Below are 72,089 nucleotides of genomic sequence, written 5' to 3'. Positions count from 1 at the left end.
GGATAGAAGGAGGATGAAACGTAAAGTCAAAAGGAGGGAAATTGGTGGAAGGGGATAGGTGGGAGGGTAATGAGAGAAGATAAAAGGGAAATTAGGGATTTAGGAATGGGAGGTGAGTGTACAAGGAGAAAGAAAAGAGAAAGATGACTGCGGCGGGATAGTGGAAGAAATGGGTGCGCACCAGGATGGGGTGGTGAATTACTCAAAATTGGAAAATTCAATGTGCATACCATTGGGTGTAGGCTCCCCAAGCGGAATATGAGGTGCTGTTCCTCCAGCTTGCATGTAGTCTCACTCTGTCAATGGAGGAGGCCAAGGACAGAAAGATCAGTGTTGGAATGGGACGATAAGTTCGCAACTGGGGAATCCAACAGGTCTTGGTGGACCGACTACAAGTATTTGGTGAAATGCTCGTTGAGTCTATGCTTGGTCATGCTGATGTACAGAAGGTCACAATGGGAACACCGGATACAGTAGATGAGGTTACTGCATCTAGTACGCCTAGATTACTTGCAGTAATTGGCAGGTGCACATGACCCTCTGCCAAAGAGCCTGACCAAAGAAACAATGGGTTCTGTTTGTTTGTTTGTAGATTTCGGGAAGGAGATGGAGGTGGAGAATTTTGGAGGCTGTGGTGGGGAGATGACCAAAGGTGTTCTTCGGAGATGTTGCCTGATCCTCTAACTCACTTCAGAACTTTGCATCATTTTTATTAATCAAGAATGTTCTCCTCAGCACACCTCAGATATTCTTTGCACTTATGTTATTGCTAAATTTAGATGATTGATGTCCCATTATCAACATTCTTTGGACTTTGCACGTCTCTGCAATCTGCAAATCTGCTCTTCAATATCATTCTTAGTCAGCAATTTTAAAAAATGGTCTCCATTACATGATCACACCTCCAAACGGATATATTATGAAATACTGAATGTTTAAGAAGGAATGGCAGATGCCGATAAATCTAAGGTAGACGAAAATGCTGGAGAAACTCAGCGGGTGAGGCAACATCTATGGAGCGAAGGAAATAGGCAACGCTTCGCCTATTTCCTTCGCTCCATAGATGTTGCCTCCCCCGCTGAGTTTCTCCAGCATTTTTGTCTACCTGAAATACTGAATGATGATCAAGTGTTGAAAAAGAAAGTAAGGTTCAGTGAGTCATTTGTATTATGCAGTTCTTTATCTGCTTAATTGAAAGAAAAAATTTTAATTGCTTGAAACTACCCTGTACTTATATTTCTTATCTACGTTTTTTCATGCGATAATAAATTATTTCTTGGAATATAATCGTATATAAGACATAATCGATTGAGAACTTCAAAGGTCAAGGCTGCAAATCCCATTTCAATACCTTGCTGCTGCAGACGCCTGATCATCGGAGCTTGGATTGGGTTTAGTTTTCAACAGCGAAACGTTGGAGTTCCAATTTTAGTCGTTGCTTGTTTGTTGCATCTGGGATTTTAAAATGGAAAGAAAAAAATGGACAAAAAGCACCACAATATATAAACCTAGCTATTAGTAATACATTTGAGATGAAGCTGATACATCAAACGATTTGTGTAAGAATGAACTGCAGATGCTGGTTTAAATGAAAGAACCAGCTTCAGACTGCAGAAGGGTCTCGCCCCTAAACGTCACCCATTCCTTCTCTCCAGAGATGCTGCCTGTCCCGCTGAGTTACTCCAGCATTTTGTGTTTATCTTCCCATCAAACGATTTGATTGTTTCAGTATTTTATTCTGAAACTGATACGATCATTCCACACTATTTCTGTTTTAATCCATTACCAAGATAAAAAACCATGGCATTTTCATTAGTTGGAGATTCAGCTGGGGATTATGTTAACCTAAATCATTGTAGCCAATGAAGATAGCATGGGGATTCACTAACTGTTTTATACCCACATAAAATTTTCTCTTTTTTTTTTTTTTTAATCAAAAAATTTATTCAATTATTAAAAAATAATATTTACACTACAATAAAACAAGCCAGAACCCACCACCATAAATACAATACAAACATATATCCATAATAAACTATTATACAATTATGATACAATCCTTATTGAGGATACATTCAACACCCTGCGGAGCCCAGCGGTCCCGGAACTCCCTCAGGGTGCCCACAGACAGGGCGTATTCCCTTTCTAATCCCACCCGGGCACAGACGTAACCCCGGAAAAGGGGGCCTATCCACCATATTGGTAGGTTAGGTTAAAATTATTCACAGAACATTGAAAACATGTGTTAATTAAAAACTTCTCAGCTGGCATTTTTAAGTGTCACAAACCTGAGCATTTGCACTTGATTTGGTGAAAAAGATTTAAAGCGTTACTAGACTAAGTGGACCTGTCACACAGGAGGCTTGGTCCCCAATGCAATATTCCACCACTAACACAAAGCCCCCAACTGTACAGGCGCAGCTCATTTCCCCTCATCCCTAGCACTCTCTCCCCCTCCTCTTCACCCTCCCTCTTCTTTCCCCTCCCCGATCCCTCCCTCACCTCTCTCCCTCTCCTTCCCCTACCCTCAGTCACTCACTCCCTCCCTCCATAACTCCTCTCCCCTCCCTACCTCCCTCCTAGCCCTCTATCCCACACTCCTCAGCTCCCCCTATCCCCCCACTATCTCTCCAGTGGTAAATTAAATTGATTGGACATGATTTGGAAAGGCACACACCTGTCTATATAAGGTCCTACAGTTGACAGTGCATGTCAGAGCAAACACCAAGCCATGAAGACGAAGGGATTGTCTGTAGACCTCCGAGATAGGATTGTGTCAAAACACAGATCTGGCGAAGGGTATAAAACAATTTCTGCAGCATTACAGCTCCCGAACAGCACAGTGGCCTCCATCATTCTTATATGGAAGAACTTTGGAACCACCAGGATTCTTCATAGAGCTGGCCGCCCGGCCAAACTGAGCAATCGGGGGAGAAGGGCCTTGGTCAGGGAGGTGACCAAGAACCCGATTGAACATCTCTGGAGGGACCTGAAAATAGCTGTGCATCGACGCTCCCCTTCTAACCTGACAGATCTTGAGAGGATCTGAAGAGAAGAATGGGAGAAATTACCCAAATACAGGTGTGCCAAGCTTGTAGCATCATACCCAAGAAGACTTGAGGCTGTAATCACTGCCAAAGGTGCCTCAACAAAGTACTGAGTAAAGGGTCTGAATACTTATGTAAATGTGATATTTCAGTTATTTCTTTTTAAAACTTTGCAAAAAGTTCTAAACACCTGTTTTTTATTTTTTATTTTGGGGTATTGTATGTAGATTGATGATTTAAAAATAAGAATTTAATCCATTTTAGAATAAGGCTGTAACGTACCAAAATGTGGAAAAAGTGAAGGGGTCTGAATACTTTCTGAATGCACTGTACATTCTTCCTTAAATAAGGAGCCCAATACCGTTATTATGGCATATTTAACAGAAGTATAACTTAAAGATTTTACACTCATTTTCCCAAGTTATTTTACTGTTATGGAACCTGCAAACAAGCCTTTAGCAAATCATGCACAATGATTCTTCAGACATTTCATAACTTGACTAAAAGTGAATTTAGTTACAACACTCAACTGAGGCATAATGAGTAGTGAAAAAGTCAAGCATCTTGTCCACTAAATGGACAATGCTGAAATTCCATCTCAATGTTGAATGCTGGATTATCAGTCCAAATCAGTACAGGGCCCTAGTGAGACCATACCTGCAGTATTGTGTGTAGTTATGGTCTCCAAATTTGAGGAAAGACATTCAGGGAGTGCAGCGTAGGTTCACCAGTTTAATTCCCGGGATGGCGGGACAGTCATATGTTGATAGAAAGGAGCGGCTGGGCTTGTACACTCTGGAATTTAGAAGAATGAGAGGGGATCTTATTGAAACATATAAGATTATTAAGGGATTGGACATGCTAGAGGCAGGAAACATGTTCCCAATGTTAGAGGAATCCAGAACCAGGGGCCACAGTTTAAGAATTAAGGATAGGCCATTTAGAACGGAGATGTGGAAAAACATTTTCACCCAGAGAGTTGTGAATTCGTAGAATTCTCTGCCTCAGAAAGCAGTGGAGGCCAATTCTCTGGATGCTTTCAAGAGAGAGTTAGATAGGGCTCTTAAAGATAGCAGGGTCAGGGGATATGGCAAGAAGGCAGGAACGGGGTACAGATTGTTTCAACACAGTTTATCACACCATACTAATTTATCATCTGTTGCACTGAAAATGGGGAACTGACCAATTGCAGACTTTGTCATTTGGGTTTAAAGATGAGGATATACAAATTTAATGTAAGCTCCATTTTAAAGCCATTAATTCCATCCTTATCAGTATAGTGATAGGTTGAAGGTGGACACAAAATGCTGGAGTAACTCAGCGGGCCAGGAAGCATCTCTGGAGAAAAGGAATGGTGATAAGTTGAATTACATATATCAGAATGTAAAACATGAATTTAAATGTATCAAGCTATAATTATTTCCTCTTGTTGGTGTTAGAACTGCATCTAGTGGAGAGAGAATGTATCTACAGCATGAATCACCATGTCTTGTTCCGATTAAAAATGTTAATATAGAAATTTGTAATGAAAATCATTTTCTGAAAATGTAAAATACTTGATACAAAGAAATAAATGCATTGCCTTTTATTTTCAGCACAAATCCAGATGCCACAAATGAATATTAATGACTTTTGTAATGAAGTATAATGTCCAACTTACCTGTGTTTAAATATTGTTAATATATACGTTTTCAATTTTGTTTAATAATTTTCAAACTAAACCCTACCAAAGTAAAATGCACATTCTCAATTGAAATAAAAATACCAGGCCGCTCCAAGATTATTAAACAAAATCAGGTAAGTGTCAAATTAAATAAAACATAGAAACATAGAAACATAGAAAGTAGGTGCGAGAGCAGACCACCAGGTCCATCGAGCCCGCACCGCCATTCGCTCATGGCTGAACACTAAACAGACACACTTACCCACAAACAGTAGACACAAGACACAGAACACAAGACACTACCCTCCCCTTTATACCGCTATCACCCCTCTCCACCCCAAGAACCTCGTGACCTCCTGGGGGAGGCAAAAAACCGGATAAAAACCCAGGTCCAATTCGGGAAAAAAATCCGGGAAATTCCTCTCCGACCCCAATCTAGGCGATCGACACTTGTCCAGGAGATCACTCAGGTCTTACTATACTAACCATACCTAGGTCCATATCCCTGCCCTCTCCCCGTAGCCCCTTATCCCCTTGGCAGCTAAAAAACCATCTATTTTAGTCTTAAATATATTTAAAGTTTCTGCTTCCACTGCTCCCTGGGGCAGTGAATTCCATAAATTAACCACCCTCTGGGTGAAGAAGTTCTTCCTCATCTCAGTTTTAAAAGAGCCCCCCCTTATTCTGCAACTATGTCCTCTAGTTCTAGTTTCCCCGATCATTGGGAACATCCTCGGGGCATCCACCCGATCAAGGCCCCTCACGATCTTATACGTTTCAATGAGATCGCCTCTCATTCTTCTAAACTCCAAAGAGTAGAGTTCCAGCCTACTTAACCTTTCCTCATATGTCAATCCCCTCATTGCAGGAATTAATCTTGTAAACCTTCGCTGCACTGCCTCCAGGGCTAGTACATCCTTTCTTAAGTATGGACCCCAGAACTGTACACAGTATTCCAAATGTGGTCTCACTAATACTGTGTACAGCTGCAGCAAGACCTCCGTGTTTTTATACTCAATCCCCCTAGCAATAAAGGCCAAAACTCCATTGGCCTTCCTGATTGCTTGCTGCACCTGCATACTAACTTTCAGTGATTCATGTACTAATACCCCTAGATCCCTTTGCGTTGCATTACAACGCAGCTCCTCCTCATTTAGAAAATAACTTGCCCTATCATTTTTTTTCCCAAAGTGAATGACTTCACATTTATTAGTATTAAATTTCATCTGCCAAGTTGTTGCCCACTCACCTAGCTTATCTATATCCTTTTGCAGACTCTTCCTATCCTCCTCATCCCCTACTTTTCCTCCCATTTTTGTATCGTCCGCAAATTTTGATATATTACACTTGGTTCCCTCCTCCAAATCATTTATATAAATTGTGAACAACTGGGGTCCTAGCACCGACCCTTGCGGAACCCCGCTAGTTACCGGTTGCCATCCCGAGTATGAACCATTTATCCCCACTCTCTGCTTCCTATTTGTTAGCCAATCCTCTACCCATGCTAATATATTACCCCCAATCCCATAATTTTTTATTTTTTATAAAGTGGTACTAGACTTAAAAGGATCAGTTCCTTCAACTGTACGGTATCAAACGTCATGTTTTACAGGGGTGTAACTAAGTTTCTAATGTAGTCCTCTATTGAGTATCTTTCTATACCAGTAATTTCATGGTCAATGTATTTAATTGGTTTTATTATATAATAAAAAAAGAAAGAAATCAAAATATCATTGTTTCCTAGTTTTCAAGTTTATTTAAGAGTCAAGAGAGTTTTATTGTCATGTGTCTCAGATAGGACAATGAAATTCTTCAACTTCAAATAAAAGATTCTGAATACCAAACATCCTATTTAAAAAAAGCAATGTATATCTAACCTATTAAGAGAAAAACACATCAACCTGAGTTGGTTTTGTTAAAAAGTAGAGCTTCTTCCCAACACCTAGCAGGCTATTTTATACTAACGGGACGACAGATGGCGCAATGGGCTAAGTGTTCGGCTGGCGACCGGAAGGTAGCCGGTTTGAATCCCGCTTGGAGTGCATATTGTCGTTGTGTCCTTGGGGCAAGACACTTCACCCACCTTTGCCTGTGTGTAAATGTAATGTAATTATGTGAAGCACTTTGGGGTCAATGCAAGTTGACTAAAAATGTGCATTATAAATAAGATTATTATTATTATTATTATTAAAAACATCCGCCTTTTTGCACATATACAGAATGGCCATGTCAATCCCAATATTTGGGGTTTTAATTTATTGAATTTTATCTATGAGTAGTGTGTTACAGGCCTGTTATGATGCGTGAGAATTCCATTGTTCCATTTATCAGTACATATAATAATTAAACACTATAAGGTTTAGAGGGATATTGACCAATCATGAGCAGTTTGGACTAATGTAGCCAAGGCTTCTTGGTCAGCATGGGCAAGATGGGCCGAAGAGCCTGTTTTGTGGCTGTATGACACCATGGTTCTTGATGCTTGAAATTTCAATGTCATACTGTTTGGTTGCTGCCTAAGGGGAACATGATGTGCTACTCCTCCAGTTTGCACAAGGCCTCACACTGGCAATAGAAGAACAGTCAGCATTGGAATGGGGAAGGGAGTTAAAATGGTTCTCAACAGGACATCCAGCAGGCCTTGGCAGACCGGAGCACAAGTGTCACTGATGTAAAGGAGGCCACATTTGGACCACCAAATGCCGTAGATGAGGTTTGAAAAGGTGCACTGTCCCACTTGGATGGAGGTGAGGGAGAACAAATAGAGATAAGTGTTACATTTCTGGCAGTTGCAGGGAAAAGTACTTGGAGAGAGGGTGGTTTGGGTGAGGAAGAATGAACCAAAGAATTGCAAAAGGTGTTGTCTTTGCTGAAAGGGGTGAGGATGGAAAGATGTGGCATCACGTTGAAGGGTCCCAATCAAAATGTCACCTATCCATTCCCTCAACAGATGCTGCCTGATCCACTGAGTTACACCAGCACCTTTTGTTTTGCCGGCTTGTAATTCCTTGGCTTAAGGGAGAATGGTTGGCTAAATGGACATCTGCCACAGATGGCAAGTGGACAATGGTTGACCCATTCTGGTTTCTGCAGCCTCTGAAGGTGCTCTCATCTGAATCCAATTCCCCTTCCTCTTTAGATCTGCAAATTTTATTTTCATGTTTTATCTAAGTCCCATGCAAAGCCTAAAATTGAAACCGGCTCAAACCTGCCTCCTGGAATCACATATAGAGAATTACTACTTGTCAAAATACATAAGTGTATTTGAATGACCTGTAAGTCAGTGGTAGCATCAACTGGCAATGAAGACCAAGGAACAAGCAGTAAGTAACATGATAGCTCATGAAGAGCAGATCAGAAAATTATTCGGTGCATATACATCAAGATTGGAAATGTTTAATAACATTTGTGCAAGACAATCTTCATCCAGCAGATGGAGCTAAAAGTTTAAAGATATTTTGAAAGTAGGAATTATTTCAAAATATTTTGAAACTTAATGCCGATAAGTGTGAGGTGCTACATCTTGGCAGGACAAATCAAAATAGGACGTACATGGTAAATGGTAGCGAATTGAGGAATGCAGTTGAACAGAGGGATCTAGGAATAACTGTGCATAGTTCCCTGAAGGTGGAATCTCATGTAGATAGGGTGGTAAAGAAAGCTTTTGGTATGCTGGCCTTTATAAATCAGAGCACTGAGTATAGAAGTTGGGATGTAATGTTAAAATTGTACAAGGCATTGGTGAGACCAAATCTGGAGTATGGTGTACAATTTTGGTCGCCCAATTATAGGAAGGATGTCAACAAAATAGAGAGAGTACAGGGGAGATTTACTAGAATGTTAGGTACACAAAAAAGCTGGAGAAACTCAGCGGGTGCAGCAGCATCTATGGAGCGAAGGAAATAGGCAACGTTTCGGGCCGAAACCCTTCTTCAGACTAGAATGTTGCCTGGGTTTCAACAACTAAGTTACAGGGCCGAAACCCTTCTTCAGACTAGAATGTTGCCTGGGTTTCAACAACTAAGTTGATAGGTTGAATAAGTTAGGTCTTTATTCTCTGGAGCGCAGAAGGTTATGGGGGGACTTGATAGAGGTCTTTAAAATGATGAGAGTGATAGACAGAGTTGATGTGGACAAGCTTTTCCCTTTGAGAATAGGGAAGATTCAAACAAGAGGACATGACTTCAGAATTAAGGGACAGAAGTTTAGGGGTAACATGAGGGGGAACTTCTTTACTCAGAGAGTGGTAGCGGTGTGGAATGAGCTTCCAGTGGAAGTGGTGGAGGCAGGTTTGTTGGTATCATTTGAAAATAAATTGGATAGGCATATGGATGAGAAGGGAATGGAGGGTTATGGTATGAGTGCAGGCAGGTGGGACTAAGGGGAAAAAAAAAATGTGTCAGCACGGACTTGTAGGGCCGAGATGGCCTGTTTCTGTGCTGTAATTGTTATATGGTTATATGGTTAAGGATTGGAGGGAGAAATAAGGATGGTTGCAACTCACAGCCTGAAAGGTGATAGAGACAAACACCTCATCACATTCATACAGTACTAGGAATTGTACTTTCCAGTTGCAGGGCTGGACTAGAATTAGGGTGGTTCTTTTTTGACCGGTACTAATGCATTCGGCCAAGTGTCATTCTACCTCAAAACAGGAACTGGGAAACTAACTTCTAGGTTTGCTATTCAAGAATAAGATTTAAATGGGGTGGGAGATTGAAACCGTCACGTGGTCCGCCCTGTTCCAACGAATGCAATCTATCTGGCATGCGCAATCAGGTAGGATCAAATAGAACACGTTGTCCTACAACTTTAGGCTGTGCACGCCATACGCAAGAAGAAGATCGAAATTACCCCCTAAAGATCTTGTAGAAAACCCACGCAAATCACGGGGAGAACATACAAACTCCGTACAGACAGCGCCCTTATCGGGATCGAACCCGGGTCTCCAGCAGTGCATGCGCTGTAAGGCAGCAACTTTACCGCTGCGCCACCGTGACTGCCCATGACACCCACAACAGAGTGTAGAGTGGAGGATGAGGGTGTGAGGAGCGAAGTAGGAGCTGGCAGGTGATAGGTGTGGCCTCGTGGGGTGAGGAGAGGGATGATGGGCAGATGGAGCCAGATAGTAAACGAGAAGAGAGTTAGTGGAGGTAGTCAGAGGTAGAGTCAGAAACTGGAAGGTGATGTGGAGAGCATTAAAAGGGCTGCAGATTCTGGAATCTGATAAGTTATGTGGTAAGCGAAACTAGATAAGGAGAGATTTAATTGATGTAGGGTGGAAACAACCATGTCACAGGAGTTGGGGGAAGTAAAGAAAGAGGGGTTGGGTGGATCAAAAGAAGAGTAAAATGAACACAGTGGTGCGAGTGACATACGTCTATGACTCTTCCATACTCATATATAGTTTAGGCATTATCAGAACCAATCAACTGCAGATCCCATTACAGCCAAACCCAAGATAGATATGGCTTCAAAGTTCACTGCTGAAAATTGTTATAACTGCTGACAAAATATTCAGTGTTGCCCATTATCCTGTAGCAGACAACTGATCGTCTGAGTTTTGAAATACGTTAGTTTTTCAAATTCGTTTTAATCTGGGATTTTAAATTTGAAGGAGAAAAATACGAAATGAACACGTCTTTATATTTCTGCTGTCTGTATTTGGTCGTATTCTCTGGTAAGTCTTAAGATGATTCATATTATAGTAATATATTTGGAAGTGTGAAAGTATTTAATCTACTTCTGAAAACCTACGATAGATATTCCTCATCAATATGTGCGATTCCCAGCAAATGGATGAACTATATGTTGGTATAAAGGGCCCGTCTCACTTACGCAATTTTTTTCGGCGACTTGCCGGCACCCGTCATAGTCGCAGCAGGTCTCCGAAAATTTTCAACATGTTGAAAATCCAGCGGCGACCAGAACAAGGTACGACTCTTTGGGCGACCCATCACGACCATACAGGCTTCACCCCGCGACAAGTCGCCTGGGTGTCGTGATGGGTCGTGTGAGTAGAGTTCTCAGTCGCCCAATGAGTCGTAGTGTCTTTCTGGTCGCCGCTGAATTTTCAACATGTTGGAAATTTTCGGCGACCTATCACTGGTACCGGGAGTCGCCGAAAAAGTCGCTTAAGTGAGACAGGCCCATAAATCTTCTTGCATGTGCCCCCTGGATAGACAGGGAGCCAGAGCAAAGGATTGCATTCTCCCTACTAAGTAGAAGAAGATCTTGAGCTCTGCTGGCTATTAAAGTCAAAGTCAAAGTAGCCTTTATTAGTAACAAGTTTAAGGTGGACCTGATATTTCGAACTATGTGATGATGTTACTTTGGTAAACAAATGGTTCATTCAGCATTATTATTCCTTCCACCTGCTAAATAGATATTAAAAATAGACTTTCACAAATTCATAGACTTAATCCACTATTTTGGGTTTGGCTAACTTCTTTATACCTTGCCAAACTTTACTCTTAGAGAGGATACAGAATAGGCAAAAATGGGTACAGATTTATATTAGTACCTTCACACCCGATGTTTAAGTTAAAATTGCCCTCAGATTTTATTACTTTTATCACTTTAATACCCAGAAGATTCTGGGCTGCTAAAATAAAAGTAATTTCTGAGTCTGTAAACATTTACATTTAATCTGGTGAAACATCTTGGAATTATCTACCTGGCAAAAGTCACAGTTAGATGAAAAGGAATAAAAAAGTAGCTCACCCTTTAGATTTAAATGAACAACTCAAAGTTGAAGAAAGAAAGAACTTCCAAAGATCTTTCCCAATTATATTATTTTTGTGTATACATTCAATTCAATTTTAGAAATGATCACATCTTAACAAACCTTTCAGGCAACATATTATCATAGCATAATAATAACTCACTGTGTAAAAATGTTCTCATCTTTATCACTGACAATAGACAATAGGTGTAGGAGTAGAGGCCATTCAGCCCTTCGAGCCAGCACCGCCATTCAATGTGATCATGGCTGATCATCCACAATCAGTACCCCGTTCCCACCTTCTCCCCATATCCCCTGACTCCGCCATCTTTAAGAGCCCAATCTAGCTCTTTCTTGAAAGTATCCAGAGCAACAGCCTCCACTGCCCTCTGAGGCAGAGAATTCCACAGACTCACAACTCCCTGTGAGAAAAAGTGTTTCCTCATCTCCGTTCTAAATGGCTTACTCCTTATCCTTAAACTGTGGTTCGTGGTTCTGGACTCCCCAACATCGGGAACATGTTTCCTGCCTTTAGCGTGTCTAAACCCTTAATAATCTTAAATGTTTCAATAAGATACCCTCTCATCCTTCTAAACTCCAGAGTATACAAGCCCAGCTGCTCCATTCACTCAGCATATGACAGTCCCGCCATCCCGGGAATTAACCTTGTAAACCTACACTGCAGTTCAGTTTGTATCCTCTCATTACTGACTCTTCTGCCAGCAGAAAGAAGTTTTTCTAATTTACCAAAATTAAGGGTGGCATGGTAGCACTGTAGTAGAGTACCTGCCTTACAGAGCTTGCACCACCAGAAATGCTGGTTCAATCCCGACTAGGGGTGCTGCCTGTACAGGGTTTGTACGTTCTCCCTATAACCGCGTGGGTTTTCTCCGAGATCTTCGGTTTCCGCCCACTCTATAGGACGTACAGGTTTGTAGGTCAATTGGCTTGGTATAAGTGTAAACTGTCCCTTGTGTAAGTAGGGTGGTGTTAATGTGTGGAAATCGCTGGTTGTTGCAGACTCGGTGGGCCGAAGGGCCTGTTTCCGTACTGCATCTCTAAACTAAACTAATCTAATCATAAGCTCTCAATATTAACACCGCCATAAAATCTCCTGCTGAGTTCAAGGAGAAAACTCCGGACTTTCAAAACTTTCAAAGCATTCCTAATCCCCCACTTGAAAACTTTCTTTGTTTCAATTTGTAGACTTGAAATTCTAATGTGTTATGATTGAATTTGTCCACAATATCCTTCTGAGGCCCAATCTGTAATTAAAATTGCTTTGCAAATATAAAACTTCTCCTATAATTAGAGATTGCTCAACGATTGATAGAATTATGGGTCTGAGTAATCAAAAAGCCGCAGCCTGTGTTGAAATAGAACTAAATTATCATCACTAATTAAGATTTTTCAAAGGTTTGATATGTGTGTTCAAATAGGTTTTTACTGTTTCAATCAAATTGGAGAGAGTGAAGGCTATTTAGCGCCTCAGGCTAGAATGGACAATCCACTAGATCCACTTAAGCTTGCCTTCATAAATGGGAAACAAAAATCCATTATTCACAGTATTGAAATTACAAGCCCAAAATTTTAATCAGAGATTTCTAATTTTGAATACCCTTCATGAAAAGATGTACTTCCTGAAATAAACTTGGAAAAACCCGGCTCCCATAATAAATTTAGCCACCCTTATCATTGCCTCGAGAACAAGCAGACTCTTGCCATGGGAACAGGCAGATTCTCGACATTTTGCTGTGTGTTTTTATAATTTAATCAGGCTTTAATATTCCATATTTTAGTAGAACTAATCTATACGACCCATCCTTACAATTTAACAAATTTCTCAACTTGTTCACCATAAACCCAGTTTGCAAATAAGGTAAACTATTTGTTTATTTATTTGTTATATCTACTATAAATTCAAATTCACACATGCACTGACTACACCGCCCAACATGGACTTCCATCTGTATATATGTAGATATGTATGTAGCGCCGCAGAATTTGTGCACCTATTCCCCCCCCCCCCATCTCCCTTCTGTTTTTTGTTTTTTCTGTTTCTTGTTTTTTGTGCTAAATTGTATGTATGCACTGAGTACGAGCAGCTTTCAGTTTCACTGTACATGTATAGTGACAATAAATGGCATATCTATATCTATATCTTGTTTATTTGTTCCGAACAAGTAGACATAATAGGAATAAATAACAACAACAAAATCGAAATAGTCAAACAATTGGACATTCCAGGCAATATTTGCAAAGCAATGAAAAGCATAAAGCAAAATTTAAATGTCCAACACTTTTTCTTTACAAGCTCGAAAAGGAGTGAGAAGAAGAATAACTTATTTAATCTCACCCCTTCTCCCTAAACCCTTCTTCCATATTTAATAATTAATTAATTAATAATATTAATACCCCAGGCATTTTTTTAGAGATGCATACAGACATATATATACATACAACTGATATTCCACTACAAGTAATACGTATGAAGTAACAAAAAAACATAAATAAATAATAAATAAAATAATAAATAAACATTAACCCCTGTTTGTCAACCATCCCCTTCATCCCTGCCTTGTGAAAAAAAGTTTTTTGTACTGTATGTCATTTTGAACTGGTTCATAATTGGACAATGCTTTAGCTCCACATTCAAACTGTTCCACAATCCTACTCCACAGACCAAAATACAAAAAGGTTTTTCTGGTCGTGCGGACTCTTTGTACCTTAAAATTAAATATTCTTCTTAAATTATGAATTTAGAAGTTGCAAAAATTCTAAACTGATTGTTCACAAAAGGAAAAAAAGCATGTCACAATATATAAAACAAAAGTTGACAGGAAATAACTTGTATTTAATAATGAAAAAATGTAATTCTAACAATCTTATTCTGTTTCTCTCCATTAAAAACTATTAAAATATAAAAAGCAATCATGGCAGACTGCACATCGACCACAGTGTCTGAAACATCGACAACATTGTCCAGCACAACCTCCAGTCCATCAAGCAGAATGACAAGCAAATCAACAAAACTGTCGACGACAATAATAGCTAGGTCGACCACATTGGCCACAGTGAAAAAGCTACTTATCTTAACTACTAAACCAGGTTCGCTTCTTAATAAACAGACACCACACAAACTGTTTGGTAGACCAGTTCAAAACTTTACTTAACATCGGCCGATGGAAGGGAGGGAGAACTCCAGTCAAGTGACCAACACAGACACTTGACTGTCCTCAGCCACCTTCCCTGAACAACAGAATTACATTGCCTTAAATAGGGTTTTTTGTCCCCTTATCACATTCCACAGACATTAGTCATGGTCAGAGGTACTGGAAAAGGTTTCCACAGAATGCATCACATCAAACCTTTTTTTTACATGGTACAAGATATACTAAAAACATTGTCCATTTGTTTTATCTCCAAATAGACCACCCTTGCTCTGTTCGCTGCTTCCTCTGTCATTTGGTCCCTCATAAACATAGGTAATTTGTTTACAAAGATGTGACTGTTTATTTCTCTCTTCCTTTATTGCCTCCTCCCCCATAAACATTGGTCATTTGGTTTATGGCATCTCACTGTCAAAGATATCTCTCTAGCTCCTTCACTTGGGAGACAATGTTATCTCACACACCCCGCAACCTGAGGAAAGCCTAATTTGAGACTAAATATAAGCTGTAAGCTAGCCCAGAAGCCAATTTAATATCTTCTTATATTTTTAACTAAAATTCGGCTTCATCAACAGAGTCCGAAACAACCACCGGCTCAATAACCAACCTGGCAACTACACGATCTGAGACAACAACTGGAATACCGACCGCAATGTCTACCACAACTACTGACCCATCCACAGGACAGTCCAGCTCAATTGACAGACAGTCGTCCACAGTGCTGGAAACAACAACCTATCCATCAACAACAATGTACAGCACAACAGGGCCCCCGTCTACCACACTATCGAGCAAAACCACCAGAATGACATCCACACTGCCTGAAACAACAGCTAGCCCATCCACGACACCGCCCATCACATCAACCAGTCCATCAACAACTATCTCCAGCACAACAACAATCATGTCCACCAGCTCAACAACGAGCCTGGCAACTATACAATCTGATACAACAACTACACCATTGACCACAATGTCTTCCACAACTACTGACCCATCCACAGGACAGTCCAGCACAACTGACAGACAGTCGTCCACAATCCCAAAAACAACAATCAATCCAACATCCATCCCGTCCACAATAACAACAGGCCCATCAACAACACAGTCGAGCACGTTATATACAACATCGACTGACCAATCGTCCAAACAATCCAGCACATTGTCCACAAAGTCAGTAACTACCACTGGCTCAATGACAACTCTCTCCAGCACAACATCCATACTGCCAACCACATCTGCAGAAACAACATCCAATCCACTGACCACCATCTCCAGCACAATGACCATTCCATCGACAACACTCTTCAGCACATCAACCGCTGGCCCATCGCCAACACTGTCCAGTACGACTGCCAGTCCTTCAATTACATTGTATACAACATCGACTGACCAATCGACCAAACATTCCAGCACATTGTCCACAGAGTCCGGAACAACCACCGGCTCACCAACAACTCTCTCTCACATAACGAACAGCCCTTCAAGTACATTTTTTGAAACAACTTCCAAACTGTCAACCACAATCGCAAAAACAACAGCTCGTTCACTGACCACCATCTCCAGCGCAACGACAGTTCCCTCCACAATATGGTCAAGCTCTTCAACCAGCCCAACGATCACGTCCACCGGCTCAACAACGAGCCTGTCGACTACACAATCTGAAACAAAAACTACACCATTGACCACACTGTCCACCACAATTACTGACCCATCCACAGGACATTCCAGCACAACTGACAGACAGTCGACCACAGTGCTGAAAACAACAACCTATCCATCAACAACAATGTACAGCACAACAGGGCCCCCGTCTACCACACTATCGAGCAAAACCACCAGAATGACATCCACACTGCCTGAAACAACAGCTAGCCCATCCACGACACCGCCCATCACATCAACCAGTCCATCAACAACTCTCTCCAGCACATCATCCATACTGCCAACCACATCTGCAGAAACAACATCCAATCCACTGACCACCATCTCCAGCACAATGACCGGTCCCTCCACAACACTCTTCAGCACATCAACCGCTGGCCCATCGCCAACACTGTCCAGTACAACTGCCAGTCCTTCAATTACATTGTATACAACATCGACTGACCAATCGACCAAACAATCCAGCACATTGTCCACAGAGTCCGGAACAACCACCGGCTCACCAACAACTCTCTCTCACATAACAAACAGCCCTTCAAGTACATTTTTTGAAACAACTTCCAAACTGTCAACCACATCTGCAGAAACAACAGCCCATCCACTGACCACCATCTCCAGCGCAACGACAGTTCCCTCCACAATACGGTCAAGCTCTTCAACCAGCCCAACGATCACATCCACCAGCTCAACAACGAGCCTGTCGACTACACGATCTGAAACAAAAACTACACCATTGACCACACTGTCTACCACAATTACTGACCCATCCACAGGACAGTCCAGCACAACTGACAGAGAGTCGACCACAGTACCGAAAACAACAACCTATCCATCAACAACAATGTACAGCACAACAGGGCCCCCGTCTACCACACTATCGAGCAAAATGACTAAAATGTCATCCACAGTGTCTGAAACAACCACTGGCCCTTCCACCACGCTGTCCAGCACAATGACCGGTCCATATACAATACTCTCCAGCACTGTGACCAACCCAACTATCCTGCCCTCTCGCTCACCAACCAGCCTGTTGACCACACAACCTGAAACAACAGCCAGACCATTGACAGCACTGACCAGCACAACTGCCAGGCCACTGACCACTTTCTACAGCACATCGACTGACCAATCAACCACACAATCCATTATATCCTCAAGTACGTTGCCCACTGTGTCTGAAACAACCACCAGTTCATTAGCAACTCTCTCTACCAGCCCTTCAAATACATTCTCTGAAACGACAACCAGGAAATCAACAACACTCTCGCGCACAACACCCAGATTTTCGGCAACATCATCAGAAGCAACCCTGGGCCCATTGAACACCATCTCTAGCACCAAGACCGGTCCATCAACAATATTCTCCAGCACATCAACCAGCCCGACACCGACACCCTTCAGCTCAACAACCGAGCTGCCAACCGTGCTCTCCAGCACAATGACTGTTCCGTCTACAGCGCTCCCTCGCACCTCAACCAGTCCGCAAATTACGTTCATCGGCTCAACAACCGGCCCATTAACTACATTGTCTGAAACAACAAATGGCCCACTGAGAACACTGTCCAGTTCAATGGCCAGCTCTAACACTGCATTATCTGAAACAACACTTGACCCATCAACAACAGTGCCCACCACAAAGACTGGCCTATCCACCGAAGAATTCAGTACAACCTCCAGTTTATTGACCTCTGTGCCAAAAGCAACAACTGGTTCATTGACAACAATGTTTAACCCAACGTCTGTCACACAGTTCAGCAAAGCAACCAGCCCTTCAACCACATTGTCTGAAACATCGGTATTAATAACGTCTGGAGAAACAACAGCCAACCCATTGAGAACTACCTCCAGCACAGTGACCAATCCATCTACCAGTACATCCATAAGCACATCGGACACGTTCTCCATCTCAACAACTGGTCTGTCAACCACATTGTCAGAAACAACGACCAGGCCATTCAAAACGATGACCAGTGCAACAGCCAGTCTGAATACTGCCTTCACAAAAGCAACAACTGGTCCGTTGATAACACTATCTAACATAACAGACCTTCCACCAACAACACTGTACAGCACACCCATCAAATCGTTGTCCACCTCAACACACCTACCATCAACAACAATGTCCACTACAACAGGATCTTTGATTCCACTGTTGAGCAGAACTACTAATCCATCAACTATGTTGTCCAGCATAATGACAAGCCAATCAACTAAACAGTCCACCACAACCACCAGCCAATTGTCCCAAGTTACCGAAACAACAACCAACCCATTGACAATGCTGTCCGGAACAACTGGTGTGCTAACCACAATGCATGAAACAACAACCGGTCCACCAACAACTCTGTTCACCCCAACTGGCAGGCCATTGACAACAACTGCTTCATTGACAACAAGATACAACACAAGTAGCCTCCCATCTACTGCATTGTTCAGCAAAATGACCAGGTCATCGACTACTTTGCCTGTTAAACCAGACCGATCGACAACGCTGTCCAGCATTACATCCAGTCCTTCAAACACATTGGCTATTACGACTAGCCAAATGACTAAACAATCTAGCACAACCACCAGCCCATCATCTACAGTGTCTGAAATAAGCAGCCCAAGCATATTGTCCACCACACCAGGCCGCACATCAATCTCACTTCCCAAAACAACAGTCAGCCCATCCACAATACCTTCAAGTACAATATCTGGTATGTTGACCACATTGCCGGAAGCAACAAAAATATCAACCACAATGTTGAGCATAATGACACAAAACTCAACAAAAGGCTCATCGACAAAACCGTTTTCAACAACAGGCTCATTGACAACACTGTCCAGTGTAACGGCTGGTCTATCAACCATATTGTCCAGCACAGCATCTAGCCAACCAGGAATAACCACCAGACCATCAACCACATTGTCTCAAATTTCAACCGGTCCATCAACAACACAATCCAGCAGAACAACCCTCCTGCCCACCACAATGTCCAAAGCATCAGCCAGTCCATCAACTGCACAAACTAGGACAATGACTGACTTCTCATCAACTCTCTCCAGCACAACAACCAGTCCGTTGACCATTTTGTCTGGAACAACCTCAGGCCCATCAACAACACCCTCAAGCACAGTATTCAGCCCTCTGACCACCTTTTCTGAAACAACAAAAAGTCCTTTGACCGCAATGCCTGACATATCGACCAGCCCATTGACCATGTCATCCATCGCAACCACTGACATACCACCGAATCCATCAAATACACTAACCAGCATGACTATTACCACCTCAACCATGCCTTCATCATCACACCCTCCCGCCACGGTGACTAGCACAATAACTACACTGTCAAGTGCATTAACTGCTACATCACGCAGTCCATCCAATTCTTCAGTGAGTTTGTCAACTGTCATGACCAGTCCAATAACCGAGTCAGCCACTCCAAGAACCCAGTTGACCAGCTTGTCAACCAAACTCACCAGGAGTCCTTCCACAATATTGACTGTGACAGCCAGTGTACCATTCAGCACTTCAGTGGAATCAACGAGTAGGCAACCCAAAACCTCGGCTGCACCAGTGAACACTTCAATCAGCACTTCGAGCAAGCCAGCCACAACAACCAAGACAACCACAGCAAGTACAACTCATTCCGATTCATTTAGTACAACTGTGAAGCAATTCGTGCCAACAACAGTCACAATAGAAAAGACCACAAGTGAGTATTGACTTTGTTAAGCAAGCATTAAATGCAGCTGTAAAACGTTAATTTTATCTATTTCCTGGTGTCAGGATTATCAAGCATCCTTTTACATTAAATTGCATGAAATCCGCATTGTTCAACTTAGTGTAGGCCAATGCTTCCAAATGGCACAACACACCATGCAAGATTTTCATCATTTGCATTTTGGTCTTCATTATTCTGTTTGACAATGTTATGCAGTCTTAACTTCCAACTTATCTTCCATTTTGTAGTATTTTATTAATTTTATGACCCCCTGAGTTTCTCTAGCAGTTTGTTTTTTTTGTTACATCTCCAGCATCTGCAGTCTCCTGTGTCTGTATACGTTTCTAAATTTGATTTGTCACTCTAGGTGCAGACACAATAATTCTACACATTTTATTGTGAACCTTTATGCAGCTAATGCATTTAATGCTCATAACATCTAGAAATATGTTGTAAGCACAGAGGGTCAAAAAATATTTGAGATATGAAAAGGATGTACATTGCTCAAATTACATCACTAGAGGCCTGTGACTGGAGGTGTGCCTCAGGGTTCGGTGCTGGGCCCGTTACTGTTTGTCATCTATATCAATGATTTGGATGAGAACATACACGGCAAGATTAGCAAGTTTGCAGTTGATACAAAAGTGGGTGGATTTGCAAATAGTGAAGATGGTTGTGAAAAATTGCAGTAGGATCTTGATCGATTGGCCAGGTGGGCTGAGGAGCGGTTGATGGAATTTAATACAGAGAAATGTGAGGTGTTTCATTTTGGGAAGTCTAACAAGGGCAGGACCTACACCGTGCATGGGAGGGCTCCGGGGAGCGTGGTACAGCAGAGGGATCTAGGGGTGCAGGTGCATGGTTCCTTGAAGTTGGAGTCGCAGGTAGATCCGGCGATCAAAAATAAGTTTGGCACATTGGCCTTCATCAGTCAGAATATTGAGTAGAGAAGTCGGGAGGTCATATTGCAGTTGTATAAGACGTGGGAGTGACCGCATTTATTGTGTTCATTTCTGGGCACCATGTTATAGAAAATATGTTATCAAGCTGGAAAGGGTACAGAGAAGATTTACAAGGATGTTGCCAGGACTAGTAGGTCTGAGCTACAGGGAGAGGTTGAATAGGCTGGGACTCAATTCCTTGGAGTGTAGGTGGAATGAGGGGTGATCATATAGAGGTGTTTAAAATCATGCAGGAAATAGATCGGGTAGATGCACAGAGTCTCTTGCCCAGAGTAGGTGAATTGAGGACCAAAATGACATAGGTTTAGGATGAAGGGGAAAGATTTAATAGGAATCTAAGGGGTAGTTTTTTCACACAAAGGGTGGTGGGTGTGTGGAACAAGCAGGTAGTTGAGGCAGGGACATTCCCAACATTTAAGAAGCAGTTAGACAGGTACATTGATAGGACTGGTTTGGAAGGATATGGAGCAAACGTGGGCGCGTTGGACAAGTGTAGCTGGGGAATGTTGGCTGGTGTGGGCATGTTCGGCCGAAGGGCCTGTTTCTACACTGTATGACCCTATATCATTAATTAACACTGTTACCTATTTTAGAGAAACATCCATGCCTGAATGGAGGGACCTGGAAAAATGGAGAATGTGACTGCAAAGAGCCCTATGAAGGGCTCATCTGTGAACGTATAAAAGATGACATTGATGTTGGTGGGTTTATTTTCAGAGAAAACAATTTTCTCATGCTGCTAATTTGATGCGACAGCTTCTTGTATCCCCTTATGCTGATCTAACAGAAAATTATCTTCTTTTGTCCTTGTCCTGCGCACATTGTGTTAAAAAAGTGAGAGGTCCTGGTTGCATTCCCCACCCTACTATGAAGTGTTATTGCATATGGTAAAGTGTATAAATGATACGCTGTGGCATTCCATTACAAATCAACCACTAAATCCGAATGGGGATGCTCCAAGTACAAACAGCACATTTCCAGAAATTCTGTCCCTGTCTTTCATGCAGAGAACAGATTTGATGCACATAACTTCTGCAAGAATATTATCTGTGGCCAAAGGGTCAAAAGTGATTTGTCAATTAGATAACACTAAAAAAAATTGCAATATAATCTCTGATCAACAAGACCTTACAGAATGAAGGGATCCAGCGCATCATACCCATGGCTACTTTTTGAAAAAAGATGCCCAATTCCCTTTCCCTCTGCTAACTCTGCATTTTTTTATTCTATGTACAGTAAAAATCCCTTAATCTTGCACACAGGGACTTTCTTGGTGTTGGCCGAGCAGAGTCTCCAGATTAAAAATGTTATTTTATTAATTCTCCAACACTTTCAATTCACTTTTATTCCATTGTGTAACACCAAATAAAATTTACCAGTGATCTTGGTAATTTAAAGGGGGCATAGGAAACAGAGCTAGGAGCATTTCCAAGAGAGCATGAGACATAAACCAAGTGAATATAAAGAGTGAGAGGATGTAGCCCCAGAGAGTGCAGGGGAATGCAGACACTGGAGCCCCAGTGAATAAAATGGAACACGGGAATCAGTGATCAGAGAGCCCGGCGCCAAACCATCAGGATTCCCAAATGGCTGATAGCACATTGTTGGAATTTTACTCTGTATTATTTCTCAAAATTACTCTTTAATATGTGAAGGTAGACAAAAATGCTGAAGAAGGGTCACAACCCGAAACTTCACCTATTCCTTCGCTCCATAGATGCTGCCTCACCCGCTGAGTTTCTCCATCATTTTTGTCTACCTTCGATTTTTCCAGCATCTGCAGTTCTTTCTTAAACTTTAATATGTGAATATCACTCTTACTGGCAGAGTATTCCTGTTTTATATAAATGAACAAATCAAAAACAAACTTTACCTAGCTCCCTTAGGAGATAGTATGTTGGTCAATTAGTGATTCATTAAATTGTAACTGATGATTTCCAGGTGATGTTGAGGCCACCGTTAACGTCTCACTCAAGATAACAAACAAAGAATTTTCCAATGACCTGCAAAACGAAACATCGGATTCATACAAAGAATTCTTCCTTGAATTTCATAAAGAGGTTGGTGCTTATAACTATACAATATTGTTCCTAATTGTGACTTAGTATTAGTTTACTACTGCTTGCTTGCTTTCACATTCAATATATCTACATATTAAAAGTCTTTTTTTTTCTCTTCAGCATCATCATCATCAACTTTGGTGATATTATGGATTCTTTTGTTTAAGAAGGAACTGCGGATGTTGAAAAATTGAAGGTAGACAAAAATGCTGGAGAAACTCAGCGAGTGAGGCAGCATCTATGGAGTGAAGGAATAGGTGACGTTTCGGGTCGAGACCCTTCTTCAGACTGATGTGTAGAAGGGTCTCGACCCGAAATGTCACCTATTCATTCACTCCATAGATGCTGCCTCACCCGCTGAGTTTCTCCAGCATTTTTGTCAACCTTATGGATTATTTCAGTACCTTGGCCATGCTCTTCACCTCCTTTTTGGTCTAAACATTTTGCTGTTCACATTTCAATGGAATATTTTTGTACATATAAATATTTTTATATATGCTACCTAGTTTTCTAATTTTCTCTTATTGCTCCCATTGGTCAACTGAAAATGTTATCTGCCAAGTTCCAATTTCAATTCACCCAGACCAAATCTGTTCTCATCGCAATTTAACAAATTACACCAAGTGCTGGAGTAACTGAGTGAGTCAAAGACGTCACCTTTAGTTTAGTTCAGTTTATTACTGTCATATGTACTGAGGTATAGTGAAAAGCTTTTGTTTGTGTGCTATCCATCACAGAAGACTATTACCATGAAGCCTTCCACAGTGCACAGACTCTTCAGAGATACTGCCTGACCCACTAAGTTACTCCTGCTTGTGTAGTTTTTTGTAAACCAACATCTGCAGTTCTGTGTTTCCTCATCTCATTTAAATTGGCCCATCTCCAATGACCATGGACCATGGAGCAATGACATGTTCCAGATGTTGGAGGAGTCCAGAACCAGGGGCCGCAGTTTAAGTAAGCCATTTAGAACGGAGACGAGGAAACACTTTTTCTCACAGAGACTTGTGAGACTGTGGAATTCTCTGCCTCAGAGGTGGTGGAGGCCGGTTCTCTGGATACTTTCAAGAGAGAGCTAGATAGGGCTCTTAAAGATAGCAGAGTCAGGGGATATGGGGGGAAGGCAGGAACGGGTACTGATTGTGGATAATCAGCCATGATCACATTGAATGGTGGTGCTAGCTCGATGGGCCGAATGGCCTACTCCCACACCTATTGTCTATTGCCTATTGACTCATTTTAAGAAACAGTTTACCAGAATGATGTCTGGCTTAAAGGTATTTTCTTTCTTTAATTACATAAAATTGATGTTAAAAATTCAAGAACTTTCTTATTCATTCCTTGTTTCCTTTCAGATGGACAAAATTTATGTCAACATGCCTGGATACGAAGGAGTAAGGATTGTAAACATTAGGTAATCTCAGCAATATCCTACTCAATTTTGCTCAGTTTTCCATACCTGATCACAGTCTTTGTCCAAACATGAAGCACAGATCTGTATTCCAGAGGTATGGTGAGAGTGAATAGCAGCACCACACCACCACCTTTTCAAGGGCACTGAATACTGTAAAAAAAAAAATCCCCCAACTCAGCCATGCATTCAAAGAGATCGTGCATTACAGGAGATCGTCTTGAATTCCTATCCACTCATACAAATGAATCATTTCTCTATTGACAAATAGAAGAATGGCAGAGTGCTTCTTACAAATAGACAAAATAAAAGCAGGAGTTGGTCAAATGGCCACTTGAGCTCTCGCTACTGTTCAATAAGGTAACACCTTTTCTGTAGGAAAGAACTGCAGGTGCAGCTTAAAACCAAAGATAGACACCAGTATTTTGTGTCTATCTTTGAACTTCCTTTTTTCATAGAAACATAGAAACTAGGTGCAGGAGGCGGCCATTCGGCCCTTTGAGCCAGCACCGCCACTCATTGTGATCATGGCTGATCGTCCCCTATCAATGCCTGCCTTCTCCCCATACCCCTTGACTACTCTAGCCCCTAGAGCTCTATCTAACTCTCTCTTAAATCCATCCAGTGACTTGGCCTCCACTGCCCTCTGTGGCAGGGAATTCCATAAATTCACAACTCTCTGGGTGAAAATGTTTTTTCTCGCCTCAGTCTTAAATTATCTCCCCTTTATTCTAAGACTGTGGCCCCTGGTTTTGGACTCGCCCAACATTGGGAACATTTTTCCTGCATCTAGCTTGTCCAGTCCTTTTATAATTTTATATGTTTCCATTAGATATCCCCTCATCCTTCTAAACTCCAGTGAATACAAGCCTAATCTTTTCAATCTTTCCTCATATGACAGCCCCGCCATCCCAGGGATCAATCTCGTGAACCTACGCTGCACTGCTTCAATCACAAGGATGTCTTTCCTATAATTAGGAGACCAAACCTGTACACAATACTCCAGATGTGGTCTCAGCAGAGCCCTATACAACTGCAGAAGAACCTCTTTACTCCTATACTGAAATCCTCTTGTTATGAAGGCCAACATTCCATTAGCTTTCTTCACTGCCTGCTGTACCTGTAAGCCAACTTTCAGTGACCGGTGTACAAGGACGCCCAGGTCTCGCTGCACCTCCCCTTTACCTAACCTAACCCCCTTGAGATAATAATCTGCCCCCTTGGTTTTGCCGCCAAAGTGGATAACCTCACATTTATCTATATTATACTGCATCTGCCATGCATCTGCCCACTCACTCAACCTGTCCAGGTCACCATACAACCTCCTAACATCCTCGTCACAGCTCACATTGCCACCCAGCTTTGTGTCATCCGTAACCTTGCTAATGTTGCTCCTAATTCCCTCTTCCAAATCATTAATATATATGGTAAACAGTTGCTGCCCCAACACCGAGCCTTGCGGCACTCCACTCGCCACTACCTGCCATTCTGAAAAGGTCCCGTTCACTCCTACTCTTTGCTTCCGGTCTGCCAACCAATTTTCTATCCATGTCAACACCCTACCCCCAATACCATGTGCTCTAATTTTAGTCACCAGTCTCCCGTGTGGGACCTTATCAAAGGCTTTCTGAAAGTCTAGATACACTACATCCACTGGCACCCCTTCATCCATTTTACTTATCACATCCTCAAAAAATTCCAGAAGATTAGTCAAGCATAATTTCCCTTTCTTAAATCCATGTTGACGTGGACTAATCCTTTTACTGCTATCCAAATGCCCCATTATTACCTCTTTAATAATTGACTCCAGCATCTTTCCCACCACCGAAGTCAGGCTAACTGGTCTGTAATTCCCCGTTTTCTCTCTCGCTCCTTTCGTGAAAAGTGGGATAACATTAGCCATCCTCCAATCCACAGGAACTTATCCTGAATCTATTGAACATTGGAAAAATGATCACCAAAGCACTATTTCTAGAGCCACCTCCCTGAGGACCCTGGGATGCAGACCATCAGGTCCAGGGGTTTATCATACTTCAGTCCCATAAGCCTACCCAATACTATTTCTCGCCTAAAGCAAATTTCTTTCAGTTCCTCTACCCCCTTAGATCCTCTGTCCTCCAGTACATCTGGGAGATTGTTTGTGTCTTCCTTAGTGAAGACAGATCCGAAGTACCTATGCAACTCTCCTGCCATTTCCTTGTTGCCCATAATAATTTCACCCGTGTCTGCCTTCAAGGGACCCACATTTGACTTTGCTACTCTTTTTCCCTTAACATATCTAAAGAAGCTTTTACTGTCCTTTTTTATATTCCTGGCCAGCTTCCCTTCGTACTTCATCTTTTCAGCCCGTATTGCCCGTTTTGTTTCCTTCTGTTGTCCTATAAAAGTTCGCCAATCCTCTGGCTTCTGGCTACACTTTGCTGTGTTATTCCTCTTTTCTTTTAGTTTTATTCTATCCCTAACTTCTCTTGTCAGCCACGGTTGCCTCCTACTCCCCGTAGAATCTTTCTTCCTTTTTGGAATGAAATGATCCTGCTTCTTACGGATTATGCCCAGAAATTCCTGCCATTGCTGTTCCACCGTCATTCCTGCTAGGATCCCTTTCCAGTCTACCTTGGCCAGCTCCCCTCTCGTGCCTTCATAGTCCCCTTTGTTCAACTGCATCACTGACACTTCCGATTTAACGTTCTCCTTCTCAAATTGCAGGTTAAAACTAATCATATTATGATCACTACCTCCAAGCAGTTCCTTTACCTCGAGTTCTCTTATCATATCTGGTTCATTTTCCTGTAACCTTTCATCCCATTAATGATCAAAAAACTGCCTTTGACAATCTTCAATGCCTTCTTAATTGGCCCAGGAGTCACAGTTATAAAGCCAATAAGGAGATTCTGAGAATGGGCAATAAATATAGTTTCAATTATAATTTGGAACAAATCGTTCCGTTTAAATGTTGCCTGTTCAAAAGGCCAAGAAACTGCTTTCACAGAGAGCCAGTCTGATCGCTGAATGGGCGAAAACTGTCTATTGGTACCTATGACCTGTATTTCAGGCTGAAGAATATAGTTCTTAATCAGGGAATCAGCTTCAAGACATTATAATGATCACACTGAGTACGAGATCCCAGAAGGAAAACCAAAGCTTTTAATTGGCATTAATTTATTTAGATGACACAAGCAGTTATATTTAACAATTACCCAGCTACACTATTCATTCAAAAACCACGGTTATATTTAACTGGTTTAAATCATTTTTCTTTTGCCCCATAGCCAAGGCTGCATCATTGTGGAACACGAGGTTATTCTCTCCATGAACATCTCAGACGGAATTTCTCCTGAAGTTCTCAATCAGCAAGTCAAAGAGATTGAAACAATTCTAACAAGTGTAAATTCAACAGGTAGGAATCAAACAACGTGCAAATAGATGGCGAACATTTGGTGTGAATTGTAAATGTTCAAGAAGCTGAGCTATAAAGTTAGAGAAAGGTTAATTTCACAGCTAATGGAGTTAGATGGGAAAGTGGAAAGATAGATTGATGTTGCATCTAACCTGTACTGTATACCTGACCAATAGTCAATAGTCCATTTTATTCATCACATACACATATAAGTGCAGTGAAATGAATTTGCCAGCAGCGGTACAATTAAAAAAGAACACACAATACGCAATAAGATTTAACACAAACATCCACCACAGCATTCTTCACTGTGGTGAAAGGCACAAAGTTCAGTCAGTCCTCCTCCATTGTTCACCCGTGGCCAGGGCTATAAACCTCCGCAGTCGCCGCTACGGACGGCCGGATGTACAGGCCCTCTCGTCGGGGCACTCGAACACACTCCACGGCTTGGAGGTTCTCGAATCGGCAAGAAAATGTTCGGCAAGAATCGGCAAGAAAATGTTCAAACAAGCAGTCTACTTTGCAAAACCCATTCTGTCTTTCCCCTGTAATTGCCAGATGGGTAGTGTAGGGAAGATTTTTCTCACTCTTGGAATATTTGCTGTGAGTTGATCAGAGTGTGATTTACTCTGTGATCAGCTTGGGTTCATGGCTGTGAAAAATAGCACCAATGATATCCTTCACCAACATTGCCATCAAATTCAGAGAACTTCCGCCCTTTTATGTTTAGGTTTTAAATCATCTTCTAATACTCGGCAAAAATAAGATTTTCACTTGTATTTATATTTTAAATTTCAGGCAACTACACTGGATTTAATTTTGACACTTCCAAATTAGAAGTGAAAGAAGGTGGTGTGCGTGGTAAGGCTTGTAGCTTATTACTTTGTTACTGCAAATTTAAGGTTGTGTTCTAGGCAACAAAATTCTAGCTACAAAGTACAAATTACCAGTAGGAATGTCAGTAAACAGAGAACCTAGTTAGGTTAGACAAAATGCTGGAGAAACTAATGAAGGAAATAGGTGATGTTTTGGGTCGAAACCCTTTTTCAGCAATTCCTTCTGAAACATTTTGCTTAGTTAGGTTGTTCATCATTAACCTAAGAATGTTTTTTAAACATGTGGGTTGCTGCTAATGCATCGTCTACGGGGTGGTAGAAACAATGACTGCAAAAAAAATGAGATAAGTAACTGAAAAGGCAACATTAAGTCTCATTAAGGATTTTGTACCTGTGTAGAAAGAGGCAGCAAGTGAGATCATGTGGATAACTCTTCCAAAGGCACGAGGGGACAAATAGCCTTCGTCTGTGCAGTAAGATTCCATAGCCTAGAAATCATAAAACATAGATAAAACAATTGTTAAAATGTCACTGCATGGAGGATGCCAATTACTTGTGATTAGATTTTACTAGACTAAGTGGGACCCGTTGGGTCCCATGTTCACATGTGAGGGCTGGTCCCCCAACGCAATATTCCACCTCTCCAACAATTCCAATATTGGTGGCCAGTGGAGGGGGGGGGGAATTCTGGAGCGCTGGTATGGCTGTTGTTGGTTGCAGGGACTACTGGTGTCCAGAAAGCTAATATGGACATTGTGGGCCAAATGGATTCTTGGGGTGGCAGCTCAGTCCCACAAGCCTGTTGTGCTGGCAGCTCACTCATGGCTGGTTGGCTGGCAGTTGACTCACAGCTATTCCTTGAAATTCCATTTCAAGCAGGGTGCAAGGCCACCAAATTCAAGTGCAGTTTCCAACCACTTCAAGCAGGGTGCAAAGCCACCAAACTCAAGTCCAGTTTCATACCACTTCAAGCAGGGTGCAAGGCCACTGAATTCAAGTGCAGTTTCATACCATTTCATGCAGGGTGCAAGGCCACTACATTCAAATGCACTTTCATACGATTTCAAGCAAGGTGAAACCACCATAAAACCACACAAAACACCACACTCACAGTTCAGGAGACATTCAGTGTGTTCAGTTGATTCACAGCTCAGACAGAGTTGTGACCTCTCCCTCCCCCATCATGCAGAGACTGAGCCACAACCACACTTCCAGGTTTTATAATCCCTCCCCCTTCCACCAGAAAAGGTGTGTCCTTCATGGCGTGATTGACAGGAGAGAGATTCTCAACATTTTTTAAACACTAATAACACTTTTATTTTTAATTGATGGGAAGAATCCTCTGCACCTGATCAGCGGAGGGAGACTGAGTAAGATGGGCAAAAATCACAGCCGTAAGTGGTAGTGTTTTACCTAAAAGCAATATAGTGCAAACAGGAAGTTGGCAAGTTTAGAGAAACAACCCTTTGCAGTGCCTTTTCATTCAACCTGAAACCCGCCCAAACAACCCTTTGCCGTGCATTTTCACTTCAACCCAAACAACCATTTGCAGTGCATTTTCACTTCAACCCAAACAATCCTTTGCAGTGCATTTTAACTTCAACCCAAACAACCATTTGCAGGCTGTGCCTTTTTACTTCAAACCAACTATATTTTCATTTTCAAACCACATTAAGGGCACTCACAGTTGAGTAGACATGAGTTCAGTGTTATTCAGAGCTCAGAGAGACGTGATCCTCTGGCTTCTTCCTTCTTGCAGAGACTGAGTGAGGCACACCACTGCCTTGTTTTATAGTTCCTCCCCCTCCCTCCAGCAGGGGCAGCAGAGAGAATGGCGAACTTTTTTAAAACATTAATATCTCTCTGATTTATCATCGATGGGGAAAAATCCCCTGGTCCAGCAAGGCGGAGGGGGACTGAGCGAGGTGGCCAAAAATGACGGCCGTAGATGGTGGCGTTCTCTCGGAAATAGCAGCACAGTGAACCAAAAGCGGTCAAGATCAGACTTTTAGTAATATAGATGAGTGTATTTTCTAATGAGCTCAAAGGAGGAGACTTGGTCCAAGGTTCATAAGGACTGGGACACTCCTGTAGAAAATAGAAGGCCATGTCTCGTACAATTGGTCCTCCATAGAAGCCTCAATTATTGTAGCAGTGGCAGACCTAAAATAGTTCCATTATGCTCGAATGTATGTGGACAAGGTTCTCTGTGCCAGTTAACTCCAACATGATTTTTGAAACACTAATGATCCGTTAAGTTTGCAGCTTTATCAAATGTGTGTTTTACACTTACTGACGACAATGGTGCATAGCAACGTCCACGCATAAACATGTCACACACACTATGGTATAATTTGTCAGTTAGCTCACGCAGAACTATTGATCACATTTGGAAACTGGCAGCCTTAATGCAGTGAATTGTGCAGAGTGGGGAAAAATAACTATGTCCCAAGCATTGTACTTCAAGCCTGGATGTGACATTTTTATAAACTAATCAATGAAGATTGACAATAATATAATTTGTTCCTTTGGTAGATAATTGTGCTTCACTGGTTCCTGAGAATGTAAGCCAGTATTATAAACTGGTTGTTATTGGTAAGAAGGCAATATGTGCTTCAATCTGTGTATCATCAAGGAATGACTCAAGAAAATGTGGAAGAGGAATGTGTGGAATGACAAATACTGGACCCAAATGCTAGTAAGATTCGACAATGATTTGACATATTTCTCTGGATATTATACCTTTGCATGTTAAAGCGATGTTGAGGGACCACTGCAATGTTGAGAGTGCCGTTTTAAAATTGAGTAACAAAGCAAGGCCCTTTCTGCTCTTTTAGTAAGATCTATTACTTCAAGGAAGAGCATATGAGTTTGCCCCATTGTACGGTCCAATATTTATACCCCAACCAACAGCAATAAAAGAGATTGTTTGATCACAATGTTGCTGTTGTATGTGTGGTTGTAGTTTGTTTTTTTTCTGCATTATTTCCTCAAATTATAAAATGGCTACATTTCAAAAGTGCCTACATTTGTCGTGAAGCAATTTGGAATATAACGAGATTATGAAAGATCTGAATAATTCTGATAGTTCTTGTCTTTCTGTAGGATATTATACAAAATTGGAATTAACTGCTAACAGCGATGAGCTAGTATCTGAACTATTAACCACACATTTGGATCAAACATCCAAAAAGATTATTGCATCAATTAACCTTTTTGGTCAAATTCAGTACAAAATATGACATGCAAGAGATATGGAAGTTCAATATAATTGCCTATTTTCGTACCAAATAGACGTTTTGTTTTGATTACAAAATCAGGTGCACCAAATAACCCCAATATTAGAGTTTAATAAATTATCGTAATTTCTTCTCTTTGAGAAACATTGTTCCCCAATTATGTGATTCAGCAAGCACATACTGAATTATTTATATGCAGATTCATTGTAAGTGACTTAGCAATATTAGAGGTAGACTCAAATGCTGGAGAAACTCGGCGGGTGAGGCAGCATCTATGGAGCGAAGCAATAGGTGACGTTTCAGGTCGAGACTCTTCTTCAGACTGAAGTGTTTAGAACCCTAAAATATTGCAAACAAAGGCACGAAAGTAAGTGAGTAATTTTCAAATTTTCTCTTCACTTTCTTCTAGTTGTGGTGTATCTCAAGACTACTGGTACTTTGGGGATTTCTGTGACCATAAGATTCACAAAATTGGATTAATTGCTGGTTTATCGGTGGTACTAATTCTGCTTGTACTTGGCCTTATGTCTCTTGTGATATACTTGATGATATTTCGCAAGACAGCAAAGACAATTCTAAGCAAAAGGTTTGTTGAAATATATGTTTATTTATATATATATATATATATATGTATATATCTTATGCATAGTTTGTGTGGATTGCAAACTCAATTGGAAGAATGTAGGAGAGAAATGATCAACAGTTTTAAAAGCCTATTCAATGAGCCCATTGGCTCATTTTGGTTTCCATCTTTCGTTTTAAGTTTCTATAATTCCATGACCACCTAAATGATTAAAAGGATCTGGCTCAGTGTCTGAAAATCTTTTATAAAGCTAAGTAGATTAGAATAGAAAGAACACTTTACTGTAAAATAAATTTTATGGCAGGAATGGGCAGGGTGAAGTATGTGGCAAAATTAGACAGGCAAGCGTTTTGTTCCTCTTGAGCTTAGAAACTGAGATATAACTTGCTTGACATATAAGATACTGACAGGTTTAGACAGTGGATATAAACAGAATGTTTCTTTTTGTGGGATAATCTAGAACTAGGGCTCAACAGGGTGCAACCATTGGAGTTTTTTTCCCACTTTTGGGTTTCCAGTAATGGGCGAATTTAGAACCAGATGGGCTCCGAATAAAAGGACATACTAAAGTATCAGCCATTAATCACTATGGGTTTTTTTAACTGCAAATTGCCTAGCATATTTCTTTCATTAGAACTGCAACAAAGCTTCAAAAAATTAGAACTCCTTCACACAATATAGAGTGCAGCTGAATTGCATGTCTTTGTAAACTTTTTATTAACCTTTTTCTCTGGCATTTGTGTTTTTTACAGAGATGAAGAGCAAATGAAAAATATAAAAGAGAAATGGGAAGAAGATGATTGGGAATGGCGCTCTTCTATTTATAACTTAAACCCCCACAGTTCTGATGGTAATGCTGTTATTTATGAATCTAAGTTTCACTCTGTGCAAATGCACTAGTTAAAAAATAGCAAACATTTAATTTCACTTGATCTAATTATTATTGAAGATGGACATGACCAAGGGATGCTTTCAAAATATAACTCACTGATAGTACGCATGTGAGATTTAAGTGTCTTCTCCACTCGAAGGATGAACAATTCTCTATTAGAAATAGGAATAGATTGCCCAACATATTCAGAAGTGGCTACAAATGAGATTATTACCACTAGCTGAATATCCTCATTTCATTTTCTTCTTTAGGTTTTTTTCCATAGGAATTCTGAAATTTGAATTGTTATTTAAGCAGTACTAATAAATCATCCGCCCAAATTATTTCCAAAGTTTTTATTGTATTGCTTGAAGTCCCAAAAAATGTTAACATTAACATTAACAAGTCCAGTAGTATGGGGAATGTCAACATTGGCAACTTCTGGACAAAGTGGACTAATTTTCCCAGCAATGCTCCAAAACGGTAAAACTGTCCATGGACAACGGCATCTATTGATGCCGATCTGATGCTGAGATCATGTTTGCAAATCAAATTGGGAGATGTCTGGACAAATTTCCAGTGATGCATGAGGTTTTCATTCTCCCTAGCCCGCTTTTCTGATGCAAAGCTTTACCAATTTACATCAATAGTAGTAATCCATGCAAAAGTTATCTGTGAGATTTTCGATCTCACAGTTCTTTTGGGGTCCTATGTAGATACTGTTTCAAGACTTCACTGGACAAATATCTTAAAGGGTCACACATCCAAGTTTAACACAGTGCCAACCACTGAAAATATTACCCGGGGAAAGCTTTGTGCTTCTGTCATTGGGGGAAGTGGCAGATTGCACCTCAGGCGGTCAAAGGAGCCTACACAAAGTTCTAAAATTCACATTGGAGGATGCCTCCTTGCTTAAAGTGCACTCATGGCAGGCGGTGTTTATAGTGGGCACAAGTTCCCACAAACACCTAAAAACCCACACTTTTGGAATCCTGGCAGTCTAATTAAATACCTTTCACAGGGATGATTGTAAAAATCACATTTATTAAAAACTTGCCGATCGCTTCGCCCAACACCTCCGCTCAGTTCGCAATAACCAACCTGATCTCCCAGTGGCTCAGCACTTCAACTCCCGCTCCCATTCCCAATCCGACCTTTCTATCCTGGGCCTCCTCCATGTCCAGAGTGAGTCCCACCGTAAATTGGAGGAACAGCACCTCATATTTCGTTTGGGTAGTTTACACCCCAGCGGTATGAACATTGACCTCCAATTTCAGGTAGTCCTTGCTTTCTCCCTCTTTCCCAGCTCCTCTACAGCTCACTGCTGTCACTGCCTCTTCCTTTTTTCTTCCCATCCCCCCCACCTCCCCATCAGTCTGAAGAAGGGTTTCGACCCGAAATGCCACCTATTCCCTTGCCCCTTAGATGCTGCCTCACCCACTGTGTTTCTCCAGCATTTTTGTCTACCTTGTTTTATAAAAAAGTTCTTTATCTTGCCAGTAAGCTTTCTGGGCTCCTGAAATGCAACCGGGGCATTTCACACAGGTCACGTAACAACTGAATCATCTTGAGGCAAAATTCCTTATCAAAGCTATTTTATTTATTGTTGTCAATGTCATTGACATTGACAACAATAATTGACAGTATTGTCAGTACTGTTTGCTTTATGAACTTCATGCGAACAAGGAATTTCATTACACCCTGGCATATATGACAATAAACTAATCTGATCGGAATCTGATCTGACCTTGACTTAGACTGTGAGAAGTTATGATATGTGTCAGCAGGCGCTTCTGTTTGTCAGAGCTCTCAAACAAACTTCAGATTGAAAAACAAACCTCAAGTCAGCTGCCGCAAACTGGTGTCCCAGACACCACTCCTCAGGTGGTATCAATAGGTTCCCCCTCAAAAATCAGTGGACAGAAATGTCAAAAGTCTGTCAAGGATAAAAGTGGCCGTGTGTTCATCAGATCATAAAAACAAGTGACAAATGAAGCAATACCGATAACGGCACACACTGAATGAACACCTCCTATGCGAGCAATGGCGGTGTAGTTTGCCCCTTCATAAGCTATTCTTCACTCATAGATGTGATTTTTGCAAAAGAAAACTATGAAGATGTAAAAGATGTTGTATATATATATAAAAAAAAGATTTATATTTTGCCTGATGATTATTTGTGTTATTATAATTCAGATTTAACAAATGTAGGAAACTCTGCTATCGAGCTTAGGAGAAACATGAAATCAGTTCAGGACTCCAATGTCACCCATGAAAAGGTTTGTATTTAAACCATAGATTGATAGAGTAACATAATGTGAACACATTACAACAATAATGACGTATTTGCATAGTATCACAGATAAAAAAGACCCCAACAATATCAACAGGTATTTGAAAGCCACATGTATGTACATTGAATTATCCAATTTTAGTTAACTGACTTACAAACCCTCATCCCTTCTTTTACCACCCACCCACCTTCCCTCCCCTTTCCTTCTCCCCTTCCCTGTGTCCCACCTAGACTTACACCTATTTATCCCCTCCCCTTACCAATCCTTACCTCACACTCTTATTCTTTTCATTTCTGGCCTTTGTCGCACCATCTGCCTTTCAAAAACGCCCATCACCTGTATCCACTTGCACCTCGCCAGACTTTGTCCAGCCCCTCCATTCTCTCACCTTTCTCCCTCCTTCGACAACAATCAACCTGAAGAAGGATCCCGACCCGAAACATCACCTATCATGTTGTCCAGAGATGCTGCCTATTCCACCGAGTTACTCCAGCAGTTTGTATAATTTTAAAAACTTGTTGTTCATAAGTTATAGGAGCAGAATTAGGTCATTCGGCCCATCTACTCTGCCATTCAATCATGGCTGATCTATCTTTCCCGTTGAGCCAAAGGGCCTGTTTCTGTGTTTTAATGCTTTAAGACTCTTTAAGGCAGATAGTGAAGAGGTAAACAAGAATGTATGTTTAAATAAAGCTTTTAATGCAATGATAATTCATCACATATTGCATTGCAAAATGGAGTACTGACTAAGTATAGACCTTGTGATTTGGATTTAAAGTTTAGACAATTCTAACGTAATTCAGTTCCATTGCCATAAAGTCATATAATCTATAATGGAATCACCTATATACAGTAAATGTCTAAAGCTATAATCATGTCATAGCAAGTAAGAATGTAATTGTTCTATCTGTGACATATGACAATAAAACACTGTTGACTCTACTGGTGTTGACAACAGTGGATCTAGTGAGGCAACATTGCAACGTGAGTTAGTAAATTTCATTCCTATTGGAAGCATTGGCACGATAATTTGTGCTTTTATGGAAGTGCAAGGAAATGTAGCATATTGGATGTAGAGAAATAAACAATTTGCCTTTGTTTTTCAGCTGAAAACCCAGAGGCCACAGATTAATGCGATTGGTTTCTGCACTGAAATATAATATGTTTAGATTACTAATATTTGTATATTGTAAATATTGTTTGTTTTTCTACCCGAGTGCTACAAATATAAAAAATAATTATTTTTTTTTGTCAATTCTGAAGCATGTACCTATTAATTTAAATAAAGGTATTGGTGGTAGTGTACACTGTGAAGATGATTATCAACAATTGAACCATCAGTTCGGCAAGTGGGCTGAAGAATATCCAATGGCGTTTGGTGTAGATAAGTTTATGGTGTTGCATTTTGGGAAGCAGAACGTTCACACTGAATGGTGGGGTGGGAGATTGCAATCTTCACGTGGTCTGCCCCGTTTCAACGAATGCAAACAACCTGGCGTGCACAATCAAATAAGATCAAATAGAACAAGTCGACCTGAAACTTTGGCTATGCACTCCATACGCACTGAATGGTAGGGCCCTGGGAAGTGTTGTAGAGCAGAGGGATCTAGGAGTAGATGAGCAGGTAGATACACAGTTCCATGAAAGTGGTGTCACAGGTCGATAGGTTGGCAAAGAAGACGTGTGGTACATTGGCCTTCAGTCTGAGTATTACATATACAAGTTACAGGTTGTACAACACGTGGGTGAGGCTGCATTTGGAGCACTGTGTTCATTTTTTCTCATCCTGCTATAGAAAAGATGTTGTTAAGCCAGAAAGAGTGCAGAGAAGATTTACAATGATGTTGCTAAGACTCAAGACCTGAGCTAAAGAAAGAGATTGGCCAAGCTGGGACTTTCTTCCTTGGAGCACAGAAGGTTAAGGAGTGATCTGTCTTAGAGTCACACAGCGTGGAAACAGGGGCTTCAGCCCACCTTGCCCACGCCAACCAACATATCCCATCTAAACTAGTCCCAACTGCCATTATTTGGCCTATATCCCTCTAAACCTATCCTACCTATATAACTTTCTAATTGTTTCCTCTGGCAGCTTGTTTCCAAACACCCACCACCTTTTGTGTGAAAAGATTACCCCTCAGATTCCTACTTAATCTTTTCCCCTCCACCTTAAACCTATGTCCTCTGTTTCTCGATAGAGGTATATAAAACCATGCAAAAAACTGATAGGATGAATGCACAGAGTCCTTTACCCAACGTAAGGGAATCAAGAACCAGCGGACATAGGTTTAAGGTGAGAGGGAGAAGATTTAACAGGAACCTGAGGGACAACCTTTTCACACAGAGGGTGGTGGGTGAATGGAATGTACTGTCAGTGAGCTAGTTGAGGCAGATACGATGACATAATTTAAAAGTCATGTACAGCTATATGGTGAGGAAAGGTTTAAAGGGATATGTGTTAAATGTGGGGAAGTGGAACTAACTTAGATGGGGTTTCTTGGTCGGCATGTCAAACTTATTGAACAAAATCTGGCAAGGGTACAACCAAGAGGTTCCTCAAAATCGTTTTTGCATGTCGGAGAAGTCTGGCTTTGGTTACAAGAGCTTCCTAAATGGCAACTTAACTGGATGTTTCTGAACCATCTGCACTTTACATCCATTGGCAATTACAGGTTTTCCTATTGATTTGATTCCTGAACTGATCAGTATTTAACACAAAGTATTGAAAAGGTTCAACATGATAATCTGGAAGGTTAGATTTCATGGAATCCAAGGAGGGATAGTTAACTGGATACAGAATTTGCTTCAAGGAAGGAAGTAGAGGTGATGGTGCACTTTATCCTTCAAGAATCAAGAGGGTTTAATTGTCATGTGTATTGCCAAACGACATGTGTATTGACATTGCCGCAGGATTGTGCACCTATCCCCCCCCCCTTCTCCCTTCTGTTTTTGTTTTTGTTTCTTGTTTTTTGTACTAAATTATATGTATGCACTGAGTACGAGCAGCTTTTAATTTAATTGTACATGTATGGTGACAATAAATGGCATATCTATCTATATCTATATCTATTCTTATCTGCAGCTGTTTAACAGGTCTATAAAGATGGCAATGAACAGATATATACAACAGATAATAATACAATAAATTGGTAACCATAATACTAGGTAACCATAATATTGCAAAACAAAAGTGCACAGTACAACCAAAGACTGTCCGCATAAAATTATAATTGCTGAGGTTAGTTTTGTGCAGTGTTCAAGAGCCTGGTGGTTGCTGTTCTTGAACCAGCACCTCCTGTAGATCGCTTCCATGGTGGAGGTCGGTACCTGCAGTAGAATGGACCAGGCAATGTCTCCTTCATTCATGGGCGTTTAAGATGCTCTCTACCATACACCTATTGGAGTTTGATAGGGTATTCGTCGATTTTCAGAATCTCCTCAATCTACTAAAGAAGATTCTTCTCGACGAGCTTTCTTCATGATGGCATCGATGTACTGGGCCCAGGATAGATCTTCAGAGATATGCACTCCCAGGAATATATCTATGCTCAGTCAGAACGCACACAACGTTATCCTCCTGTCCATCATAAAAAGACATCTGCTCAGGCTGTGTGTTTTTATCCCAGGAAATCCCACAAAAACCAGCCACCACTGGTATCATTCCTCGCAATGTGCTTATCGCCATAGGAAAATCTCTGTGCAGACAAGAGCTGTGCAGGCTCTCATTTCCCTTCTCCCATCAGGCAAAAGGTACAGAAGTTTGAAAACGTGTACTTCCAGATTCAGGTTTTTTCCCAAATACCATCTGGTAACTGAACCAGTCTCACATCAGCTAGAGAACGGTCCTGACCTCCCATCTACCTCATTGAAGACGTTTGAACTCTCTTAAATCGAACTGTATCTTGCACTAAATGCTGTACCCTTGATCAGTGCACTGTGGATGGCTTGATTGTAATCATGTAGTCTTTCCTTTGACTTGATAGCACGCAAACCAAACCTTTTCATTGTACCTTGGTGCAGATGACAATAAAAAAAGTAAACTAAACATAGGATCCAAGTTATCCGACAACACATGGATGCACAGCAGCACACACTCGATATATGAGTCAGGGTCCAGCCCAAGTCGCACGTGATAGCGCTGAACAGTGGGTAGTGTTCAGGGGTGGTGTGGGTCCTTGATGATGCTGACTGCCTTTTTGAGGCAGCGCCTCCCATAGATCCCATCGATGGTTGAAAGGTCAGTTTCTTGTGATGAGTTAATTGCTGTTTACAATCTCCTTAATTCATGGGCGACAGAGTTGCCGAATCAGGCCATGATGCAACCAGTCAATATGCTCTCTATCATACACATGTAGATGTTCAAGAGAGTATTTGTTGACAAACTCTGGCCCGCAGCAGCCTTAAGCCACGGTCTGCAGAGCTCCAGCTGGTGGCGTCCTGGGCCTGGGATCCCTTGTTGGGGATCTGGGAGAAGAGCTCCGACCGCCGGCCCGCGGCCAACTTCTCCCGCGGGCGTGGCGGGGGCTTACCATCTGAATGGGTCCCTCGCCGGGGATCCCTGGAGAGGGGCTCCGACCGCCAGCCCTGCGGTGCTTCTTGCTGCGGCGTGGCGGGGACTTACTATCCTGAACGGGGTCCCTCGCTGGGGATCCCTGGAGAGGAGCTCCGACCGCCGGCCCTGCGGTCTGCGGAGCTTCTTGCTGCGGCGCAGCGGGGAATTACCATCCTGAACGGGGTCCCTCGTCAGGGTTCCCTGGAGGGGAGCTCCGACCGCCAGCCCTGCGGTCTGCGGAGCTTCTTGCTGCGGCGCAGCGGGGAATTACCATCCTGAACGGGGTCCCTCGTCAGGGTTCCCTGGAGGGGAGCTCCGACCGCCAGCCCTGCAGTCTGCAGTGCTTCTGGCTGCGGCGGGGACTTTAAATCCTCGACCGCCGGCCTGCGGCCTACAACAACGTGAAGCCGCGGTCTTCAATGTGGAGGCACCATTTCAGGACTTATCTGGACTTGCCTTGCCTGAACATCAGGACGCCCGCAGCGGCGACTGCGGAGGGCTGAGGTCCCGACCACGGGGGAAAATGGAGGACTGGCCAATTTTTGTGCCTTCCACCACAGTGATGAATGCTGTGGTGGATGTTTGTGTAAATTTTTATTGTGTATTGTGTGTTCTTTTTTTTATTGCACCGCTGCTAGCAAATTCATTTCACTTGCACTTTATGTGCAAGTGACGAATAAGACTTGACTTGACCTCATTGTATTAAGGATGTAGAGGCATCGATGGCCTTTCTTTATGCTTGTATCCCCCCGCCACGGGTACCATGTAATCCCGCGCTACCAGCTCCATGGTCGGATGGTCGATGATTAAACTGTCTCCTCCATCTGGTTTGCCAGGTGAGAGGGTGGCTGAGGACCCCCTGTAGGACCAAAAGCAAGACCTGTCAAAGGGTGGACGAGCTCCTAGCGAGCCAACGGCCATCCACACTTCAGTCGAAGTTGCGATCACTGTCGTACACGGCATTGTAAGGTACCACCGTGCCCGTTGATGTTTTCTACGATGATGATGATTGAGAGCAGTCGTTGTTCTGACACCATTCAATCGGACAACCGGTTTCCCTCCTACATTCTTCAATCCTCCTTCATTCCCCGTAATCGTCCAGCAACTATTCTACAATTCTACTATTCCTCCAACAACCACCCTCTGATGAGTTGAATGAGAGGGTGGGAACCAAGACCTTGGCAAGTCAGAAAGTCAAACTCCACACAGAGAGCACCCGAGGTCAGAATGAAACTCAGGTCTCTAGAGCTGTGCGGCAGCAACATTTATTTACTATTTCTCCTGTAAGAAAACGCAAACATTTTTACATATCACCTAAACAGCTGTGTAAGGCATGTATTTAATTCTCATTTTAGGTCAATTTGCAAACTCATCTCCATAACGGCTATTACATCAATTTCTGACATTTATTCATCTGTCAGCTTCCAAACGTTTCGACATCGATGATACAGAGCCAGCAATGTTGTCTATATACCCCCCCCCCCCCCCCCCCCCCCAACCCCTACTCTTTCCATGCAGTGGGATGTTCGAATTGCGGGGTTGAGAGCACAGATACTAGAGTTGAGAGTGACCTGGAGCGGGGCCTCACATCGCCTGGCATGGCTTTAAATGGCCGCGGGACTTGCTAGCGCCCGCCGTGGGCTGCAACATCGGGACCCGGAGCAGGGCCCTTACATCGCCCGGCGCGGCTTTAAGTGGCCGTGGGACTTGCTAGGGCCCGCCGGGGGCTTTGACTTTCACTTCGGGAGAGGAATGGAGCGCAGGGGAGAGACAAGACTTTGCCTTCCATCACAGTGAGGTGGAGATTCACCGTGATGGATGTTTGTGTGAATTGTGTTGGTGCGTGTCTTGGTTCTTTCCTTGTATGACTGCAGGAACCAAATTTCGTTTGAACTTCACGTGAGGTTCAAATGACAAACAAACGGTATGATATTGTATTGTGTTCACCCGACGCCGATGATCCAGTTTCGTGGCAGAGGGCCTGAAAACATCGAGTTGGCTGAGGAGGCCACATATAGACCCCGACCTCGGGTGGACTATGAGGGGGAGAACTGGGTATTTTTAGTGCCTTGCCTCACAGTGAATTCTGCTGTGGGGGGACGTTTCTTGTTGATTTCTATAGGGTGATTTCACCAAAGGTCAAATGAGCGTAGATCCCCCCTCACGTGACCGAAAATTTTAACTGGAGGACATCTCTCAGTTTGGTACATGTAAGTGAATGGGGAAACACGCACTTTCCCACCCGTTAAAAACATGGAAAACGGCCGATTTTTGACCTGAAATTTTCTGTGCTAGTCGGGGTGACCGTGAAGCACAGCGACCTAAATTTTCAGGCAAAAAAAAAGATAGAAAGTGAGGTAATTACAAGAGGGAACTGAAGGTAGAAAGCGGCGGAAGTGAACAGCTGACAATTGCCGTGGTGATTTTAAGATCCAAAATATCGGGAATTATCGCGTTTGCTCGCTGAATTTCATCAAAAGTAAGTTAATAATGCCTTAGTTTTGATGAAATTCAGCGAGCAAACGCGATAATTCCCGATATTTTGGATCTTAAAATCACCACGGCAATTGTCAGCTGTTCACTTCCGCCGCTTTCTACCTTCAGTTCCCTCTTGTAATTACCTCACTTTCTATATTTTTTTTGCCTGAAAATTTAGGTCGCTGTGCTTCACGGTCACCCCGACTAGCACAGAAAATTTCAGCTCAAAAATCGGCCGTTTTCCATGTTTTTAACGGGTGGGAAAGTGCGTGTTTCCCCATTCACTTACATGTACCAAACTGAGAGATGTCCTCCAGTCAGAATTTTCGGTCACGTGAGGGGGGATCTACGCTCATTTGACCTTTGGTGAAATCACCCTATTAGTTTAATCAATCTCTGTAAAGCACTTTGGTTCAAATTGATTTTGTTGAAAAGTGCTATATAACCAAACATTATTATTATTATTGTTATGTCCATCTGCTTCAGTGCACCATGAATTGAAAACAATTTTCCCCATTTCATTTTGTAACCTTGAAGTTGAACCACCCATTTAACTCTCCCCATTTTATTGTCCTTCCCCAAATTGCCCGACAGTGATTCAGACTATATTACCTGACTTTATGGTTACCTTGAACATTGCCTTTATTATGTTTCTTTTGGATGTGGTTTCTGGGGGGGATAATCTTTTTCTTACGTAAGCCTCGTGATTTTCCTATTGACACTGTGAGTCGAGTCCAAAGATTATAGAGGAGCATCTTGATCTTTGGTCGAGTGTGAAGGTCCCGGCCCGAAACGTCGTCTGTCCACGTCCTCCAGAGACGCTGAGTCTGTCTTTGGTCTGAGTCTTGTCGTGCGGAGCCAGCACCTGCAGCTCACGGTGTTTTATTTAATTTTTGTTTTATTTTGACCGTGAGGGGGGAGAGGGGACCGAGCGCCGCCATCGCCGCCGCCGCCGCCACTGTGGAGCTCGGTGGCTCGAGCGCGGCTGAGGGGGGGAGGAAACGCGCACGCGCGGGAAGCGCTCGAGCGCGGATTTTGAATCCAACGGACGGCCCGAGGCAAGCGCGCGTCGTCGTCAATCATCGCGGGACGGCAGGCGCCCCTCCCCCTCCCCCTCCCACACTCACCCCCCCCCCCCCAATCCACAAACCCCCTTCCACCCCCCACACCTCCCCAACACTCCCCCCCTCTCCCCCCACCCCCCTACCACCAGCCCCCCCTACCCCCCCCCCCCCCCCACCCCCCCCCCAACCCCCTCCCCCCCCCCCCCCCCACCCCCCCCACCTCCCCCCTAAACAACCACCTCACTCTCCCCCCCCTCCACCACCCCACCACCCCTCACACACTCACCCCCCTCCTATCCACACCCCCCCCAACACTCCCCCCCCCCCCACATCCCCCCCCCCCCAACACATCCCCCCCCTCTCTCCACAACCCCCCCAACACTTCCCCCCTCCCTCACTCAACCCCCCCACACACCAACCCCCCCCCACACTTCCCCCCCCTCTCCACAACCCCCCCCACCCCACCACCCCCTCTCCACACACCCACCTACCATCACCCCCCCCTCCCCCACACTATTCCCCCCCCCCCAACCAAACTCTACCCAACACTTCCCCCCCTCTCCCCACTCACACCCCCCCCCCACACATCCCCCCTCTCACCACACCCCCCCCCCCCCCCACCCCCCCCCCCCCTCGCAACACTCACCCCCCCACAAACCCCCCCCCAACACTTCCCCCACTCCCCCACACCCCCCTCCCACCACCCACCACCACTCCCCCCCCTCCTCCCCACCCCACCACCACACACCATCCCTCTTCCACACACACCATCACCAAACCCTCGGTATACTCCCCCACCAGTGTCACTTCTGTGTCTTGTGTCTACTGTTTGTGGGTAACTGTGTCTGTTTACACCCCACCCATGAGCGAATGGCGGTGCACACCCCGACGGACCTGGTGGTCTCCCTCTCCCACCTACTTTCTACACCCTACCCCCCCCTATTCCCCCTCCCCAACCAAACTCTACCCAACCCCCCCCCACCCCCACACTTCCCCCCCCCCCACACCCCCCCACACCACCCCACACCCCCTCCCCAACACTCACCCCCTCCTCTCCACAAACCCCTTCCACCAGCCCCCTCCCCCCAACAAACACACCCCCCCTCTCTACAACCCCCCTACCATCACTTCCCCCCTCTCCCCAACCCCTCTACCCCAACACTTACCCCTCTCCCACACACCCCCCCCCCCACACACTCCCCCCCCCCTCCACACACCCTCCCACACCACCCCCCCCCCCACACTCTCCCCCCCAACTCTCCCCCCCCACACTCTCCTCACAACCCCCCTACCATCACCACCCACCCCTTCTATTCCCCCTCCCCCACACACCAACTCTACCCAACCCCCCACCCCCCCACACTCCCCCTCCTACCACACACACCCCCCCCCTCTCCACCACCCCCCCCCCACACTCTACCACCACCCCCCCCAACACCCCCCCCTCACACACCCCCCCTACCACCACACCACCCCCCACTCTACTCCCACTCCCCAACAAACTCCCCCCTCCACAACCCCCCCACCTCACCACCACCCCCACACTCCCCCCCCCTCTCCACAACACACCCCCCCCCACCACACCACCCCCCACCCACACTCCCCCCCCCCCCACACTTCCCCCTCCTATCCCACACACCCCCCCCACACATCCCCCTCTCTCCACAACCCCCCCCTCAACACTCCCCCCTCCCACACCACACCCCCCCACCACATCCCCCCACTCTCCACACCCCCCCACCACTCTCCCCCACCCCACACCCCCTCTCCCCAACCAACCACTACCCCCCCACCCCCCCCCCCCCACACACACCCCCCCCCACAAACCCCCTCCCCCCCACACCCTCCCCCCCCCTCTCCCCCCACCCTACCACAAACCCCCTTCCCCCCACCCCCTCCCACACCCACACCCCCCCTCTCCACAACCCCCTCCCATCACACACCCCCCCCCACACACCCCCCCCCACCACACCCCCTCACACCCCCCCCACCCACAACCCCCCCCCCCAACACTTCCCCTCCCCCCACACCTCCCACCCCACACCCCCCCCACACCCCCCCCTTCCACACCCACACTCCCCCCCCCTCCACACCCCCCACACCCTCTCCCCACCCTCCCCACCCTCCACACCCCCTCCTCACACTCCCCCCCCCAACCCTCCCCCCACCCCACCCCGCCTCTCCCCCCTCCCCCCCACCTCCCCCCCCCCCCACCACACTCCCCCCCTCCACCCACACCCCTCCCCCCCACACTCTCCCCCACACACACCTCCCCCTCCACTCCACACCCCCCCCACACACCCCCCCCCCCCCCACACACCTCCCCCCCCCCCACCACAACCCCCCCCTCCACCACACAACCCCCACACACACCCCCCACCCACCCACTCCCCCCACACACACCCCCCCACACCCCCCCCCCTCTCCCCAACCCCCCCGGGCCCTCCCACACACACACACCCTCACTCTTGTGACCCTGGGGACCCCCGACTCCGCCACCAAAACACCCCCCACCCCAAGCCCCCCCCCCACCCCCCCCCCCCCCCCACGCTCCCGCCGACCCACCCCCCCCCCCCACTCCCCCCCCCCCCACACCCCCCCCCCCCCCCCCCTCTCCCCCCCCCCCACCCACACCCCCCCCCCCCCACCCCCCCCCACCACCACACCCCACCCCCCCCCCTCCACCCTACCCCCCCCCCCCCCCCCACCCCACCCCCCACCCCCCCACCACCACCACCACCCCCCCCACCCCCCCCCCCAACCCCCCCCCCCACACCCCCCCCCCACACAACCCCACCCACCACCACCCCCCACCACCACCAAACTCTCCACAACACCCCCCCCCACACTCTCCCCCCCCACTCCACCACACTCCCCCCCCACACTCCCCACTCCCCCTCCCCAACCCCCCCCACACCCCCCCACCTCTCCACCCACCCCCCCTCCCCCACACCCCCCCCCCCTCACCCCACACACTCTCCCACACACTCCCCCCCCCCCCCAACACTCCTCCACCCCACCCCCCCCCACACACACTCCCCCCCACACCACACCCCCCCTCCCCACAACCCCACCACTCACACCCACCCTCTCCACCCCCCCCCCACAACACACCCCACACTCCCCCCACACACCCCCCCAACACACTCCCCCCACTCTCCCCAACCCCCCCCACCCCCCCCACCACACCCCCACACCTCCACAACCCCCCCCACACTCCCCCCCCCCCTCTCCACTCCCACCACCCCACATCCCCCCCACACTCCACTCCACACCACACCCCCCAACACATCCCCCCCCCTCCCCACACCCCCCCCCCACACACCCTCCCCCCACTCACACCACACCCCCCCACACACTCCCCCCCCACACTCCACAACCCCCCCCCCCACACTCCCCCCCCCCCTCCCCACACCCCCCCAACACTCCCCCCTATCCACACACCCCCCCCCCAACACATCCCCCCACACACTCCCCACCCACTCCCCACCACCCCCCCCCCTCTCCACACACCCCCCCTCCCACACTCCCCCCCCAACACCACACTCCCCCTCCCACAACCCCCTACCACTAACACCCTCCCTCTCCACAACCCTCCCCCACACACACTCCCCCCCTTTCTCCACAATCCCCCCCAACACTTCCCCCCTCTCCACCCCCCCCCACACCCCCCCACCACACTCCCACACCACCCCCCCCCCACACACTTCCCCCTCCTATCCACACACCCCCCCCCACATACTTCCCCCTCTCTCCACAACACTCACCCCCCCCCCAACACTTCCCCCTCTCCACACACCCCCCCCACACTCCCCCCCACACACCCCCCCCCCACACTTCCCCCCCCTCCACAACCCCCCCCCCCTCACACACCACCCCCCCCTCCACACACCCCCCCCCACCACACACTCCCCACACACAACCACAACCCCCCCCAACACTCTCCCCCTCTCCACAACCTCTCTACACCCCCCACCCCCTCCTCCCCCCCCGACCCCCCCCTATTCCACCTCCCCCCATCCCCAACCCACACTATCCCCAACCCCTCCTCCCCCCATCCCCAACCAACCCCTCCGCCCCAACCAAACCCCCCAGCACTCCCCCCTCTCCACAACCAAACTTCTCCCAACCCACCTCCCACACCATCCCCAACTCCCCAACCAAACCCTCTCCCACCCCCCTCCCCCAGCTCCAACCAAACTCTCCCCCAAACCCCCTTCCCACACCAACACACCCCCACCCCCCCCCCCCAACCAAACTCTCCCTCAACCCCTCCCTCACCATAATATAGTCATGCCCACTATGTTCTGTTGTGCTGAAGCAAAGGAAGAATTTCATTGTCCTATCAGGGACACATGACAATACACTCTCTTGAACCAACCCCTCCCCAACCAAACTCTCCCCCTCCTCCCCCACCAAACTCTCCCCACCTCCTCCCCCACCAAACTCTTCCCCTCCCCAACCAAACCCTCTCCCAACCCCCCCTCCCCCAACCCACCCTATCCCCCTCCCCCAACCAAACTCTCCCCCAACCAACCACCCCCCACCCCCAACCCCCTTCCTTCCCAACCAAACCCTCCCCCCTCCCCAACCAAACCCTCTCCCAAACCCCCTCTCCCCATCCTCAACCAACCCCCTCCCCAACTCCCGCCCCAATCCCCCCCTCCTCCCCAACCCACCCACCCCCAACTCCTCCACATCCCCAATCAAACGGAACAGCTGGAGAAAACCCACACAGTCACAGGACATACCTTTAGTTGGTCGTGAAGAGGAGTATATAACGCAAGTTATATTTATTAACTCAACTTGTCTTGCAGGGATATGACTGGACAATAATTAACCTCAATCAAAATTTAAAAATTGTATGTAGTCACAAAATGGTGGTGGAACTCAGTGGGACAGGCAGCATCTCTGGAGAGAAGGAATGGGTGAAGTTTTGGGTCGAGACCCTTCTTCAGATTTAAATTTTAAAATTGTATTGTGAGTCTTTTCACACACTGCTTGTCAGATTGGCTATCTGGTCAGTACAGACATGGCGGGCCAAATAATCTGTTCCTGTGCTGTACTGTAATATATTTATTTCAGAAAATTACATATAATATTAAGTACACACAATGATATACTTGGCTCCTTGGATAACAGATTTAATGCACAATATGGCATGGCCATTCAGTGTTCCACTAAATTTGTCAGCAAAGAGATTTGATTCTGATTTTAATAATCTTGCATACACTGATCTACAATTCCTGTACATCTTATGGAAGAACTTACTTTACAGTTTTCATCTTAATCCATTGCCAAACACCAAGGACCTTCTAACTCCCAAAAACCCATTTCTGGTTTTCTTATCCAGCTGGACCTCAGGATTGAGGATGTCATGTTTCCTATCTGGTTTCGTAGAATCTGAGATAGTTGATGAGACCCATGCAGGAGCCACAGGGCATTTCATAAACTAGACAGGAGATGTTCGATGGAGTGGACGGGCGCTGTGTTTGTGAGGTGTTGTGTAGTTTAGGATCCAAGACCATAACATCCGCATCTTTTGTCCTGATAATGATTAGTATCAATAGAAGCAACAGAAGGTTATTTGGCTCTTATGTTGCTGCACTATTCAAAAAGATGACAGTAAAGAAGGTGGTATCATAGACATGGGCGGAAATCCTGGAGAAACAGAGGGGACCCCTCCCCATGCTTTGTGAGGTGGTGGACAATCCCCCTCATGTTTTGTAATCCGGACTTTATCAGACATTTTCTAAGGGCTGAATCGGCCCGTTCACAGGGCCTTTCAGCGTCCAGCGCGGATTAAAATCAAATTGTTGCATCGAGGCGATCGAAGCACCCGATGTTGAAGGCCCCGCCGGCTATTGAAAGGCCCCGCGAACAGGCCGATTCAAGCTCCACGATTCGGGGTGGATGAAGCTGTTGTTGCTAGAGTTCGGACGTTGGTCACCAACCAGGTCAGCTCCCGATGTGACCGTCCACAGGGCCCACGGCCGAAGCCTCGCGTGTGTGCGCATGGGCCGAGGAATGGCTAATGGACTTTAACGCAGATAAGTGCGAGGAGTTGAATTTTGGGAAATCAAACCAGGTCAGGGAGGATGTGATTATGCCGGAAAAAGTGCAGAGAAGATTTACGATGATGTTGCCAGGACTCAAGGCCCTGAGCCATATAGAGGGGTTGGACGGGCTGGGACTTTATTCCTTGGAGAGCAGGAGGTTGAGAGGTAATCTTATAGACATGTATAAAATCATGACGGGGAATAGTTAAGGTCAATGCACAGTCTTATACCCAGAGTGGGGAAATCAAGAACCAGGGAACAGAGGTTTAAGGAGAGAGGGGAATGATGTAATACGGACTTGATGTTTAAGAAGGAACTGCAGATGCTGGAAAATCGAAGGTAGACAGAAACTCAGCAGGTGAGGCAGCATCTATGGAGCGAAGGAAATAGGCGACGTTTCGGGTCGAGACCCTTCTTCAGACTGATGAGGGACACCCCCTCACCCCCACATCAGTCTGAAGAAGGGTCTTGACCCAAAACGTCAACTATTTCTTTCCCTAATAGGAACCTGAGGTTCATTCACTGGTGGTTATTTGGAGAAAGCTGCCAGAGAAAGTAGTTGAGGCAGATACTGTAACGATACGAGTTGGGCCGAAGGACCTGTGTCACTCTAAGACTGCCAAGATCATAGTTGATTTTTTTAAAATCTGTGTCACTCATTCAACTACATGGATAACATAAAATATCATTGTACCTAAACACCTAATGGCAAACAAAGCACCCAATAACATAATGTCAGAACAATACTGAAGGTGTCATTCCCTCAGCACCACCTCATCCTCTTGAACCATGTTGATACTAATTTGCCTTGTACTTCTTGCGCCATTTATCCATTGCAGGTTTTCTCTTTTCAGTAATTTGTTGTAACATATTTATGCCGAACTGGGATAGTCGGAACCATTCCGGAAACAGATTGTCCACGAAGAAATGCTGCAGGAACAGTTAAGAGAAAGTTTTGTCAGAATATTTCAGCACCTTGTTGCAGCCCAACCATTGGATGCATCAGCGCCAAAATTGCACAACTAAACAACAGAATTTACCTTTCAAATCCCGAGCAGGTTGCTGCATGATCTGTAACTAGGGGCACGACTGCAGAGCTCTCTGGATAGTTCACCTATTAGGATAAGTCTGGAGAAAAGGAGGCTTGCCTCTGCTATTGCTCCTTATGCTATAGACATTCATGTGGGAGTGAGCAGTGAGGGGTCTTCAAGGCTTGTGAGCTATTGGAGCAAATGCGTGTTAGTCAAACAGCCAAACCTAAGATGCATATTGCCACCATCAGCAGCATGGCTGTGGAGTTCTCGAATTGGAGTCAGAGCAATTTTGGAGTCGCAGTCAGTAAAAAAGTACCGACTCCGACCTCAACATAAATTTCAGAGACTACGTAAATCGGAAAAAAATTAACTACCAATGCATTTAGTTTTAATTTCTAATGCACTTGAGAATTCTATTTTAAAATAATTTAGCCATTTAGCTCATATATGTGGCCTTAGTTTAATACATTTTGGAGTAATGCTTATGTAATTTTTATTTAATTCAATGCAAGTTTAATTTTGTCATAGTCCTATATGTAATTTTTTTTTTCTTTTAGCATAATGAATTACGTTTTTATTTTCCAAGAATCAGCAATAAATAAGCTACAATAGCATAGCAACAACCATTAGACTCAAAACTTTAAGGACATGGGTTTAAAAGGTAGACTGATGATTCATGTAGTTCTTATGAAATGCCATCTTGTGTAATGTCATCATAGCAGATTTAGAATTATTATACCTAAGGGTTGGAGTCAGAGTCGGAGTTGGATACACAAGAAATCAATAAGTCAAAGTCGGCGGTACACAAAAAAACTGGAGAAACTCAGCGGGTGCAGCAGCATCTAAGGAGCGAAGGAAATAGGCAACGTTTCGGGCCGAAACCCTTCCTCAGACAAAGTGGGCGTCAGGTGTTTTAGGTATCAACTCCACAGGTCTGGTCAACGGGAAGACTCGTTAGTTAACTCCCAACCTTCCTCCTATAGCTAATCCAAATTTCAGTTCATTAATTTCTTCACAGGTCAAAAATAAGGACATGTTCTCTACAAACTATCTCCCACAATGGCAAGCACAAGTAGAAGGCACACTTTGATGGGATTACAAAGTGTTCTTCTATAGTGTTCTTCACCTCACCTCAACATCGCTCTGTTTTTCATTTCCTCACCTTGGAGTGAAACTGGGGTTGTGTGGGCATCAACTGTGTCAGCGTATCTTGTACTTGATGGATAGGAAAGGTTTAGAGGGATATGTGCCAAACATGGGTGGGTGGGACTAGTATAGATGGGGAACCTTGGTCAACATGGACTAGCTGGGCCGAAGGGCCTGTTTCCGTTCTGCATGACTTAAGATGTGAACCTAGGTGCAGTGCAGCCTATGTGACATCATAAGGTCTAATCCTTTACTCATTGGATGCCATCTTACATGAGAAATGACCAGATAGTGATCAGCAGAAGAGTTCCCCTCAGAGTTCCCACATTCACTTGGGGTTGTTGCAGCATCTTAAAACTTATTCCAGTTAAATAAAAACAAAATAGAAATGGATTTGCATTGTACAACCTGACTACAAACAGGCAAAAACAGGAAAGCAGACTATTATCTAAATGGTGGCCGACTAGGAAAAGGGGAGATGCAGCGAGACCTGGGTGTCATGGTACACCAGTCATTGAAAGTAGGCAAGCAGGTGCAGCAGGCAGTGAAGAAAGCCAATGGTATGTTACCTTTCATAGCAAAAGGATTTGAGTATAGGAGCAGGGAGGTTCTACTGCAGTTGTACAGGGTCTTGGTGAGACCACACCTGGAGGATTGCGTACAGTGTTGGTCTCCAAATCTGAGGAAGGACATTATTGCCATAGAGGGAGTGCAGAGAAGGTTCACCAGACTGATTCCTGGGATGTCAGCACTGTCTTATGAAGAAAAACTGGATAGACTTGGTTTATACTCTCTAAAATTTAGGAGATTGAGAGGGGATCTTATAGAAACTTACAAAATTCTTAAGGGGTTGGACAGGCTAGATGCAGGAAGATTGTTCCCGATGTTGGGGAAGTCCAGGACAAGGGGTCACAGCTTAAGGATAAGGGGGAAATCCTTTAAAACTGAGATGAGAAGAACTTTTTTCACACAGAGAGTGGTGAATCTCTGGAACTCTCTGCCACAGAGGGTAGTCGAGGCCAGTTCACTGGCTATATTTAAGAGGGAGTTAGATGTGGCCCTTGTGGCTAAGGGGATCAGAGGGTATGGAGAGAGGGCAGGTACGGGATACTGAGTTGGATGATCAGCCATGATCATATTGAATGGCGGTGCAGGCTCGAAGGGCCGAATGGCCTCTACTCCTGCACCTCATTTCTATGTTTCTAAACCATCGTATACAGATTAATAGAGTAACATTTCATTGTCTACATTTAGCACTTACTTGAAGTGCATGTGATAAGCAGCCACGAGCCTGCTCTGTTATTCCAACAGTGTTCAGAGCTTCTCGGACATAGTCATCTGCTTGCTTCACAAAATAATTGACTTCTATATCATGGGTCAAGTTGGTGGAGACCATGAGTGGCATCACACACTGCAAAACAATCAAGTTCAAGTTCCATTTATTGTCACATACACCAATTGGTGCAGTGAAATTTGAGTTACCATGCAGCCACACAAATAAAATAAAATGAACACAACACTATAGAATTTATCATGAACATCTCCCAACAATATCCATCACGCTGACATTGCATAGATTAATTCTGTACATCTCTCTTATTTGGTTGAAAATACATACCTTTGCATTCCATTGAAGTTGTGACATATTTTCTATCATCTTCACGAACATAAGAGTCCAAACAGTGGGAGCAGGAGTATGCTATATGTACCTTCATTCTTGCTTTGCCATTCATCAAGGTCATGGTTTATCTCAAGGTTTATCTGTTTTGAATTAACTCAATAAAGTCTCCATGACAATCCAGGGTAGAGAATGCAAAGGATTCCACACCCTCTCTGTGAAGAGATTTCTCCACATCTCAGACTTAAATATCTTAGACTAACTGCTGATTCTAGTCTCCACAGCAAGGGGAAACCTGTTATCGTCTATCCATCCTACTGTTATCAGTTTCAATCCCTCTTCATACAGCAAACCATCATCTCTGTAGAATTTGCTTGGTTTTTCTTGGTTTCTTGGTCCTCCAAAATATTCCAAATGGAATTTAAACTGTGGAGGTGGTGAAGGGAGGGCTTAAGTCAGAAAGGGTTATTGGGAAGAAAGAGCTACTTTAAATTTAGTTGCATCTGGTTGGGTAACTATCGTAGGGTGGAGATTATTCCATGCTTTAATTGTGTGTGCGGGGGAAGAACGAATTGCTGTACACATCTGTCTTTGTAGCTGGGATCACAAATTGGATCGAATGCCCTCGTCTGCTTCTAATTGGTTTGGGTTTGGTGTAGGTCTTGTAGTCTATGTCGAGCTGACCATTTAACATTTTGTGAAACGGTGAGCTTCACCTGTGTCTGTCTTGGAGAGGGTTCCACCCCAGAGAATTCAGAAGTTTGGTGACACTCGCTTCTCTCTCATAGGTGTTAGTAACAAATCGAGCTGCCTGTCTGTCTTTGGACACGTTCGATGGAAGAAATGTTTTGTATTTGTGTATGGGTCCCATGCTGCAACTGCGGAGTCTAAATGAGGTCTAACCAGGGTGAAGTATAGCTTCTCCTTGACAGAAGTTAAACAATGATGAAAGTTGCGCCACAGAAAGTTTAGGACACCTGTTGCTTTCACCGTTGCATGATGAGTCTGACCATTCCAACGCAGATCATTCTGCAATTTGATGCCAAGGTACTTGGTTTGTTTGGATTCTTCAAGGGTGGCACCAAGTATATTGTAAGATGTAATGGGTTCAGAATAATGGGTATGCCATTGGAAGGAAATATCTTCACCCAGAGGTTAACCTGTGTAATTTCCTGTCCAGAAAGCTGAGCAGATTCAGTCATTGCAATAATTCAAACAGTGATCAATTGATTTCTGAACGCAACCATGTTCAACATGACCGATCTGTATGTATGTCTGTGTAAAACGGCCCTTGTCCTGCCTTGATCACAGCTTTTGAGTTAAGTCAATAGAAAAACAATAGGGAACAAGATGCTAATTTTATAGTATGCAAATCAGAGCATTGAGTATAGAAGTTGGGATGTAATGTTAAAATTGTACAAGGCATTGGTGAGACCAAATCTGGAGTATGGTGTACAATTTTGGTCGTCCAATTATAGGAAGGATGTCAACAAAATAGAGAGAGTACAGAGGAGATTTACTAGAATGTTGCCTGGGTTTCAACAACTAAGTTACAGAGATAGGTTGAATAAGTTAGGTCTTTATTCTCTGGAGCGCAGAAGGTTAAGGGGGGACCTGATAGAGGTCTTTAAAATGATGAGAGGGATAGACAGAGTTGATGTGGACAAGCTTTTCCCTTTGAGAATAGGGAAGATTCAAACAAGAGGACATGACTTCAGAATTAAGGGACAGAAGTTTAGGGGTAATATGAGGGGGAACTTCTTTACGCAGAGAGTGGTGGCGGTGTGGAATGAGCTCCCAGTGGAAGTGGTGGAGGCAGGTTCATTGGTATCATTTAAAAATAAATTGGATGGGCATATGGATGAGAAGGGAATGGAGGGTTATGGTATGAGTGCAGGCAGGTGGGACTAAGGGGAAAAAAAAATTTGTTCGGCACGGACTTGTAGGGCCGAGATGGCCTGTTTCCGTGCTGTAATTGTTATATGGTTATATGGTTAAATGACCATAACTTTTTTAATACTGAAGATATGAAAGTGAATTAGGTAAATATAATATGTTTATCTGGTGGGATAAATTACAGGCTTGATTTTTAAAATCTCAAAACATTTTAATAATAAAGTTCCTACTTAACTTTAATATTTCCAAGTAAGAAGAAAGAACAAAACTTAGTCTTTTTTTTTTTTGCCATACCTGTGTGATAATTCCCTGCGGCTTGTACTCAACATTCAGTGCTCGAGAAAAGAAGGTAATAAAAACCTATAAAAGATAAATATTTTGGATTGAAGAATGGTGAATAACTGCTGGGTCCCCTTCACCCATTATTCAAAAGTTTCAAGTTGATCACCTGGGAGCTGACGTCTGGGAGGAGAACCATCGGCCGCCCCCAGCTACGTTATAAGCATGTGTGCAAGAGAGATATGAAGGATCTCGACATCGATGTGGAGTCCTGGGAGAGCCTTGCAGCTGACCGCACTAGGTGGAGCGGGACCCTAAACCAACATCTCAAAACGGGGGAAGAGAAACTGATGAACGCAGCGACCGACAAGCGGACGTGCAGAAAGGAGCGCAGCAACTTCAACAGATCAGAGACCACACACAAATGAGATTTTCAAGAAGGAACATCGCCCGCGGGTCCCTGCTGGGAGACCGCTTTTCGGGGCTTCCGCAACGGCGACTTCACCCGCCCGAGTCGCGGGGTCGAGGAGTGCCTGGAGCGGGGCCTTACATCATCGCCCGGCGCGGCCAACGGCTGCGGGACTTTGCTAGCGCCCGCCGGGGGCTCCAACAACAAGACCCGGAGCAGGGCCTTGCATCACCTGGTGCGGCGTTAATGGCCGCGGGACAATTGCCATCGCCCGCCGGAGGCTTTGACTCTGACATCGGGAGGGGAATGGGGAGTGCAGGGGAGAGATACGTTTTTTTGCGAGGAGGAGATGCGCTGTGATGGATGTTTGTGTAAATTGTGTTGTGTCTTGGGTCTTTTTTTCTTGTGTGTATGACTGCAGAAACAACATTTCATTTGAGCCTCTATGAGGTTCAAGTGACAATTAAATTGTATTGTGTATTGTGTGGAACTGCAGATGCTGGAGGATCGAAGGTAGACAAAATTGCTGGAGAAATTCAGCGGGTGTGGAGTGAAGGAAATAGGCAACGTTTCACGCCGAAACCCTTCTTCAGACCGGTCCCGGGGAAGAGTGGGGCTATTTTGAAAGTTATCGACCCGAAACATCGCCTTCGCTCCATAGATGCTACCTCACCACTGAGTTTCTCCAGCATTTTTGTCTACCTAAAGAGCTAGTAAAGGTGAAATGAATGATTCTGAAATTTTGTTTCAATCTGATTTCTACACTCAGCAGTAATCAATGGTTCACTCTCCAAGCCCAATGTTGGAGAACAGCATTGTTTGCAGTGGTTAAAACTTCTGGACCGCAGGTAATTGGAACATTGAGCCACCATGGCAGTGGAGTAATTAAAGGTCAGGTCATTAAATAAATCTAGAATTCAATTAAAATAAAATTCTCATTAATGACAAACTTGAAACTACCACATTGTTGTAAAAAATGTACAACTTATTGTGTAAGTTTCATAAAAGGTTACCTTAGTCGCTGCATACATGGCAAGCATGGGGTGTGGATGAGTTCCAGCTTCTGATGAGATGTTGATCACGACACCTTTCTTCCTGTCAAGTTTCCAAACAAAATACTGAACAGATGATTCTGATTCTAAAATGCAACTCGCATTTTAATTATGTGCAGTGTATTGAATGTCTAGAATGGTAAATGGACTTCAGCTGTCTGAATTTAAACAATGGAAGTATTCCCACTCTCAATCCCTCAACATTGAAGAGCACAGTTTAAGTTATAGAAACATAGAACATAGGTGCAGGTATAGGCCATTCGACCCTTCGTGCCTGCACCGCCATTCAATATGATCATGGCTGATCATCCAACTCAGTATCCCGTACCTGCCTTCTCTCCATACCCCCTGATCCCTTTAGCCACAAGGGCCACATCTAACTCCCTCTTAAATATAGCCAATGAATTGGCCTCAATTACCTTCTGTGGCAGAGAGTTCCAGAGATTCACCACTCTCTGTATGAAAAATGTGTTTCTCATCTCGGTCCTAAAGGATTTCCCCTCTATCCTTAAGCTGTGACCCCTTGTCCTGGACTTCACCAACATCGGGAACAATCTTCCTGCATCTAGCCTGTCCAACCCCTTAAGAATTTTGTAAGTTTCTATAAGATCCCCCCTCAACCTCCTAAATTCTAGCGAGTACAATCGCTATTGTGCCCCTGTCCCACTTAGGAAACCTGAACGGAAACCTCTGGAGACTTAGCACCCCACCCAAGGTTTCCGTGCGGTTCCTAAAGACCAAAACTATACGCAAGACTCCAGGTGTGGTCTCACCAAGACCCTGCACAACTGCAGTAGAATCTCCCAGCTCCTATACTCAAATTCTTTTGCTATGAATGCTAATGTAGATGGATTCAATGGAATGGAGGTTGGTCTGTGTGATGGTCTGGGCTATATCCAGTAACAATAAAATAATAATCTATACAATCTCAGTTTACCGTAGTACCCCACAATCTTTGCCTCTCCTGCTTCCTCCACGGTTAGACTGGATAGTAAATTAACACTAATCTCACAAATGAATGACAAGGTATTACTGTACCTTTCAAGCATCTGTGGCAGGACAATGCTGGTCATCTGCCAAAGAGTACAAAGGCATGAGTTAGGCACACATACTTGCAAAGGAGGAAACATTAAATGCCACCTACTTCACATTTTTTTAATTTTATAAACTTCCCAGAATGATCAAAATGTGAAAATCGGTTCCCAGCCTTTCCCTGGCAATCAAGAAACTTGAATTTGTACTGAAGCTATGTCATAACAGAATAATTAATCGTACCCCATGAACATACACAGGAATGTCTTCAAACAAACAAATTGGCACTTCAGGTGGAGCACAGAACCATGTTCCCACGCTGGAAATGTCCAACACTAGAGGACATTAGAAACACATAAGGTGAGAGGGGGGGGGTGTTGAATGGAGATGTGCAGGGCTAGATTTTTATTTTACACAGATTAGTTGGGGTCTGGAACGTCAAGAGTCAAGATTATTTTGTTGTTATATGTCCTGGACGGGACAATTAAATTCTTACTTGTTGCAGCACAACAGAATATGTGAATATGTAAACATTGTACATAATGGGGGGAAAAAAATGAAAAAGGTCAATAAATAACAAATATAACGCAAATAACAAATAATAATATAGTCTTTTGCGGTTTAGAGCTCAGAGCTTATTCGATGTTGTATTTAATAGCCTGATGGCTGTGGGGAAGAAGCTCAAGGGTTCAAGAGACATTTATTATCATATGCACCAATTGGTACAGTGAGATTTGAATTACCAAGCTGTTCCTGAACCTGGACGTTACCGTTTTCAGGCTCCTGTACCTTCTTCCTGATGGCGATGGTGAGATGAGTGCGTGGCCAGGATGGTGTGGGTCTTTGATGATTTTTGGCTGCCTTTTTGAGGCAGCGACACAGAGAGTGGTGAATCTCTGGAACTCTCTGCCACAGAGGGTAGTTGAGGCCGGTTCATTGGCTATATTTAAGAGGGAGTTAGATGTGGCCCTTGTGGCTAAGGGGATCAGGGGGTATGGAGAGAAGGCAGGTACGGGATACTGAGTTGGATGATCAGCCATGATCATATTGAATGGCGGTGCAGGCTCGAAGGGCTGAATGGCCTACTCCTGCACCTAATTTCTATATTTCTATGTTTCTATGATAGATCCCTTCGACGGTGGGAAGGTCATAGCCGGCGATGGACTGGGCAGTGGTCAGGGGTGGCAGATTTGATAGTGGCATTTAAGAGGCTTTTAGATAGGCACATGCAAATGCAGGGAATCAAGGTATATGGGTCATGTATGGCCACATAAGAACAGTTTAACTTGGTATCATTTTCAGCACAAAGAGGGTGGTCCAAAAGGTGCTTGTGCAAACAGGATGCATATATTTTGTTAAATTCCAAGTTCAATTACATTTATTGTCACATACACCAATTGGTGCAGGGAAACTTGAGTTGCCATGCAGCCACACAAATAAAATAAAAAGAACACAACACTCTAGAGTTTAACATGAACATCCCCCGCAGCGGAATCAACGTTTCCATCTGTGAGGGAAGGCAATCAAATTCAGTCATGCTTCTATGAAAGAATCTCATGAAAACAGCACAATCCAGTTGCACAACTTTCAACAGAAGAATTTGGTAATATTATACAAATACATACCATTGGCACCGAAAGGGCGTTGCAATTCACGATATCAGTAATTGCCTGAAACATTTTAAAAATAATTTTACAAATAGAAATGTATTTACATTTTGCCTTCTAATTTTTCTCTCACTTAAGTCATTGATCCCCAATAAGAGATACTCATCTATCTCACTGAGTGGTACTTTTGGGTGGGACAAGGGTATGAGTATTACGAATTCAGTTTACTGTGCAGCCTCCCTTCACAATTGTTCCCTTCAATATTCTCAGTATAGCCCAGCCAAGTTAAAGCAGTCAAGAGATTGGACTTGGAAGTCCCATGCACTTGAAGAGCTTTTTTTTTTTTTTTTTAATATTTATTTTATTAGAAGCAATTGTACAAGGAAGGAGAAAGTAATCAACATAACAATTATACATTTTTCGTACTGCTTCAATTTTAACAACTAATAACTAAATCGGTTAACCCTAAATCTAGGCAATGTTTTTCTCTCCGTGTAATGTGTTAGACCTCACTTTAAAAACATGGTGGACGATCGATGGTCAGCATGAACTCATTGGGCCGATGAGCCTGTTTCTGTGCTGTATCTCTAAACTAAATGATCTATCATGTGTGGATTCCATTTTGGTCGAACTATAAACCAGACTGTTACACAAAAAAGCTGGCGAAACTCAGCGGGTGCAGCAGCATCTATGGAGCGAAGGAAATAGGCAACGTTTCGGGCCGAAACCCTTCTTCAGACTGATCGGGGGCGGGGGTGGGCGGGGACAAGAAAGGAAAAAGGAGGAGGAGCCCGAAGGCTGGGGGATGGGAGGAGACAGCAGGGGGACTGAGGAAGGGGAGGAGACAGCAAGGACTAACAAAATTGGGAGAATTCGATGTTCATGCCCCCAGGATGCAGACTCCCCAAACGGAATATGAGGTGCTGTTCCTCCAATTTCCGGTGCTGCTCGCTGTGGCCATGGAGGAGACCCAGGACAGAGAGGTCGGAGACGGAGTGGGACGGGGAGTTGAAGTGCTGAGCCACCGGGAGGTCAGCTTGGTTATTGCGGACCGAGCGGAGGTGTTCGGCGAAACGATCGCCCAACCTCCGCTTGGTCTCACCGATATAGATCTGCTGACATCTAGAGCAGCGGACGCAATAGATGAGGTTGGAAGAGATGCAGGTAAACCTCTGTCGCACCTGGAACTATAGACCAGACTGTTCTTGATTAGTACAATGGGCTAATTAATTTAATGATATAACACACAGACAAAGGAAAGATGCAAAGTACTGTCTGTACCTTTTTCACATTTGGGACATCCAGGAAGTAACATGGAAGCACATCATAAGTCATCCCAACATTGTTTACTGGAACAAGGAGAATTTAAATCAAAAAATAATTTCAACAACAAATATTCAGTTCAGAAATTCCCTTATTTATTGGCTTGTGTCACTGACTGCTGCTCCTACTTTTTAAGAGTGAGTTATTTGTGTTTTAATTTTGTTTCCATTATATATTTTCCTTAGCTCTCATTTTCCTTATATTGCCTAATCTCCCACACACAGACAAATCAGGGAAAAGAGTTGTGTCGGAAGGAACTGCAGATGCTGGTTTACACTGAAGATAGACACAACATGCTGGAGTAACTCAGCGGGGCAGGCAGCATCTCTGGAGAAAAGGGTGACGTTTTGGGTCGAGATGCTTAGAATGGATGGGTGATGTTTTGGTTCTTCTTCTTCTTGCGTACGGCGTGCACAGCCTAAAGTTGTAGGGCAACTTGTTCTATTTGATCTAATTTGATTGTGCACGCCAGGTTGATTGTATTCGTCGAAACAGGGCGGACCACGTGAAGGTTGCAATCTCCCACCCCATGTATCGGGTTGAGACCCTTCTTCAGTCAGAATTCAGACAGAGTTTAAGAAGGAACTGCAGATGCTGGAGAATCGAAGGTACACAAAAAAGCTGGAGAAACTCAGCGGGTGCAGCAGCATCTATGGAGCGAAGGAAATAGGCAACGTTTCTGAAGAAGGGTTTCGGCCCGAAACGTTGCCTATTTCCTTCGCTCCATAGATGCTGCTGCACCCGCTGAGTTTCTCCAGCTTTTTTGTGTACCTTAGAATTCAGACAGAGCCTGAAGAAGGGTCTTGGTCTGAAATGTCACCCATTGCTTCTCTCCAGAGATGCTGCCTGGTCCCGCTGAGTTACTCCAGCATTTTGTGTCTATCTTCAGGGAAAAGAGTTCTTCCTTATTTTGTGCATGTGAGGGTTGATTTTCCTTGCCATTGTTTAGGGACTCCCTTATGAAGTGTGGAAATTTGCCATAATGTAAAGTCTAAATGAATTACCAAGGATTCCAATGTTCAGATCCTTCAGTGCTGCTTCAATAGGTCCATAGATGTCAGGTCCGGAGGTGAAATCAGCCTGAACGATCTTGGTCTTCTTGCCCTGTTGCTGTTCTGTAATTACACAAAAAATCCCAGTTTTGCATTCTACACAATAGACAATAGGTGCAGGAGTAGGCCATTCGGCCCTTCAAGCCAGCACCGCCATTCAATGTGATCGTGGCTGATCATCCTCAACCAGTACCCCGTTCCTGCCTTCTCCCCATATCCCCTGACTCCGCTATCTTCAAGAGCCCTATCAAGCTCTCTTTTGAAAGCATCCAGAGAACCGGCCTCCACCGCCCTCTGAGGCAGAGAATTCCACAGACTCACCACTCTCTGTGAGAAAAAGTGTTTCCTCATCTCCGTTCTAAATGGCTTACTCCTTATTCTTAAACTGTGGCCCCTGGTTCTGAACTCCCCCAACATCGGGAACACGATTCCTGCCTCTAGCGTGTCCAAACCCTTAACAATCTTATAAGTTTCAATAAGATCTCTCATCCTTCTAGACTCCAGAGTGTACAAGCCCAGCCGCTCCATTCTCTCAGCATATGACAGTCCCGCCATCCTGGGAATTAACCTTGTAAACCTACGCTGGGCTCCCTCAATAGCAAGAATGCCCTTCCTCAAATTAGGGGACCAAACTGCACACAATACCCCATGTGTGGTCTCACTAGGGCCCTGTACAAACTTTTGACAAAAACGTTTTGTCAGTTTAATCCCACTCCCTGTCCAGGAACTGATTGGTGATGATCAGCCACGATCACATTGAATGGCGGTGCTGGCTTGAAGGGCCGAATGGCCTCTACTCCTGCACCTAATGAAGCAAAGTTTCCCCTTCATGCATTTATCCATCTTCTGACAACAGACAATTAATGTTGCAACATTGTCTGCTGTGAAGCAGCAGAAATAATTTCTAAAGACCATGACCTAAAATGTAGTCAAGCATTCTCCCAATTTTGCTAGCCCTTACTGTCTCCCCCCCTTCCTTAACCCTTGAGAGACTGGATAGACTTGGTTTATACTCTCTAGAATTTAGAAGATTGAGAGGGGATCTTATAGAAACTTACAAAATTCTTAAGGGGTTGGACAGGCTAGATGCAGGAAGATTGTTCCCGATGTTAGGGAAGTCCAGGACAAGGGGTCACAGCTTAAGGATAAAGGGGAAATCCTTTAAAACCGAGATGAGAAGAACTTTTTTCACGCAGAGAGTGGTGAATCTCTGGAACTCTCTGCCACAGAGGGTAGTCGAGGCCACTTCATTGGCTATATTTAAGAGGGAGTTAGATGTGGCCCTTGTGGCTAAGGGGATCAGGGGGTATGGAGAGAAGGCAGGTACGGGATACTGAGTTGGATGATCAGCCATGATCATATTGAATGGCGGTGCAGGCTCGAAGGGCCGAATGGCCTACTCCTGCACCTAATTTCTATGTTTCTATGTTTCTATGTTGAGCTGTCTCCTCCCACCCTCCTGTCCGCCCGCCCTCGGGCTCCTCCTCCTCCCCTTTTCCTTCCTTCTCCCCCCCCCCCATCAGTCTGAAGAAGGGTTTCGGCCCGAACCGTCGCCTATTTCCTTCGCTCCATTGATGCTGCTGCACCCGCTAAGTTTCTCCAGCAATTTTGTGTACCTTCAAGCATTCATTACTGATCCATTGAATAGAAAGAGCTGCCCCAGGCTCAATGGGCCGAATGGCCTTCCTTCTTGTTTCCTACCTATCTCTTTTGCTGTGGCGTTCAGCTTCTCCAGCGAACGGCTGATTAGCACAATATTGAGTCCTCTTCTTGCCAACTGGGAATGAGAAAAAGAACAAATTGCACAAACACATTACTTCAACGTTGTGGTCAATGCCCTCACTGATCCCAAAACATACACAATGGGTCTGCTGGCATTGCGTTTAAATTATTGGATTAGTAACCGAGAACGCGGTTGAATGATCCAAAGACACAATGGCAGCAACTAGGGGAAATTTAACTACGTAACTATATCCCTTCATGAGTTTTCACTTAACCAACGGCAATGTTATGAAAAACCCACCTGGATCGCAAACTCCCTTGGAGAGCTCAATGTACAATCTGCCAATCAGACACATAGGCGATTCCAGACCCACCAATTCTTGGAATTACTTAGTCATTAATGTTCGGATTAGTCATCCTTTAGCAAATCATCAGGTGCCCCAAACACCGGCCACCGATTGGTGAACGAGGTCTGATTGACCTGGATGATGACACGTTGGCCTGGCTCGCCTCAACGGAGCTGCAGGTCTTAAAGACCTACGACAGAAGAAGAACCCCAAACAAACAAACAAAAAAAACTTAAGGATAGTGGACTAAATAGATGCCATAATAAGTAGTTTCAACAGGAGAAACAGTACCTTAAGGTTTAAGGTGAAGGGGTCACGATTTAATAGAGTGGTGAGTCTGTGGAATTCTCTGCCTCAGTGGAGGCCGGTTCTCTGGATACTTTCAAGAGAGAGCTAGATAGGGCTCTTAAAGATAGCGGAGTCGGGGAATATGGGGAGAAGGCAGGAACGGGGTACTGATTGAGGATGATCAGCCATGATCACATTGAATGGTGGTGCTGGCTCGAAGGGCCTAATGGCCTACTCATGCACCTATTGTCTATTGTATATTGAATCTGAGTGGTAACTTTTTCACACAAAGTGTGGTGGGTGTATGAAATAAGGAGGAGGTAGTTGAAACGTAAAAACATAGAAATTAGGTGCAGGAGTAGGACATTCGGCCCTTCGAGCCTGCACCGCCATTCAATATGATCATGGCTGATCATCCAACTCAGTATCCCGTACCTGCCTTCTCTCCATACCCCCTGATCCCCTTAGCCACAAGGGCCACATCTAACTCCCTCTTAAATATAGCCAATGAACTGGCCTCAACTACCCTCTGTGGCAGAGAGTTCCAGAGATTCACCACTCTCTGCGTGAAAAAAGTTCTTCTCATCGCGGTTGAGGGTGGGACTATCCCAACGTTTAAGAAACAGTTAGACAGGTACATGGATAGGACAGGTTTGGGGGGATATGGACCAAGCGCAGGCAGGTGGGACTAGTGTAGCTGGGACATGTTGGCCCGTGTGGGCAAGTTGGGCTCAAGGGCATCTTTCCACACGGTATTACTCTATCAGTCTAAGTTCAGTTGCCATGAGATAGTAAAGAGTATTGTAATTCAGATTAGTCAAATAGTTCTACCACAGATTGAGCACAGACCAAACAAGTTGAACCTCTTCTTCAGTTTAATTCTACCAAGACCGATGAAGGAAGAGGTGTACATTACCTCATGAGCGTAGGCTTTTCCAATCCCGTTGGTTGCACCTGTTACAACTAGAAAAAACAACCGATTTAAGACCCATTTTATTGAATATAATTTCATTTTTTACTCTTTCTCATCACTGATGTTAACAAGGGATAAAAATAGAAAAGGACGCCAACTCAGCAGGTCAGGCGGCATCTCAGGAGAACATGGATGGGTGACATTTCGGGTCAGGATCTCTTTTCAGACTGATTGGAATGGGTGGAGTCTAGCTTTCTTCCCCCCCCCCACCCCCCGCACCCTCACCTACTATTTGTCTGAAGAAGGCTTCCAACCCGAAACATCACCTATCCATGTTCTCCGGGGATGCTGCCTGACCCACTGAGTTATTCCAGCACTTTGTGTCTTCTTGATCAACATGAATGTTTTGGGTAATGGGTGAAGGGGACACAGTTATTCCTCAGCATTCTTCAATTAAGAATATTTGTCTTCACTAACTTATTAACTTCTTTTCTCGAGCACTGAATGCAGAATACAAGCCGTGGGGAATTATCACACGGGTATGGAAAATAAAATGACTATGTTTTGTTCTTTCTTCATACTTTAAAATATTCCATGTGGATGTATTTTTAAAAGCTACTAGACCAAGTGGGACCCGTTGGGTCCTGTCCCCTCAACGGGGGGTTGCGGAGGGGGGGGGGGCGTCACTACACACCTAACCACACCCAACCCCCCCCCCACCCCACACACACACTAATCCCTTTTGATCTTATATTAGTATTTTAAATTTGTTCCTTTTCCCCATCCCCCGCCCTATCCACTCACGCATAGCCCCCAACTCTGCAGGCGCGGCTGGAGAGGGACAGGGAGGGGGATTAGGGAGGGGAGAGAGGGATGGGGTAGAGAGGGAGGGGGTAGAGGGTGACGGTGGGGGGGGCAGAGAGGGAGGAGGGCAGAGAGGGAGGGGGGGTTAGAGAAAGGATGAGTGGGGTAGAGAGGGAGGATGTAGATGGTGAGGGGGGTAGAGGGGGAGGGGGTTTAGCGAGGGTGAGGGGGTAGAGAGGGAGGGGGTAGAGAGGGAGGGGGCAGAGAGGGAGGGGGCAGAGAGGGAGGGGGCAGAGAGGGAGGAGGAGTGCAGGGGGCAGAGGGAGGGGGACAGGGAGGGAGGTAGAGACCGAGAGGGGGGTAGAGAGGGAGGAGGTAGAGAGGGAGGGTGGAAGAGAGGGAGGGAAGAGAGAGAGGACGGGGCAGAGCGAGAGGGGGTAGAGAGGGAGGGGGGCAGAGACGGAGGGAGGGGGGCATAGAGGGAGGGGAGTAAAAATATTCAATGTGGATGTGATCAGAACTTTAGACAATAACAGTTCTTTGCACTGAGATTATGGGGTGGAAGATTGCAACCTTCCCTGTTTCAACTAATGCAATCAACTCGACGTGCACAAACGGAAGATCAAATAGAACAAGTTGTCCACCAACTTTAGGCTGTGCACGCCACACAAAAGAAGAAGAAGCACTGAGATTATGGATGTCTTTTTCAAAGCTATTATTGTGGGCAGATGTGAACAGTTTTTAGTGATATTGATTAAATAAATGTTGGCTGAAACATTGGTCCAGAATTATCTTAAAAGAATGATTTTATACTCACCTAAGGGAGCAGATGAAACTTATGTTTCGTGTCTAATAAACCTGTCAGTGCATTATTAAGTTTGCTGACGATACCACGGTAGTAGGACTGATCAGCGACAACGATGAGTCAGCCTACAGGGATGAGATCCAGCACCTGACCACCTGGTGTGCCAACAATAACCTCGTCCTCAACTCCAAAAAGACGAAGGAGATTATTGTTGACTTCAGGCAGACCAGAGGAGGCAGTCATACCGCCATCCATATAAACGGGACTGAGGTGGAGCGCATCTCCAGCTATAAATTCCTCGGAGTACATATCTCGGAGGACTTGTCCTGGTCCCTCAACACCTCCAAGCTGATCAAAAAGGCACAGCAGCGCCTTTACTTCCTTAGGAGGCTCAAGAAAGCCCACCTGTCCCCCCAGATCCTGACCAACTTTTACCGCTGTACCATAGAGAGTATCCTGACCACCTGCTTCACGGTATGGTACAGCAGCTGCACTGCTGCGGACAGGAAGGCACTACAACGGGTGGTGAAAACCGCGCAGCACATCATCAGTGCCCCGCTCCCTGCCATGGATGCCCTCCACCGAAAACGGTGTCTGAGACGGGCTGGGAAGATCATCAAAGACCCCTCACACCCCAACCATGGACTGTTTGCCCACCTCCCATCAGGGAGGCGGTACAGGAGCCTCAGGTCTCGTACTAGTAGGATGAGGAAAAGCTTCTATAACAACACAATCACACTGCTGAACTCGGAGTCCCGACGATAGATTTCTCTGGTCCCTCCGTCCCCTTTGTTTAATCATTCTGTATTTCCTGATTATTCTGTATCTTCCATCTTTCTATTTTTTTTGTTTTTCTTTATGTACAACTACTACGGACTGACGCAAAACTGCATTTTGTTGTACTGATACTTGTATTTGTGCGATGACATTAAAGTTGAATTGAATACTTTACCACCTCAGGCAATTGAGGAAATTCAGAGTGTCTCCGAGGATCCTCCAGTGCTTCTACGCAGCGGCGGTGGAAAGCATCTTGTCCGGGAACATTACCATCTGGTTCGGGAATTGCTCTGCCAAGGACAAGAAGGCTCTGCAGAGAGTAGTGCGTTCGGCCGAACGCACTATGGGAACTTCACTCACCCCCCTGCAGGAACTATACAACAGGAGGTGCAACTCCAGAGCAAACAAAATCATGAGAGACCTCTTCCACCCCTGCAACGGACTGTTCCAGCCGCTACGGTCAGGCAAACGCCTCCGTTGCCATGCGGTGAGAACGGAGAGGTTGAGAAGGAGTTTCTTCCCAGAGGCAATTCGGACTGTAAACGCCTTTCTCACCAGGGACTAACTGTACAGAACGTTTTTCCTTCTATTATTTATTATGAAAAATAATATGCGTGTTATGATTGTGTTTATAATTTGTTTGGATGTTTTGTTGTTCCGCGAGCATTGCCACTTTCATTTCACTGCACATCTCGTATGTGTATGTGATAAATAAACTTGACTTGACGACTTGACTTGACTTGACTTGACTTGAATTGAATTGCAGTGATTGCTCTGCCTATTGCTCTCCTACTCCCTGGAATGTTAAATAAGTTTGTTTTCCTATTTTTTAATTATAATGAAAGGGCTTGAAATGAATAAACTAAACTAAAATGGTGGTGAATCTGTGGAATTCTCTGCCACAGAAGGTAGTTGAGGCCACACAGTTCATTGGCTATATTTAAGAGGGAGTTAGATGTGGCCTTTGTGGCTAAAGGGATCAGGGGGTATGGAGAGAAGGCAGGTACAGGATACTGAGTTGGATGTTCAGCCATGATCATATTGAATTCAATTCAATTCAATTTCTTTGTCATTTGGACCCCTTGAGGTCCAAACGAAATGACGTTTTTGCAGCCATACATTACAAACAAATAGACCCAAGACACAACATAATTTACATAAACAACCATCACATCGCTGTGATGGAAGGCCAAAAAAAACGTATCTCTCCACTGCACTTATCTCTCCACTTATCTCTCCACTGAATGGCGGTGCAGGCTCGAAGGGCCGAATGGCCTACTCCTGCACCTATTTTCTATGTTTCTAAAATACTCTCTGCTGAAGGTAGACAAAAATGCTGGAGAAACTCTCCAGCATTTTTGTCTACCTTCGATTTTCCAGCATCTGCAGTTCCATCTTCAACCTCTCTCTGCTGGTGCTGGTTCAGCTGAGTGCTTCAAATGTTTTCTGCTTCTTCACCAAAATATTTACTTCAGATATTTGATTTTAAGTTTCAAAAATAAATTTCCAGTTATAGATGCGGATTCTTCAAATGTGAGGATCACCTCACCAGAGTCTATTTCCTTTGCTCCATAGATGCTGCTGCACCCGCTGAGTTTCTCCAGCATTTTGTCTACTTTCACCTGAGACAATTATTTCCAAAAAGGCTCCTCCCCAAAATGTTCACATTCCCCAGAAGATGAAACGTCACCCATCCTTTATCTCTAGAGACCTGCTGAGTTGCTCCAATTCTGTGTTTATCTTCTGTACAACGCCCACTTTATTGGTGTCTGCAAACTTACTAATTATGTTTTGTACGTTTTCATCCAAATCATCGATGAAAAACACAATGTACCTTGCACTGAACCCTGGGTCAGACTGCTCATCACAGGTTGTATGAACAATATTTATGCTATATGCTATATTTAAGAGGGAGTTAGATGTGGCCCTTGTGGCTAAGGGGATCAGGGGGTATGGAGAGAAGGCAGGTACGGGATACTGAGTTGGGTGATCAGCCATGATCATATTGAATGGCGGTGCAGGCTCGAAGGGCCGAATGGCCTACTCCTGCACCTAATTTCTATGTTTCTATGTTTCTAACATGTGAACAGGGCGAAATTAAATGTTTCAGATGACTATAGGTTGGTAGAATCGACCTTCCAAGCATTTGTAAATTGGATCTGCATGCAAGCACCAAAAACAATCAATATCCACAAATGTGTGACTAGGGCGGAAATGGCATTAAAACATAGAACAGGATCAAAAAGACAGCATGAGAATCTCAGCAAAAGCAAACCATAATCTTACCAGCCCATTCCCCAAAGTACGACAGATCTGTCCGCCAAAATTTGGACAGAACATAAATCCTGACGCCTAATAGCAGATTCCAACTGAACTTTCCCACGTAATAAAGGCATGCCAATGCTCCAATCGGTGCAAAGACAGAATCCTGGAAAATATTAGGTAAAAGAAACATTTTCAGAATAGCCTCTGCAGAGGTTTAAAGTCCGTCTTGTCCGATGTTTCTCCACAGGTTGTTTGTATATGCAAAGTGAACCTGCCCCTTTCATTAATTCCAATTGGATCTTGCAATGATTGGCATTGCAGTCCTGTCGTTCTCGCAGCTTCATCTGTGAATTGTGACTCCGAAAAAACACCTGTTAAAATCGAATTGCAGAACCAGCTCTTATTAAACAAAGCCTGCTCTTTCGATTAACTTGATGGATCGCACCATGCAGGGGAAGGAGTAAATTGGGTGTGAGAAAGTGGCTTGGCGCAGAACACAGCCAAAGAGACCCGGGTTCTTGGTTCTTCTTCATTTCTTGGTCCTCCAAAATATTCCAATTGGAATTTAAACTGTGGAGGTGGTGGAGGGAGGACTTAAGCCAGAAAGGGTTATTGGGAAGAAAGAGCTACTTTAAATTGAGTTGCATCTGGTTGGGTAACTATAGTTGGGTGGAGATTATTCCGTGCTTTAATTGTGTGTGCGGGGGAAGAACGAATTGCTGTACACATCTGTCTTTGTAGCTGGATCACAAATTGGATCGAATGCCCTCGTCTGCTTCTAATTGGTTTGGGTTTGGTGTAGGTCTTGTAGTCTATGTCGAGCTGACCATTTAACATTTTGTGAAACGGTGAGCTTCACCTGTGTCTGTCTTGGAGAGGGTTCCACCCCAGAGAATTCAGAAGTTTGGTGACACTCGCTTCTCTCTCATAGGTGTTAGTAACAAATCGAGCTGCCTGTCTGTCTTTGGACACGTTCGATGGAAGAAATGTTTTTATTTGTGTATGGGTCCCATGCTGCAACTGCGTAGTCCAAATGAAGTATAGCTTCTCCTTGTCAGAAGTTGAACAATGATGAAAGTTGCGCCTCAGAAAGTTTAGGACACCTGTTGCTTTCACCGTTGCATGATGAGTCTGACCATTCCAACGCAGATCAGTCTGCTCCTAATTGGTTTGGGTTTGGTGTAGGTCTTGTAAACTATGTCGATCCTGACCATGGATGCTGTCCAGGGATTCCATGCCAGTGGGCCACATGAGTGGCAAGGGTGTGATTTGGGTAAAATTGTGATTTGGGGAAACTGTATTGAATGTATGTATGTATAGCCTCCAAGAATGTCAGGTGGAGTTTTGTATGGATCATGTATTGTCTATTTTTATTTCTCAAATAAAGTATATTTTGAAATTTAAAAGAAAGAGTTTGGCCCCATGTCCTGCGTGGGTTTTAATAGAAACATAGAATATAGGTGCAGGAGTAGGCCATTCGGCCCTTCGAGCCTGCACCGCCATTCAATATGATCATGGCTGATCATCCAACTCAGTATCCCATCCCTGCCTTCTCTCCATACCCCCTGATCCCTTTAGCCACAAGGGCCACATCTAACTCCCTCTTAAATATGGCCAATGAACTGTGTGGCCTCAACTACCTTCTGTGGCAGAGAATTCCACAGATTCACCACTCTCTGTGTGTGAAAAAAATATGTTTTTCTCATCTCGGTCCTAAAAGATTTCCCCCTTATCCTTAAACTGTGTGTGTGGCCCCTTGTCCTGGACTTCCCCAACATCGGGATCAATCTTCCTGCATCTAGCCTGTCCAACCCCTTAAAAATGTTGTAAGTTTCTATAAGATCCCCCGTCAATCTTCTAAATTCTAGCGTGTACAAGCCGAGTCTATCCAGTCTTTCTTCACCCGGGTGCCCCGGTTTCCTCACATACTCTAAAGAC

The 72,089-nt window shown here is 44.6% G+C and overlaps 3 protein-coding genes across 3 annotated transcripts in view; 2 read left to right on the top strand and 1 right to left on the bottom strand.

Moving 5' to 3' along the window:
• Positions 1-445, top strand: part of LOC129694244 (mucin-3B-like) — a 21,179-nt gene extending 20,734 nt beyond the window's left edge. Inside the window, exon 11 of the mRNA XM_055630957.1 lies at positions 1-445. This exon is cut by the window's left edge and continues 772 nt beyond it. The gene's annotated coding sequence lies outside the window, so the exon portion shown is untranslated.
• A 14,187-nt stretch (positions 446-14,632) lies between these two features.
• LOC129694253 (mucin-2-like) lies at positions 14,633-28,723 on the top strand. The gene is made up of 6 exons (XM_055630968.1): positions 14,633-19,970; positions 21,535-21,642; positions 22,883-23,001; positions 24,357-24,415; positions 27,682-27,809; positions 28,608-28,723. Exons 1-6 carry the CDS (start codon positions 15,257-15,259, stop codon positions 28,721-28,723), a joined length of 5,244 nt encoding a protein of 1,747 aa, XP_055486943.1. The 5' UTR covers positions 14,633-15,256.
• A 19,794-nt stretch (positions 28,724-48,517) lies between these two features.
• On the bottom strand, positions 48,518-71,479 carry hsd20b2 (hydroxysteroid (20-beta) dehydrogenase 2). The gene is made up of 11 exons (XM_055630949.1): positions 70,173-71,479; positions 65,504-65,550; positions 63,932-64,007; positions 62,183-62,293; positions 61,137-61,204; positions 59,874-59,918; positions 58,255-58,289; positions 57,178-57,259; positions 55,771-55,836; positions 53,224-53,373; positions 48,518-50,712 (listed from the first exon to the last, which is right to left on the bottom strand). Exons 1-11 carry the CDS (start codon positions 70,339-70,341, stop codon positions 50,581-50,583), a joined length of 981 nt encoding a protein of 326 aa, XP_055486924.1. The 5' UTR covers positions 70,342-71,479; the 3' UTR covers positions 48,518-50,580.
• Between the last annotated feature and the right edge of the window lie 610 nt (positions 71,480-72,089).

This window comes from Leucoraja erinacea, unplaced genomic scaffold (assembly GCF_028641065.1).
Source record: "Leucoraja erinacea ecotype New England unplaced genomic scaffold, Leri_hhj_1 Leri_58S, whole genome shotgun sequence".
In the NCBI taxonomy this organism is placed as follows: Eukaryota; Metazoa; Chordata; class Chondrichthyes; order Rajiformes; family Rajidae; genus Leucoraja; species Leucoraja erinaceus.
This window is presented reverse-complemented; position numbering and strand designations above follow the sequence as displayed.

Bases quoted from the DNA above. Each gene is read 5' to 3' on its own strand.
- LOC129694253 (XM_055630968.1), top strand. From the start codon at position 15,257: ATGTCTACCACAACTACTGACCCATCCACAGGACAGTCCAGCTCAATT. The intron at 23,002-24,356 runs GTTGGTGCTTAT...GTTTCCTTTCAG, and splicing joins TCCTTGAATTTCATAAAGAG to ATGGACAAAATTTATGTCAA. The intron at 27,810-28,607 runs GTAGGAATCAAA...TTTAAATTTCAG, and splicing joins AACAAGTGTAAATTCAACAG to GCAACTACACTGGATTTAAT.
- hsd20b2 (XM_055630949.1), bottom strand. From the start codon at position 70,341: ATGTTTCTTTTACCTAATATTTTCCAGGATTCTGTCTTTGCACCGATT. The intron at 58,290-59,873 runs GTATGTATTTGT...ACTCTTTGGCAG, and splicing joins ACGCCCTTTCGGTGCCAATG to ATGACCAGCATTGTCCTGCC. The intron at 50,713-53,223 runs GTAAGTGCTAAA...CTGTTCCTGCAG, and splicing joins GCTTATCACATGCACTTCAA to CATTTCTTCGTGGACAATCT.